The 72089-nt window shown below is 36.3% G+C and overlaps 2 protein-coding genes across 2 annotated transcripts; one reads left to right on the plus strand and one right to left on the minus strand.

Annotated features, from left to right (window-relative positions):
• The first annotated feature begins 19003 nt into the window (after window positions 1-19003).
• LOC128865839 (mucin-2-like) lies at window positions 19004-22874 on the plus strand. The gene is made up of 2 exons (XM_054106219.1): window positions 19004-19538; window positions 22355-22874. Exons 1-2 carry the CDS (start codon window positions 19307-19309, stop codon window positions 22654-22656), a joined length of 534 nt encoding a protein of 177 aa, XP_053962194.1. The 5' UTR covers window positions 19004-19306; the 3' UTR covers window positions 22657-22874.
• An 89-nt stretch (window positions 22875-22963) lies between these two features.
• On the minus strand, window positions 22964-30738 carry LOC128865840 (uncharacterized). The gene is made up of 2 exons (XM_054106220.1): window positions 30394-30738; window positions 22964-23250 (listed from the first exon to the last, which is right to left on the minus strand). Exons 1-2 carry the CDS (start codon window positions 30509-30511, stop codon window positions 22964-22966), a joined length of 405 nt encoding a protein of 134 aa, XP_053962195.1. The 5' UTR covers window positions 30512-30738.
• Between the last annotated feature and the right edge of the window lie 41351 nt (window positions 30739-72089).

The raw sequence follows: 72089 nt of genomic DNA on the forward strand, positions 1-72089 counted from the left end.
AGCTGTGCTAAAACACTTAAACATTAGTGCAGGGGTTTTAATAACTCGTTTAGCAGTTTCATCGGCAATTTCATTTCCTGTGATTCCAGCATGCCCGGCGACCCCTATAATCTTAATTTTGTTGCATGTAGTAATCAGTGAATTCCTGATGAATGCGATAGTTCTATTTGAATTGTTTGGAGATTTGATTGCTGTGTTACATGATTTGCTGTCAGTACATATAATAAATTTCCCCTTATTTGACGGCTAGCTCGACCGCTAAAGCTTCAGCCGTGAAGATCGCGCACATAGGATAGAGAAGCCATTGTGTTATTGTATCTCCGTTTTAGTTGGTGACAGCCAAGGAAGTGTATTCAGAGGTTTTAGATCAATCAGTGTAAATAAAATTCCATCCTGAAGCATTGTAATGAGCAAAAATCTCTAGGAATTCTGATTGAAAAATCAAGTTTGGCGTATTTTGCCTAGACCGATTGAGTAAGGCGTCGTCGAATGATTTCGCGTTGATGTGCCAAGGGGGAAAAGTTTCAATAACGCTTTTTTTCTCTCGTGAAAGCGTTATGAAATTTTCCTTGGCGAAAGCGATAGCTCTTGTTAAATCTGAGGGTATCCTTGACTGCGTTTTTCGTGAGATTACATTGTTGAAGGCTTTAACCAGAGTTGTGTTGGTGTTATCGAAATATTTTGCCAAAATACGTGATGTTGAATCAATAACTCTGTCAGAGATGCGCGGTAAGCCGGTTTCTGCTAATAAGCACTATATTCGAGAGGTAGGGAAAGCTCTAATGCTCCGACGAATTGCGGCATGATAAGGAACTGCGATTTTGCGTATTGAAGATGTTCCACAGTGTCCGTAGATTGGTAAGGCGTAGTCAATTTTTGATAACAGGAGTGCTCTGACAACATTAACAAGTGTAGTTGGGTGCATATAACTATGTTTGCTAGATAGATATTTGATGATGCTTAATCTAGTTACTAAGGAACTTCTAATATAGTTGCAGTATGACTTAAAGGAATACTTGGAATCTATTATTAATCCCAGCAATTTTAGGGTTTCTTTTGTTTGAATATTGTAATTACCAATAGTTATAGATACTACTGTGGGCAAAAAGTAAGGTGAATTTGGTTGTAAAATGAAAAATCTTTATTTATTCTTGTAAATCAATTTCATCCCCTTCAAAATAATCCCCTTTCGATGAAATACACTAATGCCAACGATTTTTCCAATCCCCGAAACATGCCAAATAGTCCATTTCCGGTATAGCCATCAGCATCTTCTTCGATTCAGCTTTTATCTCCTCAATCGACTCGAAACGCGTTCCCCGGAGTGGTCTCTTGAGTTTTGGGAATAGCCAGAAGTCGCACGGAGCCAAATCAGGCGAATACGGTGGTTGCGAAACGATATGCGTGGAATTTTTGGCGAAACGGGCACGAAGAACGAGTGCAGTGTGAGACAGTGCATTATCGTGATGCAAAAACCAAGAGTTGTTGGCCCATAATTCTGGTCTTTTTAGACGAATTCCTTCACCTAAACGACGCATAACGCTCAAATAATATTCCTTATTAACAGTTTGGCCAGGTGGAAGGAATTCATAGTGCACCACACCACGAAAATCGAAAAAACTGTCATCATGACCTTTATTTTTGAACGACTTTGACGTGCTCTTTTCGGTCTGGCCTCGCCTTTAGCACGATATTCGCTTGATTGGTTGGTTGTTTCAGGGTCGTAAGCATAAATCCAAGTCTCATCACCCGTAATGATGCATTTGAGCTTGTCCTGATAGTCTGAAAGCATTGTTTCACACACATCAACGCGACGACTTTTTTCCAAGAAATTGAGAGTTTTCGGTACCAAACGAGATTTGACTTTTCGTAGGCCCAAATGGTCTTTCAAAATGCACCGGTTTTCACAGATCCCTCTGATATTCCGATCATATCAGTAAGGTCTTTAACAGTCAACCGACGATTTTTGAGCACTAACTCCTTCACTTTATTGCGTCCAGAGCGCTCCAAGTCATCAACACGTTCTCGACCCTCTTTGAAGTCTTTGTACCACTTATAAACATTTTTCTGCGACATGGTCGAATCACCAAATGCCTTCTGCAACATGCTAAACGTTTCCGCAGCCGAAATCTCATTCCGCAAACAAAATTTGATGGCACTTCTCTGCTCAGTCAAATCAAACGTTGTAAAAATTGAAAAATGCACTCTTGGTCGTTTGGTAATCTCAAGCGTAAATATATTACTGATAATGACATTCACATGAAAGTTGGCCCAGATGTTATTAACAGTGCTGCCAACTCATGAAAAAAATAACTAGAGCGAAATTTTAATCCCGCGAAGTTTGACAAATAAATTCACCTTACTTTTTGCCCACACGCACGGACTTTTCTTTCGGCATATGTGTGAAAGGTGAGTTTTCTCAAGAGAAAGTCGTACGCCAGAGGTTATCGACCAAGACGAAATATCATTAAGGATATCTCTTTGGTGCTCGATATCTTTATATCCTGTTAGTAAGGAAGGATTTTATGAAGTTTAACATTTTTGGACCAAATTTCCATCGTAATAGCTGTTTTAGAATTAGGTGAATTCCTATGCTATCAATAGCCTTTTGGAAGTCTAATGATAACAAAGATATATGGCTTTTAGAAGATAGGGCGTTGGTTATAAAATGGTCAAGGGTTAGAAAGACATCGATCGTACCGTGCCCCTTTTTGTATGCAACCTGACGAGAGCTAATAAGATTATTTCTTTCGACATACCATGCAAGACGGTTGCTGATAATCTTTTCAAACAGAAATTAAAGCAACTTCAACCCACTTCTTTTCAATGCAGTTGTGCCCTCCCATCGCACTTCTTCTAATTTATGTATTCCAGTTAAAGAGATAAATACTTTAGGCAAACTAGCACAGGAAGCGCATGTGGGTTCCTTAAATATGCATGTGTGTGTAGGTGTAAAAATACATGTATAGCTCGCCTCGAAAGTATGAGCTACATGGAGCTATTGTTACACCCAGCAGTAGATCGCTCGCTGCCAGTCTACACATACAAATGAAGGTGTATGTGTAAGCGTACGAATACACGTCGCTGCCGCATAGATACTGTCATTTTGCCACTGATAAATGACGTGGAATTATGTCTCGCCGTGAGGCGCTTAATTAACTCATTCAACTGCAACGTACATACCAGCAACAACACACAACATGTGAGGCCGGCAACACCAAACGTGATGCAAGGAAGGCATTGAGGGCGCTGAGGCTAGGAGGGAGTGAGATGATGACGAGTGAAGGCAGATATCATAAGACTAGGCAAGCTATGACACAGCGATATCAACAGCAGCAATAACACACCAATTCACAAGCAACACCAATATCTTGTTTTTGTAGCATATTTAGCGGCGTCTACGGCAGTAGGTGAGTCATATGGCCCATAGGGTCATCATAGCGCGGCCAAAAATAACATTCCACACAGATATGTAGATATATATCTAAACATCAGATTCTAAGCACTAAAGCGACGGAACGGGTAGAGTGCGAATAAGAGCTACAGGCAGAAGCGACAGCCAACGAAATGAAAGCAGAATGTTTGCCTAGCCACACACATACGAAAGAAATGTATGCATGTGTGGGTCTGACTCTGTGGTTATTGGGGACATACATACATATATGCTTCTATGTGAGTATTTGTGTACACGCGACTATTAGTAGGTTCCTTGTACATCAACTGCACCTCGTTGGCTCGTTGAATTGATGTGAATGGACAGCGACATGGCACCAAAGTAGGCTAGCTTGCATGCGACACCCGAACGAAACCACCAACTATTAAGGGAGCGGCGGCAGCAAAGGCCTCCTAAGGTGAAAATTTCACTGCACTTTCAGAATTCATGTGATTTGAAGTTTCGCTTGGACTTCAACTAAGAATTTTGCTTAATTATTTAATTTTTTCTTTAGAGCAAAGAGAAACGCGAATGTGTTGCTTTAAGTAGTAGATAAAAATACCCCTGTTAAAAAAAAAAATTATTATTTCACTGAATTGTGAGCACTTCAGTTGTAGGTGGTGCATTTTTTACGATAATTTTTAAACGGGGTTACCACATACACTATACAATCCCTTCTAAACTGGAATGGTTCGAAGAAGATCCAACACCCAACATACTCGTTAAGATCTACACATACGGATCTAAAATGGACACCGGTGTAGGATCAGAGTTATTTTGCGAAGAGCTTTCTATTAGTGAATTCTTTAAACTACCGGATCACTGTAGTGTTTTTCAAGCGGAAATAAACGCTATTCATGAAGCCTTAAAATGGTTAAAGATAAACAGAATATCATCAACGGATATCTGCATTCTATCAGACAGCCAAGCTGTCCTACGAGTCCTGGATTCATTCCAAACAACATCAAGGAGTGTCTTACGTTGTCGCCAATCTCTAAATGAGATGGCCAAACAATATCGCATAATCTTAATAGGACTATGAATAAGTTCGTGCGGTTTTTTTTCGAAATTTGAAACTTTATTGACGTAAAATGGTTACAAATTTAATATTCAAAATATTGTCCATCGCTTACTACTACTTTTTCCCATCTTTCTGGCAATTCACGGATTCCCTTTGTGAAAAATTCGGTCGGTTTTGCCGCAATCCACGAATCGATCCATTTTTTGACTTCATCGTAATTACGGAAGTGCTGGTCAGCCAGGCCATGTTGCATCGATCGGAAGAGATAGTAATCGGATGGCGCAAGGTCTGGACTATACGGCGGGTGGGGTAGGACATCCCATTTGAGCGTTTCTAAGTATGTTTTGACCACTTGTGCAACATGTGGCCGAGCATTGTCATGTTGCAAAATAACTTTGTCGTGTCTATCGGCGTATTGCGGCCGTTTTTCTCGCAGTGCTCGGCTCAAACGCATCAATTGTCGTCGGTAGACATACCCCGTAATCGTTTCATTCGGTTTCAGTAGCTCATAATACACAACACCCAGCTGGTCCCACCAGATACACAGCATAACCTTCAGGCCATGAATATTCTGCGCCGACGTCGATGTTGAAGCATGGCCAGGGTATCCATACGTTGCCCGACGTTTTGGATTGTCGTAATGGACCCACTTTTCATCGCCAGTCACAATTCGATGCAAAAAACCCTTTCTTTTGTGCCGTTGAAGCAGTTGTTCGCATGCCATAAAACGGCGTTCAACGTCTCTTGGCTTCAATTCATACGGCACCCAATGGCCTACCTTTCGGATCATTCCCATGGCTTTTAAACGTTTGGAAATGGTTGATTGATCAACTCCCAAAGTTTTTGCAACCTCTTCTTGCGTTTGAGCCGGATCTTGATCGAGCAATTCCTCCAATTCGGTATCCATGAACTTTGGCGGCGCACCCTCGCGTTCTTCGTCTTCCAAGCCAAAATCACCACTTTTAAAGCGTGCAAACCACTTCTGGCACGTTCGCTCAGATAGAGCATGCTCACCATAAACTTCCACCAAAATACGATGACTTTCGGCTGCTTTTTTCTTCATATTAAAATAATGAAGAAGAATTCCCCGCAAAAACACATTATTTGGCACGAAATTCGACATTTTCAAGTGTGGTAAAAATATTGTTGTTTACGCTTCAAATAAAAAACTTATACTGACGTTTGTGCCTTACGACAGTAGCTCTCCAATGAATGTTTGGAAATGTGGATCGATGGAATAATAATCAAGTTACGCCATCTGTTGTAAAACCGAAACGAACTTATTCATAGTCCTATTATGTTGGGTTCCAGGTCACAGAGATATACCAGGGAACTGTAGGGCAGACCAACTTGCAAGAGAAGGTACCTGTATGCCAGACATAAGTAATTTTATGGAGATACCTCTTGCAACTTGTAAGCTTCTCATTAAGAACGCACTAATCAGTTCTGCAAATCAAAGATGGATTGGCTTTAACACCTGTGAAGTTGCTGGGCAAACATGGCCAAGGCTAAATTTACGTATGTCCAAGAGTATTATAAATCTGAATAGACTTCAAATCAGGACCTTAGTAGGAGCCCCCATAGGACATTGTCTCATAGGAAATCATGCAAAGTGATTAGGCGTTTGATTTCTGTCGTAGCTGCAGAAATGAGGAGGAGTTGGAAACAATTCAACACCTTTTTTGCACATGCGCGGCTCTAGCCAGAGGCAGGAACCGATATTTAAGATCCTACTTCTTAACGAATATAGATAATCTATACATTTTAGGTATCAACAACCTTTTACGCTTTGTCAAAAACTCAGGATGGTTTAAGGGAAATGTAACCCAGCCTCCGCGGCTCTCAACGGACCCATTTCGTGGTCTAAGTGGCATCGTTGTTTCTATGTGCGATACGGCTGCCAAACCTCACCTAACCCACCACATACTTTTTATAGGTGACATGCTACTAAAGTTTTGAGTTAAGGGAACACCAGTGCGAGTATATCCAGACTTGCATTGTCATCCTAAAGTTTCAGATTTTTGATTGCAATAGCCTCCAGAATGCTTTGTCATGCGAATACTATGTATTTGTGTTATTCAAGTTCTAGGCGCATTTATCTTGCTCAAAAATGCAGTTAAATAATAATAATTTTTGAGTGATGATTTTCCATGACTTTCGCCGTGGATTACCTAAGAGCAGTAAGGCAATCAATTAGCTTTGACTTTTGGTACTGAAGAGCCATCTCGAGTAACTGGGTTTCGCTAGTTTTCCGTATTCAATTAAGGGCGCACTTCATTACAGCACGAATTTCGAGAAGGTTGATTATCTATATTTCAAGATCTTCTCTAAGTGGAACAAAATCTAGGTCGGTAATAACTAGGTAGGTAGGTAGGTAGATAGGGTGGTTGTCATAAAGACACACTTAGACCTTTCGCAGGCCCATTGTGATGCCACTGGTGTTCCTTTTCAAACCATCTGGTAACTTTAATAAACGTGGAGAGCTTCGTTAGTTTTAGATGGGCTATGCCCGCTACATCGGTTAAAAACGCTGTATCAAGAGTGCGCAGACTTCTCATAGCTAGGCTTTCAAACTCACATAAAAGGTGTCTGACTGTTTCCTCTTCTTCTGTATTAAGACAGCTTCTACAGAAATCGAAGTTCAGGAGTCCTAACCTTCTAGCGTGGCTGCCTATTAAACAATGACCAGTTTATACCCCTATAATTTTTCTTATAGCTTCTCTGTTAAATTTTAGTTCGCATGTTGTGAGGTTTTGCCAGCTTGTATTTACCTTTTTGATGGTTTCCCTGTCTATAAGTAATTTACAAGTGGCTATAGGCATGAGTATCAGCGCCTTATCCGGTTCGAGATCGAGCGTTGTACCGGTTCGAGCAAGTTCATCCGCCTTACATTTTCCTGCAATATTCCTGTGGCCTGGCACCCAGATAAGGTGCACTTTGCAGCACTTAGATACGCCATTTAAATTTTAAAACATTCTAAAACTGTTTTTGACTGTGTTTTAGACTCAAGTGCTTTTATTGCCGCTTGAGTGTCCGAGTAAATGAAGACTTCACTTGTGGATAACATTCTCGTTTTTATTACCGTAAGTCCCTCTTTTATGGCAGTGACTTCCGCCTGAAATACACTGCAATGATCAGGTAGGCGAAATGATTGGCATATTCCGAGTTTATCGCAGTGAACCCCTCCACCTACTTTGTTGTCCAGTTTTGAGCCATCTGTGTAGATGTTTAAATCATATTTCTTAACAATAAGCCCGTTATACCAGTCCTCTTTGGAAGGAAAAACTGTGACGGAGGATTTATTTAAATTGATGTCCTTGGTCTTACAGAAATCCGTTGTGCTGGGAATGCAGGGGAATTGTTCTAAAATTGAAGAGTGTACTCTCCCCGGTAATAACTAACTCGATGCTCGTTCTACAAGTAGAACGTACGAAATCCCTATATCATCTTTCACAGCATCCATCCAATCTGTACTGGGTTTCTGGAATGATGAGGCAAACGCATGCGCAAGCAAAGGGTCTGAGAAGGAGCTGGCGAAACCGAGGCGGCCCTAAGATTCCTTAGAAGTTGAGAAAACAGCAGGTGAGATAATCTGAAAGCAAGCAGAAAGCTCGAGAAACGAAAACTAAAATTCTCAAAACTGAAACCACAAGAATATTAGCAGATGCTAAACTACATAAAACTGGTGAAATTCTACCATAGAACACTGTCAATAATGTTTTTATCGGAAATCGACTTATAACTCTTTTTACACCTAAATAAAATTAAAAATTCTTAAACAAAAAATGTTTTTAATTTACAATTTGGAAATTTCGATCCGCTGCATAAAAAAAATGAGACGAGGTGAGCTATAACTTTAGCAAACTGGTTAACTCCTCTATGGAGGAGATCAAATCTCTTGGGTGTACACGGGCATTCCCCTGACTGTTGTTAAAGGGGGAGAGTACAAAAACTCATTACTCAGAAAAGCGCAGAACAGATGGAGCTCCATTTCTCTCTGAGCTATTTCGCACAGTACAATAAACGCAGAGCGTAGGAAGTTCTGGGGGCTCCACGCCATTCACTTTGCAAACTCGTAGCTGTGTTTAGGGTAGCTGAGTTGGACGATCGGCACTCACGCAAAAAAGCTAGGTTTACCATTTAATCCCCAAAGCAGAAGTTGTGAGGGCCTTTCAGAGAGGGAGACTGTTGAGTATTTTCTTTGGAAATGTCCGGGTTTGGCAGCTAGACGATTAAGGTGCCTGAGTACTCCTTTCTTCGACAGCCTGGTTGGCTGTAGATATCTGCCCGTCGGAGATCTCAAAATGGTATCAACATGGTGCCATTTCACATGCCCACACCATACCCGTAATGTTCTACCCGTAATGTAATTTCCGATTTATAAGATCGCTTTTCAGTTGCAATCACAAAGCGAAATTTTTTTGTGCTATTTATCAAAAAAAAAAAAAAAACTAAGAAACGTGTATGCGTAGTTGAGATTGCGCTTTGAATTGATTCAAAAGTTCCGCCATGTGAGCGGATCGCTAGGAATTTTATTATAGCGTAGAGTAGATAGATTTTCCTTACTGTCAAAAGGGTGTCACATCTTAACTCCATAACTGCAAACACCAAGAAACCGCAACCGATTGTATGTAGTGCAAGCTACAAGACCAGCCAAGCTCAAGATAAATGAAGAAAAGACGAAATACATGACACAATCCTTTCATGATAGTCACAACAGAATCGGAGGCTATATTTTTGAGCTCATGCAAGAGTTTAAAAACTTAGGCGTAGTACGCAGCATAAATAAGGATGCATCCACGACCGTATTCAGGCAGCTAACAGAGTTTACTTTGGCTATATCAGTCTTATGAAGTCTTCACTGATATCAAAGGAACAAAAACACCAGATATCCGAAACTAAAGGGTGCTTAAATTTCAAGGGCCGATGTTGAATGTCAACCACACCTAAACGCCAACGACACCGTTGAATTTCTTTCTTTGGGGTTATTTGAAAGAAAAGGTGTACGTCGATAAGCTAGCAACAATTCAAGAGCTAAAGGATGAGATGATTCGGCATAGAACCTCAATTATGCCTCAGCGTCATCGAAAATTTGGACCATCGGATGGAGGTGTGCCTCCAAGGCCGCGACGGCCATTTGCCCGATATTTTGTCTTATACGTAATTGAGCCACACTAATACTATCTTAATAAAGAGAAATGACAATAATTTCTTAAAAAAATTGTATTTCATTCAAATCAACACCGGCCCTTGAAACTTAACCACGCTTTATAATAAGACCTCACCTGCGGCTTTTTGACATGGGTATTTGAAGTAATTGACGTCAATTTACTGATACGATTTAAAAGAAAAATTCTCGGAAAAATATTCGGCCCTATACGTACATACCGCATACGGTATAACCACGAACTCAGTGTTTAAGTCGTGATTTAAGTCGCAAAGATTGCGGTGGTATGGACATGTACTTGAAGCGAAAGAGTGATCAAACAAGTTTTTGAAACAAATTCTGAAGGAGAAGACGACATACGTAAGATGAGAATCTCACAACATAGAGCGAAAGCGGGCTTTCGAGAAGAATGGAACCGTATTGCGGAGCAGGCAATGGTCCACCACGGACTGTAATGCCAACATGATGATGATGGTTACCATTCGGTAGTGCAGGGGCTCGAAACTTCGGGCATGAAACACCAAGTGATAGAAGAAGCTTTTTTCTAATGGCAATTGTCCCTCGGCAGGCAATGGCAAAGCGCCAAGTGCATTTCTGCCATGAAAAAATTTATTTCTGCTCCATAGAAAAAATATCTGCCCTTCGGAGTCAGCTTGAAACTGTAGACGCACAATAAATAGAAGGAGAAGCTCGGACAAACACCAAAAAGTATTATTATTTTTATAAATTATTTTTTCAAAAAAATAAAGAAATAATTTTTATTTTTGTAAATTTATTAACAAAATAAAATCACATTACCAACACATTTGCAAGTACTACTTATACACCTACACTTATACACTTTGCAATTAAATGAAAAAACTAATTAAAAAATACATTGCACAATTTTTTTTTTTGTTTTTTTTGTAATATTTTAAGCCGGCTTGCGGCAACGTCCTGCAGCAAAGATACGTCCATTGCTGCAGGCATATCCATGCACCTGCAACAACACCAATATAATGAAAGTAATCCAACGGAAGCTTTTAAGCCAATGTGAACGATTATGTTTTTTGTTGTCTTTCGGATTTTTGTTACTTCTGCTGCTGCAGTTTAATCTGCGGTCGGGCATGTTGCTGTTGAGTGGAGTGAGCAAACGGCTACCGCGTCGATGGTAAAGATGATCTTATTAAGGTTGAGCTGTAGCTGTGATTGTGTGGCCACACACACTTCTCTGCGAAATAAATATCTTAAGGGGGCAGATACCTGTAAAATTTCGAAAACCAAAATTATTTTTTTTCATAAAATGTTTATATAATCCTTTAAGAATATGTCAAAAAATTTTTAGAACGTGAAGTTAAGTATTTCTTATATTATAGAACGTCAACCGTGACTACTCTATTCTTTGCGTTCGAGCGCTTGCAGAGGTATAGTTACGTTGTATTCAAACTTTAGACGCATTTTTCTCAAAATTATATTTTTCGAATTGGCGTACACGATAACTCGAAAAGTTATTGACCGATCTCACTGAAATTTTGCACATATCTCTTTATGATATTACTTTCTAAGTGAATTTATAATTTCGAAAATTTTTCGAAAAAATAATTTTTTCGAAGCAAAAATACTAAGAAAATTCGCCCCAAAATTCATTTTTTTAAGCTTTTTATTCCGCGATTTTTTTTTTCATTAATTGTTAATTCATATAGAAATTATGACATTAATAAACAAAAAAATTTTTGGTTTTTTGTATTCATTTGACGCCGATGTTACAATGCCCGCCGATTGAGAAGCCCCGTTGCGATCTTCCTGGAAGAATTGAGTGTATATCCGCCATTTTAAATGATTAAAAAAAGAAAAATTTTTTTTATATTATTTTAAAGTATAAGGTAGTAGCCCGGTGTGACGGGTTCAAAAAATTGAATTTTTTTTACATTTTTCGGAAGAAAAACATCTTAAAAATATACTATAAAAATTTCAGATAGATATTTTAATTATTTTTGAAGTTATAGCTAAAATAAGAGAGCGCGCCGTAGTGTGTATGAAAGCCAGCAGCAGCTGCTCTGAAACTTTAAACGCGTTTTTTTTTTCAAAACCATGTTTTCGAAATTTCGGGGAATCACTGACTCAAAACTATTCAACCGATTTGGCTAAAAAATTAACCCGTTATTCTAGACACACATATCTAGATCCCGGACCTTTAAAACATTTAATTTTTGAATAATAAACTATTTAATTTAAACAATTTATGAAGAAAAAAAATTAGATTTTGAGAACTTTTTTCACAACTGCGCTTTTTGTTTTTGTTTTTTTATTTTTATGTGTATTTTAGGTTCGGGACTTAAAATAAAGTCTACAGAATAATAATCTCTTTGAACTTTTTATTTCAGATAACTTTGGAAGGCTGTGTGTTTAACCGAACCAACTCATCTTTTTTTAAGGACTCCACTTTGACGTCAAAAATTTTAAACAAATTAATATGAAATTAACTTTAAAAAATTTTTTTTATGTACTTCAAAACACCAATTCATGAAAAAACTTCGAAATTTCGGTCGTTACACCGGACTACTACCATAAATAAACTGTATGCCAATTTAAAAAAAAAATTTATTGACCTCTTCATTTTAAATAATTTTAATGAAAATCAGGGAAAATATGGCCGTTTACAGGTTTCTGTCCCCTTAAGCAGCAATTTTTAACGATGTTATTTTTCTTAAATTAAAAAAAAAAAAGCTCTTTTCTACACAAATGCAAAATTTCTTTTATTTGCTCAATTTTTTGTGCATTTCTATTTCACGCATACTTTTCTTCCTCAAATATTTTTTATTGAAATATTTTTTTATATTTTTATTTTTTATTTAATTTTTAGTTTTTTTATAAATTTTTTTTAATTTAATTTTTATTATTTAAATTTTTTTAAAATTTATTTTTTTTGTTTTTTTGGTTTTTCACCTAACACTTGCCACTTTGCGCTTCGTTCTGCAACTAATTGCTGCCTTTAGTTTTCACTTTTCTTTTAACTGCCTTCCGGTCGCATGTAAGCCGTCAGCCATTGTCCATGGTGGGCGCACACCCCTTTGCTAACTGTACTTATGATTAGCAAGTGTTTGACAAAACGCTTAATTAATTAGAATTTCCACTTAAACACGCTTAAGCTTACAAGCTATTGCATCCCAAGAGAGCCATAAACCAGTAAAAGATGTACCCACTAACTAACGGTGGGGCAATAAAACAGAATAAAAAAGTTATAATTCAGTATGAAATAGAAATGCAAAAATAGTTAGGTTCTATGCTGACAACAAAAAAATGCAATTTATGAAAAAGTCGTAAAATGCCACGCAGTTCAAGGGAAGTATGCTTCATATGCGGCCGTCAGTGGTTGCAGATTTACTTGCGCTGAAGAAAATAGTTTTAGTCCAAGATAAGTCAAAATAAACACGTAATTAATCAGTACAGCGATTTTAAGAGTTAAGAATACGGAAATTCAAAAACAAAAAGAAGAAGAAAATACTATCGAACTTCCCTCTCGTGACAAGGCAGCACTGGGGCAAGTTTTACATGCTCCGGTGATGCCAATACAAGCAGTCGTTTGCACCCGCCGCAGTTCAGTGATATTATAGCCCTTTCGAAGAGCGTGCGTTTTTAGTAGATAGAGTATTATTGTCATCCGAAAAATTAGTATGACTCGAAAACAAATCGCCAAAATCTTTTTGCACCAACTCTTCTTCACTGGTATCAGAGAGACTACAGGCATCTTTTTTACCATTTTCATCATTAGGAGTTCCTCTTCATTTTTTTCTAGCAAATAGTTTGATTCATCATTTCATTTTTTCTTGTTTTACTTCTTTCATGTTCGATTATTTTATTCAGCAAGCAGTCAAAAATGGCTTCTCCGCTCACAAAAAAAAGTTCAATGAAAGTATTTTTTTCTCCCTAAAAACATAGGTTTTCTGATATGAGTCGAAAACCACGCCGTAACTTTTTAAATACAATAAGTGGCATACATTTTTATGCAACCAAATATACTTTAGATTTATCAAATTAAGGTTTGCCCAAATTCAAGGAGTTTGATTGATTTCGCGCCAACGCGTCGGCTTTCCATAATAGCCTTCAAGTTGATGCTGTTTGGATTTTGTCAAGGCTTTCGATAAAGTTTGCCATTCAACCTTAATCTCAAAACTAATAAGTTTTGGGTTTCACGCTATTTTCTTTTAATGGATTAAGTAGTACGTCTTCAGTCGGGAATGTGTACTTGTTGTCGATAGAACATATCTTCTTATCCTTTTATTGCCTCTTCCGGTGTCCCGCAGCGAAACATTTTGGGTCCTTTGTTCATTGTAATTTTTATTAATGACATCTCTGAATATTTCCATTGCTCTGAGTTTCTTTTATATGCAGACGACTTAAAAGAAATGTCAAATTGTACCAAGCCTGTCTGATCATGCGATCAGAGAAGCATGCAAATCCCTGAAACTCTGCAAAAGTAGCTATCTTCTCAGATAGTCAAGCAGCTATAAAGGCCTTAGACTCCAACCCCATTCCATCCAAAACAGTGTAGAGAGGAGCTGAAATTGCTTTGTCATTGGCTTGAAATCACTCTGATATGGATTCCCGGTCATAGGAACATACGGGGTAATGAGATAGCGAATGAGCTAGCAAGAAAAGGTTCGACACTACACTTAGCAGAGGGGGTGGCAGTATTCCCCACACTGAACACAATAAAAGCATCCATTGCTTCACACGATCATGCTTTAGCCGAAAGAAGATGAAAGCAACTAACTACAGGCATTACAACAAAAAGCATGGCAGTCCTACAAAATCCAAAGGACGAACCACCTGTTAGGATCTTCTCGACCGAACATCTCACGCATCACTGCGACCCTTATAGGTCATTGGAAAGTAGGGGAGCATGCAGCCAGACTCAACCTCCCCTTTAATCCCATCTGCAGAAGCTGTCAAGCGGAAGGAGCGAAGGAAAGTCTTTTCCACTACTTATGTGAATGTGCACGACTCCGCTCCTTCTCAGACATTGAGATGAAGGATTTGCTGTTATACTTGGACCTCACGAAATAGATCTGACTTAGAAACACAAAAAAAAAAAACAAATGACCACACCATCACACGAGACAGTGGAAGTAAAACAGTGCTGGTCATTAATTAGGATTATTTCAGTGGAAATATTCAACCACTCCAACAACAGCAACAACAAGCCTGTCTGACTGATACAATCTCTAATCGAACCTTAACAACGTCGTGGATAATGTGATAGGAATCTCCTTCAGTTAAATATTAAGAAATGCTCTCATGTATCACTTTCTAAGTCAGAGCAATGAATCTCCTCCTCATATTTTATAAAGAACTCCTAATGAAATAACTGATTTAGCAGTAATCCTTGACTCCACTTTTCAGTTGCTTAGTCATTTGAATTTTTTCATCGCCAAATCGTTGTCTACACTTGCCTCCATTCAGCGTTTTGCTTCCAATTTTAGGGATCATTACGTTTTGAAGTCACTATTAACTTCACTCGTACGATCCAAGCTGGAGTATACCGTTTTTATCTGGAGGCCAGATCATCAGTGCCACATCAATAGATTTGAACGCATGCAAACGAAATTTCTTCGTTTTACGCTCAGATCTTTGAACTTCACTTAAAATCGTTACAAAAGTCGAAGAAGTATACTTTCACTCTTTTTTGTGATATTAGAAATGGAACAGTTGGCTCGCCTTTACTCTTAGAACGCATTCATTTTCTCATACCTTCGGAGTAACGATTTAGTCTTTCTGGAGCGGGTTTTTTTTGTTTTTTTTTTTTGTTTTTGGCGGTGAGGTTAGGTTAAAAATGCCTTCCCACCATATAGTAACCGTCGCTACTAAGTGTGTGGTGATTCCACTAAAAATATCCCTCCTCTTCTCTTGGATTTTTCCCTCCACCCCGGGACTGCTTCCGCATTGCTTCGAGGTAGAGAGCCCAGACGGCGTCCTAAGAAGGGCACTTACTTACTATCTTCAGCATAACTTTTCATTTCGCGCTTCTTTTTTCGGATAATATCCCCTACAAAATTTGCGACGGCATTCCATTTTTCTTCGTCTATCATCATTTTATCGATCATTTCTTCAGGTGTAAATACACCAATAGCTCGTTGCAGACCTGTTCTCTCTACGTTCCACCTCTGGCATTTAAAGAAGGTGTGCTCCGCATCATCATACTCAGTATCTCCATATATGCAGTTTGGTTGGCTCACTTTACCCATTCGCCACAAATACTTGCGCAAGGACCGATATCCGGACAAAAACTGTGTGAGGTAATAGTTGACCTCACCGTGCTTTCTTTCTACCCACTTTCTTAGATCGGGTATTAGCCTCGCTGCCCATCTACCATACCGTTCAGAGTTCCATCTTGCCTGCCAAAGTGTGAGCGTTTGAACTCTAATATCGTAGAAGCGTGGTACTGGGACTCCTGTGTTTTTTGCCTCCCATCTCCGTTTGTGCTCTTGTGCTAGAATATCTATACTGTTCTGTATGACGAAGCCACTCTGAGAGCGCAGGTGCGTTGCACAGATTGCAGAGTTTTCCGCCGGCATTGCACCCTTAGCGAATCTGCCCATATTTCGCATCCGTATAAGAGAATCAAGTTCGTCGTGTCCATTAAAAGTTTTCGCTTGTTCTGCGTTGGACCTCCAAGGTTTGGCATGAGCTTACTTAACATGCCGCTTACTTTGGCAGCTCTTGTGGCAGTATAGTTTATGTGCGCCCACTAAGTTAGCCTTGTGTCTAATTGCACTCCTAGGTACTTGACCACTCTTTTTGTCGATAGTGGCATCGCGTACTTGTATGTCTACTTCTTATGGGATACGTCTGTTCGTTAAAAGGATTAGCTCTGTTTTCTCTGTAGCAAGCTTTAATCCATGGTCTTCTAGCCATGTTTGAACTCGGATCATCACCTGATTTAACTTCCTTTTGGCTTCGTCAGTGTTTCGGGCAATTATTACAGCTGCAATGTCATCTGCGTATCCCACTTAATGCACATCCTCAGGCATCTCTATGCGAAAGATTTCATCGTAGCTTATATTCCAGAGTTCAGGTCCGAGTATTAATCCTTGGGCCGCCCCTGCTGTTATTTGTTTAGTCTTACACCCTTCTCGCGTTTCGTATAAGAGCACGCGATTGGTTAGATAGCTACGAATAATATTCAATAGATTATTCGGGATCTTGAATTTTACCTTTAAGGCTTCAATTACGTCGTCCCAACTTAAACTGTTAAAAGCATTTCTAATATCCAGTGTGGCTAGTAATACTAAGCGTTTGAAGTATCGATTATCTGCCTGGGCATGTTCTACGCTAGCTATTATATATATATTATATTATCCTAAGGTAGTTCTGCCACTTCTAAAACCATGCTGCCTGTCAGGGAGGCCACCACTGTTCTCTACGGCTTCGCTAAGCCTATGCTTTATCAGTTTCTCAAAGAGTTTTCCGGCGCTATCCAGCATACATAACGGTCTATAGGCGGAAGCTAATGTTGGGTGTCCCTTTCCCTCACTGATTAAACATAGTTATTGTTTTTTCCATATTTCTGGAAAAATTCCTTCTTTTAGGCATGCGTTGTACATGTTTAGCAGCAAAAGAGGGCGTTCGATTGCCAATAGTTTAAATATTTCTGCAAGTATGCCATCAGGTCGTGGCGCTTTATAGCATTTCATTGCTTTTGCAGCGGGTTAGAACTGTTTATGTGAAAGCACCTTTGATTAGAACGTTGAATGAATTTAAAGAGATTTCAAATTCTTTGGGTTTTGATTTATCTCTCTCTAAATATAAGTTCAAATTATCTCTAAATTAAACAGTTTTAGTAACAACAAATAAACAAATAGTAAAAAGGAATGTTGGATGGAAAAATACCATTGCAACTGAGCTTTGAGATGGCATGATGATTTTTGTTTAACTGTTCATAAAATGCAGCTTTGTTTTAGGTAATTGGCAATTTATTTTAGAATGTACAGAAGAGTTTTAAGCGCATTTAGGCTGTCCATTGTTTTTACGCTCTTTAGACAGAATTTTCCATGCTGAGGCAGTTTCGGCGCAATTTTTGCTGTTCATCTCCGTGCACATTGGACCACAATAAAGAGAGAGGAAACAGTTGCTGATGTAGCTACTGCCACTACAAATCACACTACGCACTTCGGTAAGAAAAATGATGAAAGGGGCAGGTAGTCACTTTAAAGATATTCTGAATTTGTATCAATTTATCGGGTGTTCTTGTAGCTGCACAAGAACTATCGATTTCGATAACTATGGTTCGAATGCTGAGAATACCAAACTGTGTGGACATTTCTGTTCAGTCTGACGTGCCAACATCATGAATTGTTTAACGCTAGAACAAAGCTTCCAAATTGTGGAAATTTACTTTGAAAAAATAAATCTGCTCGCGAAGTTCATAGAGCACTGGCGGCACTATCGGTCCTTATTTGTTTCGAAATAAGGAAGGAGCTGCCGTTGCCATGAATGGTGAGAGCGCTATCTAGCCGTGCTGAATGAATTTTTATTTCCAAAAATTAATCAGCTAAACATCGAAGACATTTGGTTCTAAAAAGATGAAGATGAGGCCACTTGCCATTCAGAGCGCTTAACAATCGATTTATTGGAATACTCAAGCCACCATTGACGCAACACGGCCAGATTTATTGGAAAAAGTAGTCAGAAGTTGGACTGATCGAAACGACCGCCGCGGCGGACATATGCCGGATATCATATAAATTAAAATAAATGGTATTAAATTATCTACCAGCTGTGTAAGCGATTAGACAGAAATTAATTTAACCTACGGAACTTAATAACCTCAAAATAACCTTAGCTTGATAAGTTACGATTTTGGGTAAATTGAGAGCAATGTGCGAATTAGGCTTGCCAGATGTTTATTTTTACACCTGCAATCATCACCTGCTTCATGTTTACCTATACATTTACACACACATATACATGCATGGCTAAAAATAATTATTGAAATGACTTTATTTGATGTGGCATCATAATCGGTCAATCATGAAACAGCTGAAAAAATATATAAAAAAATTAAAAAATAAATGTCAACGAAGTGACAAATGTAAAATAAATATGAGCCAATGCTTACACAAAATCAATGATCCTCATATTACCGTCATCGTTTTGTAATTTACATTATTTTCATTGTAATTTTATTTTATTTTATTTCATTTTTTTATTCAAATAGTCACTCATCTGCACTGTAGGTAATTAATTCTTTTTTTTTACCGTTTTCAATTACAAAATTTCCCACCTTTTGCATTCCCGCACTATTCTGCCTCACTATAAACTAAAAATAAGTAAAATAAATAGATTCGATTGTGATTAGAAAATAATTTCAAAGCTTAGCGTGCAAGCTAAATGCTTCGGAATCGCTTATCTCAGTGCTAAAGTGACAGTTGAAGGGAGAGCATCGCAATGCGCGAATTGCCGCAGCTACAACGAATTTGAAAGAGTTAATTTAGGAGCAGGCAGAGAGAAAGGCAAAGCATAAGTACTGCAAAATAAAAACAACGACACAAACAAAAGAAATAATACGAAAAATAAACAAACAACACAACTACTAATATAAAGTTTTCATATGCATGCATGCATGCATGCATACATACACACATAACTGAAAAAGAGCAGAAATATCAATTTGACAAAAAAAGTTCCCTCTGCCGCAATTACAAAGATGCTGTCATCGACGAAATTTACAGCGTTGTTGTTGTTGTTGTTAGTTGCAGCACTGTCAACTCGCAGCGCTGCATTCCAGCTCCGAGAGGCGTATGAGACTACAACAGTAACAGCAGATGAAGAGTTAGCGCTGACGCCGACGCCGACGCCAACGACGACAAAAACAACCAAGAAGGCAGTGCAGAGCAGCGCGCCGACTCAACAGCAAATTGCAGATTATGCTAAAAGTGGTAATTATGAAACGGAAGTGATCGAAGCTTTTTACAGGTTTTCCCCCATAAAAGTTTCAGTTTCAAAAGTCGCGTTTGAATAAAATTGAAACGCAGCGCGTTTGTGAATTTTGATGCGGAAGCGGCAAAGAAAATCAAAAAAAAAAATTAATAAAAACAATTTTTTTAGTATTTGGATTTTTTAGAAATAAATGTTCTTTAAATTTTACTTTTTTCAGCATTTTTCATTTGCTTATTTTAAAATCTAGTTTCTTAAAAAAAAACTCTCGTTTTAAATTAATAAGTTTCGTATGCTTTCGTTTTAAATTAAATTAAATTTGTGTTACATGGACGTGGTAATCTAAAATACGAAGATTAAAATTTTTTTTTAAGTTTCAAAACTTTGGAAATATTTTTTTTGACTTTAATTTGACTTAATTGACTTAATTGACTAAAATGACTTAAATTTCGCTATTTAAAATTTCGGATATTAACACAAAAATATTCCGAATTTTTAATTTTTTTAATTTTTTTTGGTTTTTTTTTTAGTTTTTTCTGGTTTTCTTTTTTAGCATTTCCGAACTTCTTAACCTTAAAATTTTCAGTTTTAAACACTCGATTCTTCAATAACAATAATAACAATGGCTCGCTTGATAATTTAACGTTTCTGTATGTCTTATTTTAGCCAATTGTTTTAAAGCGGAAGTAATATTTTTAAAGGAGACGATTAAAGTATTTTAATTTTTTTTAAGTTGGAAATATTTATTTCAATTATTTTAATTTTCTCTTTGAATAATTTTTAAATAAAAAAACACAATTTTTAATTCTTGAATTTTTTTTCTTTGAATTTCTTCAAAAACAGTTTTGTCTTAAATAAAAATTTTTAATTCTTAAATTTTTTTTCTTTGAATTTCTTCAAAAACAATTTTTTTTAAAATACAAAATTTTAATTCATAAATTTTTTTTCTTTGAATTTCTTCAAAAACAATTTTGTCTTAAATAAAAATTTTTAATTCTTCAATTTTTTTTCTTTGAATTTCTTCAAAAACAGTTTTTTTTTTAAATACAAAATTGTAATTCTTCAAATTTTTTTTCTTTGAATTTCTTCCAAAACAGTTTGGTCTTAAATAAAAATTTTTAATTCTTGAATTTTTTTTTTCTTTGAATTTCTTCAAAAACAATTTTGTCTTAAATAAAAATTTTTAATTCTTAATTTTTTTTTTCTTTGAATTTCTTCAAAAACAATTTTGTCTTAAATAAAAATTTTTAATTCTTAAATTTTTTTTCTTTGAATTTCTTCAAAAATAATTTTGTCTTAAATAAAAACTTTTAATTCTTCAAGTTTTTTTTCTTTGAATTTCTTCAAAAACAGTTTTTTTTTTTAAATACAAAATTGTAATTCTTCAAATTTTTTTTCTTTGAATTTCTTCCAAAACAGTTTGGTCTTAAATAAAAATTTTTAATTCTTGAATTTTTTTTCTTTGAATTTCTTCCAAAACAGTTTTGTCTGAAATAAAAATTTTTAATTCTTAAATTTTTTTTCTATGAATTTCTTCAAAAACAATTTTGTATTAAATAAAAATTTTTAATTCTTCAAGTTTTTTTTCTTGGAATTTCTTCAAAAACAGTTTTGTCTTAAATAAAAATTTTTAATTTTTAAATTTTTTTTTCTTTGAATTTCTTCCAAAACAGTTTTGTCTTAAATAAAAACTTTTAATTCTTGAATTTTTTTTCTTTGACTTTCTTCCAAAACAGTTTTGTCTTAAATAAAAATTTTTAATTCTTCAATTTTTTTTCTTTGATTTTCTTCCAAAACAGTTTTGTCTTAAATAAAAACTTTTAATTCTTGAATTTTTTTTCTTTGACTTTCTTCCAAAACAGTTTTGTCTTAAATAAAAATTTTTAATTCTTCAAGTTTTTTTTCTTTGAATTTCTTCAAAAACAGTTTTGTCTTAAATAAAAATTTTTAATTTTTAAATTTTTTTTTCTTTGAATTTCTTCCAAAACAGTTTTGTCTTAAATAAAAACTTTTAATTCTTGAATTTTTTTTCTTTGACTTTCTTCCAAAACAGTTTTGTCTTAAATAAAAACTTTTAATTCTTGAATTTTTTTTCTTTGACTTTCTTCCAAAACAGTTTTGTCTGAAATAAAAATTTTTAATTCTTAAATTTTTTTTCTATGAATTTCTTCAAAAACAATTTTGTATTAAATAAAATTTTTTTAATTCTTCATTTTTTTCCTTTGCATTTCGTCAAAAACAATTTTGTCTTAGATAAAATTTTTTTAATTCTTCAATTTTTTTCTTCGCATTTCTTCGAACACCGTTTTGTTTTAATATTTGTTCAATTAAAAAACAAAAATAGTTTTTCAAATTTTTTTTAATTTTTCGCCTTAAATTTTTTAGTTTACAGCATTCGCCACTTTCATAAAATTCAACATTTCTTGGCTTAAAATATTATCACATTTTAGTTTTTTCTCTTTCATCGGGCAAGGTACTGAAAACTTTTAAAATTAAACAAAAGTTTATATGTACATACGTACTCTTTAAATAAAATTTTTTTTTTTTGTTTTTTTTTCTTTAATTTTTTACATTTTCAAAAAAAAAATTAAATTAAAGGTTCATAATTTTTATTTTTATTATGTTTCTGACCTTTTTAAAACTTGATTTTTTTTTAATTTTTTTAACATTTTTGAAATTAAAAAATTTATATAATAAAAGTTCAATTTTTTTTTATTATTATATTTTCCCCCTTCAAATTTTCAGTCCTAAGTCCTCAATGAAAAGCGAAATTACTGTAGCAGATTAAAAATGTAATTTTTTGCTTGTCTTCTTTTAGTAAAAATATTCTTCCCTTCAAATGACAACTCAGAGGAGGAGAGCAAATTCGACATTTATGGTCTGAAAACTACACCACCGCCGAATGGGAATAAAATCCAAACTGGCTACAAGCTGCATACTACTACAGAAGCAACGGTGATTGAGACTACAACGACCAGCGCGATAGCATTCAAGGCAGGCAATTCAACGAGTAATGCCACACTCACATCTGTTGACAATCGTTTGGGGATTTTGAATTTGGCGCCACACTGTCCGGAGGGCCATGTAATAGTGAATCAGCGTTGCCACAAGTCGGCTTGATGTGGAAATATAAATATGCGCATGGCTTTTCCAAAGCGCGAAGTTTTTTAATATTTTAGATATTTTATAGAAATCGGGAAAAGCTATTTCAAAACAAAATCTGCTTAAGATCATTGATGTTTTTATAAGCAAAAATGCACTTTGTATATTTTTACAATTTTTTCTACATCTTAAAAGTATCAAAAGTGCTGCTTTATTTTTTAATAAAAAATTGAAAATTAATATTACGCAAATGGATTTTTTAAACTAAGTCACTAAGCATACATAATTTGAAGTGAGAGACTACTAAGAATTGGAAAGCAATTCCTCACACCAACTTCCTGCAACGTCGGCCCACATAAATATAACCCGGCGCACAAAATGCTGGCGTTTCCAGCAGCGCAAAACGATTTTGCAATGTCACCACTGTAACATTTGCGCGCTTCTCAACATCACCATTGGGTTTAGCAGCTCCATCCAATTGTTGTTGGTCAAGTTCTTGAGGTTTTGTGCTCTGCATTACAGTTTCGATTGGTCGTTCTTTGGCAAAGTTGGGCGGTGAGTCGCTCGAATCGGAAATGTTGACTAAACGGCTGTTGAAAAAGTTGGTGGTGGCTGAAAAGATTTTAAGTTTTAAATTAAAAATAGAAAGAAAAATAATTTACTCAAATTCATTTTTTCTGGTTTCATATATTTAAAATTGCAATTTTACAAAAATTTTGTTGTGGAACATAAGACTTTCTTCTTTCTTCCTCTGAAATAAATCTTCGAAAAAATTGCTGAAAAGCAAAGGTGTAGGAATACTCAGACTATGCCTAGGGAAACTGTTTTGGGTAAGAAGTTCAAAGGAGAATTTTCGATTGAGAATTTCGGATCTATGAGTTTCCTTCACTTTAGATGGGTAAATTGATATGAGGAACGCTCAAAGACAGATGAGCGAACGAGATCAGATATGCGAGCCCACCGTGATTTAGGCTGAGGTGCTAGTTGAACTGACCTCGAAAAAGAACTTACAGTTACAGTTTCTTTTAAATTAATCTGTGACACTCTTTAGTATCTGCCAGAAAAAAATGTACCTTAGATTGGTTATCTCTTCAGCAGAGGAGACAACATTAAGCCATTAAGTACTGTCGACATTAGCCCGCTTACTATGTAGTTACCTAACTAGTCGCATTCGACTTAGTTTTGATATGCAAGTATGTCTTTGTCTTGAGGATGGGCGAAAGAAGACTTAAACGCTTCAACTCATATATAGACGAATCCAAAAGGGTTAGGAACTCATCTAGGAATACGTCGTCTTCTTTCAGTATCCATTGTTGAGGCTGAAGGTTCGTGGGCCAATACAAAATACATTTCAAGTCCCAGTGTCAATGTCTCTTCTCACATTCGAATTCAATTATAAATCAGTTAATTCATTCCAAGTTGTTTTTCTTATCGGCTGACAGCTACTCGATGAACAAAATCGATCAGTCTCAACCTTTAACCGACGGTTCTAGTTAGAGCTAACTTTTCTGGCTACTCTTTCTCTTCTTGTCTCTTGTCGCTGATATCTACAGCATTCCAAATATTTTTTCAGAAATTTTATTTGGGCGTGTCATTTTTCTCCACTATTGGGTCGAGTGTCTAATTGATGAGATAGCAGAAGAAATAGATTTTGGTTGGCCGCGCTTTACGTTGGCGCTGCCGCTCGCATTTGTTTTTACGATGACATCCACCAGCCCCACAAAAGCAGTTTCCCAGATGTTTTTCAGAAGTTTTGGGTTCAACACCAAAATAATACTTCTTTGTTGTTGTTGTAACAGCATAAACATTCCCCATACATATACGGGGAGTGCTGCTGAAGAGATAGTCGCTGGCGAAGTTTATTTAATCGTTTGTGTGTTTTATGATTTTTATTAAACTTTGGTTTTATTTGGATTTATTTAATTTTGCTAAAAATATAAAATTATTTTTTTATAAATATTAAGTGTGCAACTAAGTTCTCGCTGTTTTTTTGATGAAAATACAACTTTATTCTGAAAAACATTGTTACAAGTGAATCATTGAAAGCCCATCGCTGGCTACTACTTTTTCTCACCTTTCTGGTAGATCTCGTAGACCGTCGCCGTGAAACTGTTCATCTTTTGAGGCTATCCACGGATCAAGCCATTTTTTGATGTCCTCATATGAATGGAACTGCTAGTCAGCTAGACCATGTGCCATCGATCGGAACAGGGGATAATCGGACGGCGTAATATCTGGAGAATATGGCGGGTGGGGTAGGATTTCTCATTTCAGTGTTTCCAGGTAGGTTTTAACCGGTTTGGCAACGTGAGGCCGAGCGTTGTCATGCTGTAGAATCACTTTTTCATGCCTCTCCGCGTATTGCGGCAGCTTCTCGCGCAGTGATAGGCTTAATTGAAGTCAATACCGATCCCCAGTGATGGTTTCGCTTGGTTTTAACAGTTCATAAAAATAACACCAACTGAGTCCCACCAAATACTTAGTATAATCTTCTCAGCGTGAATATTCGGCCGAGGCGACGACGTAGAAGCCTGACCGAGCAGTCCCCATGACTTTATTTTCTTTGAATTGCTGTAGTGAATCGATTTTTCATCACCCGTCCCGACGCAATGACGAAAACCCTTCCTTTTTTGCCGTTGGTTTTAACTCATAAGTAGCCCAAGTTCCGTGTTTCTGAACCATTCCCAAAGTATGCAATCGCTTGGAAATGGATTGGCGGGTAACTTCTAATACTGAAGCAAGCTCTTCTTGCGTTTGACACGGATCCGCATTGAGCAATGCCTCCACTTCCGCGCCTTCGAAGGGTTTTGGCCTTCCCTCAGGCGGACGGTCGTCAACATTAAAATCACCGTCTTTGAAGCGACGGAACCAATCTCGGCACGTTGTTTCACTTAAAGCAGCATCTCCATAAACTTTTTGTAGCTCTCGATACGCCTCAGCCGCCGTTTTTCGAATGAAAGAAGAAATCATCGCATTTTCACAAAACCAAAAGTATTGGCATCAAAAAAAATCACTAAGGTGTCGAAGCAGTTTGTTTACCATATGTCTAAGCTTGGTTTATGACTTTTAGGTTGTATTAGAATCAACTAGCACACACTGCTGGCGGCATCTATTGACAAACATCGGGAACTTAGTTGCGCTAATATTTTTGTTTTTATCATTATGTTTTTAAATTTAATTTAATTTGTGTTTATTTTTTATAATATATATTATTTTATATTTTTTATTTATCCTTTATTTAATAAAATCTAATTTTTTTCGGGCATTTACTTAAAATATTTTTCCATAATCCGAAATTTGTTTAATTACTTTTGTAGTTTATGCTTTTTATTCCGCTTTGATTTTTTTAATTTATTTTATTTTACTTTATTTAATTTTTTTATATATTATATATCTTTTTATTTTATTTTTTATTTTATTTTTTTAATTTAAATTTTATTAATATAATTATTATTTTTTATATATTATTTTATATTTTTTATTTATCCTTTATTTAATAAAACTTAATATTTTTCGTGCATTTGCTTAAAACATTTTTCCACAATACAAAAATTATTTAATCATTTGTGTATTTTATGCTTTTTATTCTGCTTAGATTTTTTTAATTTGTTTTATTTTACTTTATTTTATATATCTTTTTATTTTATTTTATTTTATTTTATTTTACTTAATTTAATTTAATTTTATTTTATTTTATTTTATTTTATTTTATATTGTTTTATTTTATTTTATTTTATTTTATTTTATTTTATTTTATTTTATTTTATTTTATTTTATTTTATTTTATTTTATTTTATTTTATTTTATTTTATTTTATTTTATTTTATTTTATTTTATTTTATTTTATTTTATTTTATTTTATTTTATTTTATTTTATTTTATTTTATTTTATTTTATTTTACTTAATTTTATTTTATTTTACTATTTTCTTCTTTTCTTTTTTTATTATTTAAATTTTATTATTTTCTATATTATTTTATATTTTTTATTTATCCTTTATCTTATATATATTTTTTTTTTCAATAAAAAGTAAAATTACTATAGTACTTAAAATGTAACTTTTTGTTTGTCTTGTTTTAGTAAAAATTTTCTTCCCTTTAACTGACACCTCAGACGAGGAGAGCAAATTCGATATTTATGGTCTGAAAACTACAATAAAATCCAAACTGGCGACAAGCAGAATACTACTTCAGTTTTATTCATGATTCAATTATACAAGGTTAAGTAAAGTTTGACAACTGATTCCGGATGCTACTTAATCCATTGATGCAATTTGGAAGCAAGGGAAAAAAGGGCATAAGTTGATCCCCTTTCTGAAAATGTAGTAAAAAATTGAAAAAGGTCGTTGTAAGCCATAGAATAATTTTATGCTATTTTATAAGTGGTACTTAATTATTTATATTTTTAACTTAACTATTCCCATGGATTTGTGTCATATATATATGTATTTTGACCATGCATCGGATTGGAATCTATAGGTGCCATTTGTAAACCTACACTGAAGTAATAAATATAATAAAACAACTTGAAAATAGTGGAAACTCTTAACGAGGAAAAACCACTTTTATTTCGTCACGTCCGCCTCATTAATCTGAACAATTTTTGTAAAAATGATATCCCACCGTAAAGCTCCCTGCCGTTGAACTGGTTAAACGCTGATTCCAACATTTTAATTTTGTCCAAGAACTCGGTGCTTGGTTTAACTAATCCGCCCTTAGATAAAGTTTCAACCCAAGTAAATGTAGGCTCATTGCATGAACAATTGGTCAATTTTAATTTGCGTATTATGTAACCGGCAATATATTCAAGGGCATCTTCGTGTAAGCTATCAAAGTCAGCGTCCTCATTTAATGAAACGTTGGTATATTGCTTATTACTTCTACATTAAAACAAAACAACAGAAAAATTATTGTTTTTGTTTTAAAGCGAATATAATATTTACTTAGAATATTTTGGATGTTTATCTAACACAAGAGCACTCAGAAATACGTGTTACTTATGAATGTGTTTTAAGTTAGTTCGCAGTTGTAAAACAAATATGGGTATATTCAATAACGCATTATAATGCGCAACGTACTTTTGCAGTGTTGGCAATGCGTTCAGAAATGCAAATATGGCAGTACTGCAAATGCATCGCGTTCCAAAACGCCATTTTTGTATCAAACGTCGCGCATTATTTGCAGGAAAAATTTTAATACTGCCAATCTATCAATTGCAACACTTGTCACATTGGCAGTGCTGCCAGCGCTGCAATTACTGCGCATTTATAATGCGTTTCTGAATATACCCTATTATTTAGATGGGAAATGAAACAAAAGTAAAAAAATGGAGTCTCTAAAGGAGTATTTTCATTACATTAAAATGGAAATGCAGCTAGTAAACAAAAATATTTTGGAAAATTATTTCACTCTTATGCATATAAAGCCATTTTTAGTAACCTTTGCATTACGACGTGTTGCAAATTTCCTCATTTCAGTACCGTACGAACGAAAAATGTACGTTTCATAACTGTTTTTACAAACTTTTATTCCTGAAATAAATGCTGACTTTTAGCATCCTTCATATGCATTAAGAGAGTAACTTGTTAAACCATTGAATTTGATATAGATTTGGCTGCCATGATATGTTAACGACAGGAATGAGATAAAACAGAAAATTTAATTTCGTACTTCGAGCATAACAATATATGACAATATATGTATGTCCATTTGTTACCGTAAAGACATTGCAAAAGCAGAAGTTCAGTCGATCATTCCTCCACGTAAGAAAAACATTGGAGTTAGAAGAGTTAAAATTGAAAAAATTACAAATTTATTAGTTTATTGTTTATTTATCTTGCAAACGCTCGCTTATCAACTCTGAATTGCTGGTCAACGTTACAAAGGCGCTCCTCTTATCCTCTATCAACTATGGCGTAGAAATATATGGCCAACATGCTAAAAATAACATGAAGCTAGCGTCTCCTTACCATACTGCTGTCCGACGATCTTTACGTGCATTTCCTACTTCGCCAATAAAAAACATCGTGGCAGAATCAGGTCTACCATCACTAATCGACAATGTGGAGGACAATATAAGGAAACTTTATCCTAAGCTTGCTCTCACTTCTAATGCTTTGCTACAAAAATGCTTTCACTCGGCAGCCGTGCGTGCACGGGCTCCTAAGATAGCTTCATCAATTTCCAAATGCGCCTCTTTTGCAAAAGACAATGGACTGCCCTTAAGACTATTATCGACGAGACATGGCCATTACCCGCCATTGGTGCTAAAAAAATCATCTTTTATAAACGACTTAAGTTACATGCAAAAATCTACTACGACATCGGTAGAGTATTGCGCACATTTTTTAGAAATTTCATCTCGCTTTAAAAGCACTAGTTGGCAGCTAATCTTCACCGATGGTTCCAAAGCGAATTACACTTCCTTTGCTGTCGTGAAAGAGAATGGAGAGCCTATATCGTATTGACTACTACTTCCGTTTTGTTCAATTTTCACCGCAGAAGCAACAGCAGTTCTCTACGCCATGCAGTATTCGTCAAAATCGAAGGGGAAATACATTATATGCACAGACAGTATGTCCTGTTTTCAGGCCATAAAGAACTATAATAATTCCAACCACATTATTGGAACCATAAGAAATATCCTGATTTCTCACCCTCATAATATCAAAATCATGTGGGTACCAGGGCATTCATGCATCAACGGCAATACAATCGCTGATAATACTGCCAAGGATATGAGCATTACTCCTACGATCACATCAAACCTTTTATGTAAAAATGATGTTTATCGACTTATAAAGCAGCATAGGCAAACCAAACTAGTAGCTGACTGGTTTCACTATAGCCACCATTACTCCAGGATTAATCCTAATCGTACTAAACCAACTTATCTATCATCCCTCCCATTTAACTATACTACGCCATATACTCGCCTACGCATTGGTCACAGTGTAATCACCAATGCATATCTACTGCAAGGGAGGCAACCAAGCCTGTGTCAATTTTGTAATACTCCAGTCAGTATCCTGCACTTGTTAGCCTTTTGCCCTGGACTAGATAGACAAAGACAGCAGAATTTTGACGGTCATGATGCACTATCGCTATCAATTAACCCTTCCGATTCCAACATTTCGAAAATCTATAAATTTCTGAAGGACTCTGATCTTCTATGGCGTATATAAACCAGGAATTCTTCACCAGCCAGCTGAAAGCCTCCGTTGCTAGCGCTGCGTTATCTTTTTGTTTATTTAGCAATTGTATTGTTATTAAGCTTTTAAAAAATAAAAAAAATAAATAATTTTCACAGAACTTTCAATAGAATTGAAAGATGCGAAAGTCTAAGCAAAATGAAATAGGCAAAACAGTATCGCCTGCTAACTTTTTCAGCAAAAATTTTAATTTCTACGCTTTTGAGTACTTTTTCTTTAGAATTTGCTCTGAAATAAAAAGTAGCTTTTCCAAGAGGACAACACGGATTTATTAAGTAGCTTCAAGATGGCTAACACAGGGTGAAAATTAGGCTACTTACATCACCTTTAATTATTGCTTCATGAGTTTTATTTTATATTACTTAATTTAATAAATTTTTTGTTTTTTAATTCAAAAAAATTTTTTTTTAATATTTCTACTTTATATTTTTTTATTAAATTTTTTCTCTTCTTTTTAATATTTTTTATGTTTTTTTATTTATCCTTTCTTTAATTAAATTTAATTTTTTTCAAGCATTTATTTAAAATATTTGTCCATAACTCACCTTTTTCCAATTGACTGGGAGCAGCGGCTGTTCGTTGTTTAAAACTCGTCTCCAACATCAACGCAAACAACAACAAAATTGTAAACATTTTATTTGTTGATAATTTCAATGAAAACATTTCTTTAAGTGCTCTGTAATGTAATTTTTTGTTTTAATTATATTGATTTCGGTTTACTTTTGTGTATATGTATGCACGTGCGTATGTATTTGTTTCAGCGCTTTGTTTTGATTTATTGTCTCTTTTGAATGGCAAATAACTCGGAGGCTCAATGCTCTTTAGTCATGTCGCTGACCGAGTTCTTTTGCGGCTATTTGCGAACTGATCGAAACGAGATGAGTTGTACTTCTGTAAATAGTGAAGTATGTCTTCTGCCCGAGCGCTATCAGCAAGCGTAATGTAGTATATATGTAGTTGGTTGGCGTTTCGATTACTTTGCGCTTTAAGTAAAAAAATTATTTGCGTAAGGTGATAATTGTTTGTGTCAGAGCGAAGGCGCAGTAAATAAAGCGACAGTGGCCAGCGAAATTGCTGATTGCGGGAACCTCCAGGAAATGATTTCAAATTATTAAGTAAGCCACTGTAAAAAATTTGTATTTTTATCTTTTAATGTTAGAAAGCATTTATGAGAAATGTATGCAAACCAAGAGAGGAATCAAAATTCTAGAATTTCAAGAAGAATTTTATTGTAATATTAGTTGCCGCAAAACTACTTCTTTTTATTTTTTTCGAGGTCAGAGTAGAAAATGTTGGTAAAGTAGATGTCTATTTTTATATAATAACTTTGCTTTTAATATTTATTGAGAATAAATTGGTTCTCAAGTAATTGCGTGATGCTCGAACGAAGTGAAAATTAAGATACCAAAGTCCATTAATACCGATATTTTTTGTAAATAAAATCTCCTAAACACGGTTTGAACTCTCTCATCAGATACTTCTATTGCACGAGCACTGTTTCTAATAGGTAGACCTTTCATTTACCAAGTCTTAGATATGGAAATAAACTGCACTCCCTTGAGCTGGCATCTATTTCGTGCTGACAAAAAGTTGGCTAACTTGGACTGCCGACCATAGAAAGTCTCACTGTACTTACTTTTAATAATTCCCCAAAGTTTATACGAAGTGAATGGCAAAGCTCAAAAACTAAAAAAAAATAAGTTTTTCAAGTAAAAAGTTTATACCTTTTTACTAATTGAAGATATTAAAATATTTTCGAATGAACATTCCCTATTTATTATTTATGTTTGCAAGCAATTAAGGGAACTTTTCGGGCGTTATGTGAAGTTATATGTTCTAATTGTGGAAAACAACAAGACACACACCACAAATAAGGGAAGCAGCTCTTCTAAACACCCATTAAAGGGTACGAAAAAAGAAGAAAATACGGAAATTAATAAAAAGTATTATTATGGAAATTAATAAATGTTATTAATAATAAAGTTATTATAATAAAGCAAAGAAGCTTTTTAAAGCACTTTTTAAAAATCAATATTTCAAATTTTTTAAAGAAAAACCTCAAATGTTTTAATGGTCAACAAACAAATGCAGGAATTTTGTGAAAAATCATTTGCCTTAAATATTTCCAGAAAATAAAAAAAAATTAAAATTTTAGAAAAGATAAGAAAAATTTCAAAAACTTTTAAAAATCAATATTGCAATTTTTTTTTAGGAAAGGCTTCAAATTATAATTGTCAGGAACAATGCACATAAATATTTTGAAAAATAATTATTTTTAAAAGTTTTCAGAAGATAAAATTTTGAGAGGTGATAAGAAAAATTTCAGAAACTTCTATGTCAACTTCCATTTTTAAAATATTTGAATGCAAAAACTTAACACAGTTTTAAGTTTATATTTAAAAAAGTTTTGAATTTGAAAATAATTTTTTTCGCATTTAAAAATTTTTTTATTAATCTTCAGTAAAGAAATGAAATTTATGTATGTTTTTTTGAGTTTTTTACTATTTGAAATTCAAAAAAAAAAAAAAACAACAAAAAACATTTTAAAAACTTGAAATTTTAGGACACACAAATTTTTAATTTCAACCTTATCTTACCTTGAAATATTAAAAAACAATTTCTACTAAATTTTGGAAAATTAAATGGAAATTCAACAAAAAAACAAAACCAAAAAAAATTTACAAAATTTTCAAAATTTTTTTGGAAAATGAAGTGAAAATTCAACAAAAAAGCAAGCCTTAGATTTCCAAAATTTTTTCGAAAATGAAATGAAAATTCAACAAAAAAACAAGCCTTAATCAAGAACAAGCGCAGAAAATTTGTGAAAAATCAGTTCCCTTAAACATTTCCAGAAGATAAAAGAAAAGATAAATTTGCGTAAAGATAAGAAAAATTTCAGAAACTGCTATGTCAGTTTCAATTTTCAAAAAAATATTTGGTGCAAGACTTCACACATTTTTTAATTTATTCCAAAGAAATTTTGAATTAGAAAATAATTTGTTTAAAAAAATTTTTTTATTAATCTTCAGTAAAGAAGTGAAATTTTATTTATTTTTTATAGAGTTTTGTGATATTTGAAATTTAAAAAAAAATTATAAAAACTTGAAATTTTAGGACACACAAATTTTTAATTTCTACCTTATCTTACCTTCAAATATTAAAAAAAATTCTACTAAATTTTGGAAAATTAAATGAAAATTCCACAAAGAAACCAAACCAAAAAAAAATTCTCAAAAATTTTTTTGGAAAATGAAATGAAAATTCAACAGAAAAACAAGCCTTATATTTCCAAATTTTTTTTGGAAAATGAAATGAAAATTTGACAAAAAAAATTGCCTTAATTATCGAGAACAAGCGCAGAAATTTTGTGAAAAATCACTTTCATTAAACATTTCCAGAAGATAAAAGGAAACGATAAATTTCAGAATGGATAAGAAAAATTTCAGAAACTCCTATGTCAGTTTCAATTTTTAAAATATGTGAGTGCAAACCTTAACACATTTTTCAATTTATTTCAAAATAATTTTGAATATGGAAATTTTTTTTTCACATTTAAAAATTTTTTGAAGTGAAACTTCTTAGGCGTCGATGGACGAACGAGAACGGAGAGTAAAATTTCAAGGCCATGCAACGTTTTGGGCATTTTCGTTCCACGATAGAGAAAAATGGTATAATGTAGAGGAAAAGGAGAGAGAGAGCTATACCTTATATATATCTTAGATACACTTTACACTATTTTTCCTGAGTTTTTCCTTGTGGTTGCTAATTTCTAGTGAGAAATAACACTGCCTACTTGTTGGCGCTTGTTTGTTGGTGCAAACTTGTAGGAAATATATTTTTGGTGCCTACCTTTGTGCTATCCATTCCGACGACGGATTTATTGGTATTGCCTTGCGAAATTTGTGCCGTTGTTGCGGTCTTGGAATCGCTGCTTTTGTGCGGGTGATAAACGCTCGGAGTAGTGCGCGTTGTTACCACGGTTTGTCTGCGGCGTTTACCTACACCGGTCGACCCTTCTCCGTTTTTTGTAAATTTTGTCTATTTGAATTCTCTGCTAATGTTGTGAATTTATTTAGATATATACTATATTCTCCCTGTCTCCCTCTCTCTCTCATTCTCTCTCGGGTCTATCCCTCTTTCTTTGTCTGCCTTGAAAGTTTCACTTCTGTTATGTGTACTACTCTGCACGCGCTTTTTTATTTAGTGTTTTTCTATAAAAGAAATTAATACGCAAAATTAGAATTTTTCAAAAATTAGATTTAAAATTAGACCTTCTTTTAGTAAATTTTTTTTAATGTGAACTTTGCCTTATCTTAAAATATAAAAAAAATAAGAAATACGTCTTTTAACAAAGCAAGTTAATTTTTCTAAAAATGTTTGGAAAATCAAAGTCAAATTAAAATTAAAAACAAAACAGATGCCTTAATTATCAAGAACAAGTACAGAAATTGTGTGATAACTCGTTTATCTAAAATATTTCAAAAAGTTAAAAGTAAAATTCCGAATTCTCAGAAAAAATTCTAAAACTGTTTTATTAATTTAAATTATTAACTACATATTTGCATGCCAAAAAAACTTTAACACAGTTTTGAGTTAGATATTTCATAAGAATTTTGAGTTCGAATTTATTTAAATCAATTTTACTTCTATTCGAACACTTCTTTCAGTCAACTTGAGTAGGGTAATGGAATTCATGTCTCCACTCTTTTTCATAGCCAAAACAAAAATTTTATTCCAAATAATTTTTAAAGTCAAATATAGAAAATATTAAGTTCATTAAAATAATTTTAAATTAAATTTAAATTTTATATAGTAAAAAATAAAAATTAAAAATTTTGGCTTGAAACTTTGATGATGTGCCTTTAGTCGCTCTAAAAAAATATATGTATAAAAATTTAGGTCTTAAGTTAAAAAAATTTAAAAAAAATGTATGATAAAAGTTTTAAGTTTTAAGAAATTTAATTTAAGTTTTCGATCAAGAATTTTAAATTATTTTAAAGGAAAAACTTAACTTTAAAGATTTCATTTAAAAGAAGTAAATTAAATTTAAAAATTTAATTAAATGATTTTATTAATTTAAAAATTTCAATTCGTGATTTTATTCATTTAAAAATTTTAAGTTTAAAGATTTAATTAATTTAAAAATTTAAATTCAAGGATTTTATTAAATTCAAAAATTTAATTTCAAAGATTTTATTAAATTAAAAATTTAAATTCAAAGATTTTATTAAATTAGAAATTTAATTTCAAAGATTTTATAAATTTAAAAACATAAATTTAAAGATTTTATCAATTTAAAAATTTAAATTTAAATAATTAAGTAATTTAAAACTATAAATGTAAAGATTTTATTAAATTAAAAATTTAATTTCAAAGAGTTTATTAATTCAAAAATTTTAATTCAAAGATTTAATTAATTTAAAACTTAAAATTCAATGATTTTATTAATTTAAAAATTTAAATTCAAAGATTTTATTAAATTAGAAAATTTATTTCAAAGATTTTATTAAATTAGAAATTTAATTTCAAAGATTTTATTAATTTAAAAATTTAAATTTAGAGGTTTTATTAATTCACAAATTTTAATTCAAAGATGTAATTACTTACACTTATTTTAAAGGATAAACTTAAATTTAAAGATTTCATTTAAAAGAAGTAAATTAAATTTAAAAATTTAAATTAAATGATTTTATTAATTAAAAAATTTAAATTTAAAAAATTAAGTAATTTAAAAATTTAAATTTAAAGATTTAATTAATTTATAAATTTAAATTTAATGACTTTATTCATTTAAAAATTTTAAGTTTAAAAATTTATTTAATTTAAAAATTTAAACTTAAAGATTTAATTAACTTAAAAATTTAAATTTAATGATTTTATACATTTAAAAATTTTAAGTTTAAAGATTTAATTAATTTAAAAATTTAAAGTTAAAGATTCAATTAATTAAAAATTTTTAATTTAAAGATTCAATTAAATTAAAAATTTTATTTCAAAGATTTTATTAATTTAAAAACTTAAACTTAAAGATTTTATCAATTTAAAAATTTAAATTTAAAGAATTAAGTAATTTAAAATTGTAAATGTAAAGATTTTATTAAATTAAAAATTTAATTTCAAAGATTTTATTAATTTAAAAATTTAAATTTAATAATTTTGTTAATTTAAAAATTTTAATTCAAATTTTTTATTAAATTAGAAAATTTATTTCAAAGGTTTTATTAAATTAGAAATTTAATTTCAAAGATTTTATTAATTTAAAAATTTAAATTTAAAGGTTTTATTAATTCACAAATTTTAATTCAAAGATGTGATTACTTCAGCGGTTTTAACCGTAAGTTTTAATTTTAAATGCTTTTGTAATAACTTTCATTCTAAAAACTGTGCAAGGCTAATCTGTACAAGGTTGAATTCATCAGTTGATTAGTGCCTGATTCTCAAAGTGATGGCATTTCTTTCCCTCTTCTTGCTTCAGCTGACATTTGGCAATAGGCTCCCAAATTGTTGTATTTGTAGAATCGATACCTCTTTTTATAGATACGCCTTGAAGTTTTAGTTAAAAAAAAAAACAATTTTTTTACGCTTGAAATTGCTTAAAGTAAGAAAATTTGATGAAATTTTTTTATTATAGAAAATATTGACTTAAATTTACATTTATTTTAAGTAAATAGTAAAAAATGTTAAAATAATTTAAATAAATATTCAAATTAAAATTTAGAAAAATGAAATAAATTATTGTTATGCTATATACATGAAAATAATCAAATTGTTTGAATTAAAAAATTTTAAATTTTAATAAAAATAAAAATAAAATAAAAATTCTTTCTCCTTCCTGTGTGTCCCAAAGGACAACTGCTTCAACCTAACCTTCTACATTTCCAAAACTGTTTATTCTAAAACTATTTTAGTTTTTACTGATTTTTATTACTAACTAAATTTAATTTTTTACAAATACTCCACATTCGATAAAATGTAATCAGTTAGGAATTTCTTTGCGCTGGAAGTCTGTGAGTCTCTCTCACCCGTTTATGACATCGCTTATTGGCCAAGATGAATCCCTCCGGACAGCTGGGCAGTGGCTTTGTATCCAGTATATTGTACGGCTTTACTATCGTCTCTGGCAGCGTGGACTCCACCAAGTTAAGCTCCGTAGGAGCAATTATTGCCGCCGATTCCACGCTAGCTGTTGTCACCTCATTGTAAGCCTCAACCACCTCACCGGATTGATCCATCAGATAAGCGCCACAGCCAATGATGAGAAGTAGGAAAAGTGAGAAGCAGAGAAAAATGGAGCTTACAGGCATTTTTTATAAATATTTGTATTGCCTTTCAAAATTTGGTTTGTGCCGCTTTATAGGTTAGACTATTTGATAAACTTTAAATAAAATTCCTTCAAGTCGCTCAAATTATCCTTCAATGCAACTACCTTTCCAAAAAAACCAAATTGTATGCTTTAATAATCGCTAATTTATTCCGCTTGCAATGTGATTTCGCTTATGACTATCAGCATTTTTATAATTTTTCGAAATATTTATAGATTTTATAGCACAAAAAAATTACATCCGCCGCCTTGCCGCAACTTCGATTTCACCCACAGCTCAACAAAACTGAGTTATGAGATAATTATGTACGATTATTGACCATTTGCTGCCACAAGCTGGTGTTCGGTCAAGTGCAACTTGAAGTGGCATGCCGCCGAACTACTTCACAATGCACTTGAAGTGGAAGCGATTAGCAGAGCTCTTCAACTACTCGAGAGGTGATGTTGGGTGCTTTGGCATCCAGCTGCAATTCAAGTTCACATGCACTTAGATTACCAAATAATTGATCAGATTTCTACTAACACTACTGCAAATACAACACTACTGAGATGCATACATATGGTACATACAGCTGTACCCATGCCCCTCTCGCACTTTGGCCATATATTCACATTTCATGTGCGAAGGCCGGCGTGGTCGTGTGACTCAGCGGCGTCTTGTGCAGCCACTTAGTCACTCGCATCCAAACTTAAGGCCTTCGCAGTGTCGCTCAGCTACCTGTGGGTTTGCATTTTAGAGCATTTCAGTGGCGTGCGAATGGTTTTCAAAGTTACGAGTATTTGCTTTACTTGATTGTTTGTTTATATTTGGCAAATGATGGCCAATATATTGATCGATTCTGTATTTGTGTGCGACTGGGTTAATGACTTCTGCAGTTGTTTACAGAAACTTGTAGAAGAATAGCAAAGAAGTCGGTATGGGTTTTAGCTGAATCCATGACTCATAATAATTCGCCGATTTTCAATATTTTTCGACTCAATAAAAAAACAAGTAATTGGTCGAGCTCCTCCTCCTCTTTGTGGTGTGCGTCTAGATATTGCTTCACAAATAAAAGGACCTACAGTTTTAAGCCGACTCCTTGCCGTTCGGAGTCCTTTCTTTGAGGAGCTCCTTTGTATGAGGAGCTTTTTCATGGCAGAAATACACTCGGAGGTTTGCCAATGCCTGCCGAGGGGCGACCGCTATTACAAAAAATTGTTCTATCATTTTGATGTTTCATGCACTGAGATTCGAACTTACGTACCGCTGAATTTCTCGGCTCAATACGTATGAATTGCTAAACCTCTGGCTAATGAATGTTCTTCTTAAAGATTTTTCATATTTGGCCCTACTGCGCGGGAGATCCGAAGCTTTCAAGCCCAATACAATTCCAAAAGAATTTCATATTTTTCTTAAGATCTCATCCTTCTCGAAAATATGCCATTGCAAACCTGGGTGAAGATCTACACTTTTTTAAGCGGATGAGGAGGTTTAAAATGCTTAATCCATCATCAAAACTACCGTCGCAGCAATGGTATGTCGGAGAACTAGTCCACCTCGTTTGGAACCGTCGCCCACCCTGGAACCGCGCATTCCCTCAGATTGACATTCCATCTTCCTCATTGCAAGGCCTATGCTTTTGTGCCTGCGAAGCCACACTAATGATTTCTCACGTTTCCTCGCTGCTTATCTTAGCTTTTCGATTACATTTCCTGTGGCTATATAACCGGTTGCATTCTTCAGCGTTCGACGCTCTTAATTCCAATGCGTGCATTGAAAAAAGGTGTGTTCAGCGTCATCTTGAGCAGCGTTCCCGTATATTCATACTTTGTACAGGTATTTCTGGAAATACCACTGCATTTGGGTTGTTTAAAAATTGACTTCACCGAAGTTCTTGCTGTACCATGTAGCGACGTCTTTTATTAGCTTACCCGCCCATCTGCCAAGGGTTTCGTTTCTCCAGCGGTCTTGCCATAGCCTTATCGTTTCGTACTTTACTTCGCGCGCTGCAGGTTTGCTAACTCCTTCTTCCATCTTCTCGTTCTCTAATGCCAACAACTTTTTCCTCTCAAAGGCTAGTAAATCTATTGGCATTGAACCGCTTATCACTTCAAATATATGTATGTAAAGTACTCTCTCGACGCACAAAACTAACCCTTTATAAGGCTCACATCATGCCCGTCCTATCGTACGGCGCAGAACGCAGAAAGCTTGGACGATGACAACATCCGATGTGGCGTCTCTTAGAGTGTTTGAGAGAAAGACTCTGCGGAAGATTTTTGCACCTTTGCACGTTGGTGAGGTCGAGTATCGTAGGCAATGGAACAATGAGCTTTACGACGACATAGAATAAAGATCCAGCCCCTTCATTGGCTGGGTCATGTCGTACGAATGGAAATTAACGCTCTGGCTCTGAAAGTATTCGATACGGTACCAGCTGGTAGTAGGAAGAGTAAGGCCTCCTCTGCGTTGGAAAGATCAGGTGGACAAAAACTTGGCTACACTTGGTGTGTTAAACTGGCGCCGGTTTGCACGAGAAAGTAACGACTCGGTAAAGCCATAAGAGTTAACACCTATTCATACCATAGGGCTACCGTGAGCTTAGCGAAAGATTTACGCAATTTCTGTTTGGGGCTTAAGTGACCTTATGAAGTGGAAAGAAGTGCTTTAACTGGTTACATGTCGTGACTTAAGTAACTCGAGTTTTATTCTAGCAAACGCTTTTGGGACAGCTTGCCTGTCTCTACGGACACGTGAACTTCTATTCTCTACAGCATAAGCAATGGCCTTAAGAATTACATTTACTATTCCTTGGAAGACCGTTGAAAAGGAATTTAGCATCTGCCACACCTTGACTTTCAACTTGTCGCAGGGAGCAATTTTTGAAAATGCCTATATGAGTATATTCGGATATCGGAGATTCGGAGATCCACTGAAAATTTATTATTTAAGAAAAGTGCGCTTGAGTGAAGTGCATTAGCTTTGTAGATCTCGAAGTCTTGGATACGAATTCCGTGGATCTGCGAAGGCATGCATCGTATTTCCCTTTCCTACTAAGCAAATTAAAAACTCTCTGCCATAAATGACATCACAGCACGATGATTAGTAACAAATGATTTCAGTTCGCCATTATGTTGAGGAATACGGAAGCTTCGCAGCTTGTAAATGACAACAACAACAATTAGATTGTTCTGATTGTAAAACTTATCTCTATTGTTTATAATATTGTTTTCCATTGTTACGGAAATGTAAAGAAATCATTTCCGTTCGCTGATATGACAATTGCTTGCCAATATTTGTCTGATTAAGCCAACTGCAATCAGCGTAAGCGAACAATGGAAGAAATCTTAAAATTCAGGCTGTGCAGAGTGGAAGGAAATGACGAAGCGCACGCTGAGGGTATGGAATTACACAATAGAGGAAAGGAGGATCATTTGTTGAGTAAAGGTAAACATTTTACTGAGAAATCAGCCGCAAACAAAAACTAGAAGAAAATTTTAAAACCAACAAAACAAAAACAAACAGGAAATAACTATTTGCCAAAGTCGGAGAAGAAACATTTTGCTTTTATGAAAATTAATAAACAAAAGTGCAGAAACAATAATAAGATGGTAAACAATAACAACAATAAGGAGCAACAGCAACAACAACTGCAATAAGTGCATGCATAAAATTTCAATATGCGCGAGCAGAAACAATTGAAAATCGGAAGCGCGCTGAGCTGAATTGAGGTGCAGCAGGAAGGGTGAAAGTGGATGAAAGTGAGGAAGAAAGCACTCGAGAGCAAAGAAGCGGTAATGCGGCAAGGTGTACGCGCTTTAGCTGTGAGCTGTTGTTGTGAATGTATTAGTGAATATTGCAGCGCTGTTGTGGCATTGATGCTTTTGCGTCCGCCACGCCTGCTGTCGCTGGTGCTGCTGTTGTGTGGCAACAAGCGTGCAACTGGGAATTGTTTAAGTAAATCGTTGGATTTTTACTATTTTGCTTTGCTAGTACTTGATTAACTCTTGCGGTTTGCCAAAAGCGCGGTAGTGGAGAAGTGGGGAGGAAGGGCTTGTTTGACTGCCACAGAAATATTCTTGCTATTTTTGCAATTTTGGTTTCTCCTGCATTTCGTTGGCAACATTTGGCATTGACGGCTGCATAAATTATTGTTGTTGTGTAGTTTTTGTATGAGAAAAAATGATAGAACAGGTAAGCGGAGACGGAAAATGAATACAAAATATTTTGGATTTCGCAAGTTTCGTAAAGTTGTTTGGCTAGATTTGTTAAAGAATGGCATTTATTGTTTGCACTTGAATGGTTTTTAATTTGGCAATACCGTTATTTAAAAGATCCAATAAAGCGCAGGATTTTAATAATGAAGAGGCAGAAGTGTGAGTGTGTAGAGCAAGCCAGATATACGAAAAACAATGTTGCCACTTATTTGTTAGTTTATTTTAAAAATAGTGCCAAATAAAATTTGAATGCCAATCGAAAGCAAAGTAAAAATTCAAAATCTTTTTATATTTTTTTGTACGAAAATGTACACTTTGGTGGTTGCTAGAATGCCAATCACGTGTCTAACTTCAGACTTTACAAAAACGAAAATGGCGGATCGAAAGTGGAAAGCGAAATTTTTTTCGAAATTAATTAGACTCGCTTCACATTCGTTACAAAGTGAAAACGAAATCATTTTAATTTCGTCATATTTACATAAAGGGTCTCTAAAGACAACAATACTACGGTTTTTAAACAAAATTTGTAGGTGGAACTGTTTCATTACCTTGAAATAAAATAAAAAACTTCTCTATTTTTCATGTCTGCAACTTTTAAAAAATTAAACTGATAGCTGCTTTCCTCACCTTCGTTTGCGTATTAAGGTAGTAGTCTGGTAACTTACACGTTTTTTGAGGCCATGTTTGGGGCATTTTTTGGAAGGGCAAATCAAATTCAATCGGTTTGATTTTCTGATATGTTATTAAAGGTATCAGAAGGTGTACAAAACAATTTTTTTTTTTTTTTAATGTTTTGATACTATTTTTGTACACTGCAGCAAGCGGCAAAAAAAAGAGGTACAGTGGCTGGCCGGCGTGATTTCGTCACTTGTGGTCATCTGAAACAGAAAAAACAAATTGCTTATTAATCAGTGTGCTTGTCGTTCTGGCGGGTAGTAAGATCAAATGATTTTGACAAAAAATAACAAAATGGCGGACTTCGTAAGAAAATTGCCTTTTTTTAAAGTGGAAATCGGACTAAAAAATGGAAAGTTAGGGCCGAAAAAAATAGATAGAAAATTTGTTTTCACGCCGGCCATCCGGAAAAACGTTGTTTTGAGAAAAACGCGTTTAAAGTTTTAGCGGCTTAGCGCGCGCAAGTACGAGCCGCTCTCATGTATGTGCTATAATTTCGTCAATATTTCGAATTTCGGTCTAAAATTTGTACAGTATATTACCAATATATCGCACTTTCAAAATATGTAAGAAACCGAAATTCGAAATTTTCAAAATAAGTTACTAGACTACTACCTTAAGCAAAATGCTCAATTTGTTAAACACTTACCAGCATTAAATTTTTGAAAGAGAAAGGCAAGCACTTGCTGTTTTTAGTTGACATTTTCTTAATGAACAAATTTTATATTAAAAGACAACTCCAATACTTTTTGAATTAAAAAATAAGTGGCATCTCCATACACAAATTATTTTCAATTAACGCTTTGCCAATTCTTTTGAACACATTTTGTTGGTCCACTATTTCCCAAACCACTAATTAAATTTTGCTGCTAATACTAATCTTTCCTTAAAATTAGATGGTAACGCTTTTAGAGAAGCTATAGGACTACAACTATTTACTTTTACCTTAACATTGGTATGCTATATTTTTTTTACAAATATATATTTTTATAAATTTGTCATTTCCAAAAAAACAAAATTAGTGCCAACACCACCTAAAATTGTTCTTAATAAAGCTGGTTTAAAGTACTTTCATTTAATATTTTTATATTACTGTTTAACTGAAATATGTGATAAATTACAATACAATTTTTAAAATAAATTTCAGATGGCAACACTATAAAATTGTTTTTGGAACAAATGTTTCCCAAATGTATTTGCCTTGCTATCTATACTGTAACACTTATGACTACTTTTTATTAAATTTTTTTAATTTAAATACAAACAAGTGCCAACACCAGTCTTATTTTTTATAAATCTTGTTTAACCGTCTTTCATTTGTTATCTATTTAATTACTATTTAACTGAAATGCGTGATAAATATCAATTTTTGCATTAAATTTCAGGTGGCAACACTATAAAAAAAATTTTGAGACAGATTTTTCGTAAATATATTTGCCTCGCTATCCATACTGTAATACTTATATCTGTTTTTATTAAAATATTTTTACTTTAGTGTAAACAGGTGGCAACACCAGCCAATTTTTGTTCTTAAATCATGTTTAAACACTTTTCATTTGATATCCATTTATTACTGTTTAACTGAAATGTGTGATAAATAGCAATTTTTACAATAAATCTCATGTGGCAACACTATAAAAAACTTTTTGCGACAGATTTTTCTAAAATATATTTGCCTTGCTATCCATACTGTAATACTTACATATGTCTACTTTTTATTAAATTTTTTTAATTTAAATACAAACAAGTGGCAACACCAGTCTTATTTTTTATTAATCTTGTTTAACCGCCTATCATTTGTTATCTATTTAATTACTATTTAACTGAAACACGTGATAAATATCAATTTTTGCATTAAATTTCAGGTGGCAACACTATAAAAAAATTTTTGCGACAGATTTTTCTAAAACATATTTGCCTTGCTATCCATACTGGAATGCTTATATCTGCATTTTATTAAATTCTTTTTACTTCAGTACAAACAGGTGGCAACACCCGCCAAACTTTTTTTATTAAAGCTTGTTTAAACACCTTTCATTTGATATCCTTATATTTCTCTTCAACTGAAATGTGTAGGTAATAAATTGCAAATTTTTACAATAAATTTCAGGTGGCAACGCCATAAAAATTGTTTCTGGAACATATTTTTTGTAAAAATATTTGCCCATACTATCATCTAGCGTATTTCTACTTTTTAATAAATTATTTTTATTTTTATAATAACATATTTTTTATTAAATCTTGGCCGCATTAAATTTCAGGTGGCAACACTATCAAACATTTTTTTTACGGATTTTTTGTAAAAATATTTGCCTTGATACCCAAGCTATGCGATCCTCTACTGTCTGTCTTTTTAATACAGCAATTTTATTTTAATGAAAACAAAATGAATGATAAATAAAAATATAGGCACAAAATTTCAGGTGGCAACGCTATACAAATTGTTTTTAGAACATATTTTTCACAGAAATATTTGCCTTGCTACCCATTGTAATCTACTGTCTGTCTGCTTTTTAATAAATTATTTTTATCTAATTGCTTTTTTAATAATATTAGAAACAGGTGACAACACCCAGCTAAAATGAGTGTAACTCAACGGTATAAAAAATGTAAAATTGGGGCACTAGTTTTCAGTGACACTGTTTAGAAGAAATTCTCCAGGTTGTTTTATACACCTGTGGTCAAAATAATAGCAGCGCGGTGAATTACCAATTTAAAAAAAAACAATTTTTTTTTACTTAATTTTTTTTTTATAAAACTATAGTGTATTTTACAATAAATACCATGTAACTCAAAGCTGCAAACTTTGCACAAAATTCACAAAAAGTTGACAAATTTCAAAAAAATTGTGTATAATAAATTGGTGGAATGGAAAATAAACTGATGGAATGGTTGCAGAAAGCCTGGCGAACCCGAGTCTTACCGACCAATATGTTTACTAGACACAATGGGAAAAATTCTGGTGATAATTATTTGCGTCAGGTTGTCGCCTTTCGCTGAAGGCAAAGGTACTCTATCCACATACCAGTTTGGCTTCAGGAAATCCCGCTCAACAGTAGATGCTATTAAATGCGTAGTAGATTTAGCAACAGAAGCCATTGAAGGCAAGAGATGGCGCGGCGGGAAAAAAGAATACTGCGCTGTGGTAACTCTGGACGTCAAAAATGCTTTTAACACAGCTAGCTGGCAGCGTATACTAGAAACCCTCGCAAAAATAGGGTCGTCTAGTTATATAATCAAAATAATTGAGAGCTATTTCAGGGACCGTAAACTGAGGTTAGAAGTGACAAAGGCATTGAGGAGTATATCGTATCAGCAGGTGTTCCTGAAGGACCAGTTCTGGGGCCACTGCTACGGAACCTAATGTACGATGGGGTTCTAAGACTGGATATGCCCCCTAGAACTAAAGTCATTGGATTCGCGGGTGACATCGCGGTGGTAATGGTAGCAAAACATATCCACGAAATTGAGAGGATCGCCAGCGAATCAGTAAGCAGGATCAAGACTTGGCTAAGGTCTATGAAGTTGGAATTAGCTGAGCATAAGACCGATGTAGTTCTAATAAGCAGCAGGAAGATAGTAGAAACTATAAATGTAAATGTTGGTTCTGTAACCATTAGTTCAAAACCCGCTATAAAATACCTAGGAGTGATGGTTGACAGCCGTTTAAACTTCAAAACGCACCTGGAATACGCCGTGAAGAAAGCATCGAGTGAGCAGTCCTGCCTGTCGCGAATCATACCAAACAATGGCGGACCTAGCCACAGCAAAAGAATACTATATAGCAGGGTAGTCAGCTCAGTAGTCAGCTATGTATGCCGCACCGATCTGGGCTGATGCACTGAACTTAAAAAGCTCAGCCGTCTATCGGCTAAGCGCTTTGCGAACTATCTGCGGCTTCCGTACAATTTCAAACGATGCTTCCTTCGTTATAGCAGGGCTAGTCCCCATAGACATTTTGGCGCAAGAAATGCAGAGAGTGTATATAAGTCTATCTGAACATGACGGTAGAGCAAGTCGTAAGACTATTGCAGAAGAAGAAAGGCGTCGTTCGATCGCCCACTGGCAAGACCGGTGGAACAGTTCACCGAAAGGTAGATGAACGCATGGGCGAATACCCATTATTACGACGTGGTTAGAAAGGAACCATGGGGAAACAAACTTCCACCTAACCCAATTTCTTTCAGGGCACGGAGTATTTAGAAAATACCTCCATAGGTTCGGTCATGACAGTTCCCCAAACTGCCCAATTTACACGGACAGGGAAGAAGACGCTATCCACGTCTTGTTCCAATGTCCACGCTAAGCTCCCGAAACTTGTGGTATATTAAACGGAGAAAAAATTATAGATTTCATGCTAAAATCGAGCGATAACTGGAAGCGAATCTGCGCGCATGCAAAATATATCCAGAATGACCTAAGACGCGCGGAGGTTCGTAGACGAAAAAACTAGAAGCCTATGAGCTAACCAGCCCCGTGAGGTAATTCCTTCATGGACAGTTCCGCGGGGAGAGTGGTAGATAGTGGAGAGGTGTTTAGTACGTGGGTGTAGCTGTGAGGCTGCAAGTCGTGCATACTGCTATGCCGGTATAGCAGTACTCATGAGAGTTCCCTCTTCACGAGCGTCATCCCGGAACAAAAAAAAAAACATACATGTATATGCTCACTCTAGTAGGAGAGAGCTAGATGTCAAACGTTGCCGAATTATGGGGGCCGATTATGCTCTTTGTCGTTCGTTCCGAGCTCTCGCTTGCAGTTAAAGCAAGGTAACGACGCATGAGCAAGATAACGACGATTGAACAAGATAACGACACATTTTTTCGTGCGTGCAGCCGGCTAAATCGAATTATAAGACGTTATCACGCCAAAAGTGCAAGTTTTAAGTTGCATAAAACTCTCGTTGATATTTCATAATATAATTTTTTTCGCTGAAGGTTCCGCGTTGTCTTCCATATAAAAGGTTTCTGAACGTGCGATTTATATGGAACAAAAATCCTAACATCGTATGCAAAAAAATATCAAAAATCAGTTCTTTAAGGCTGCATTATATTAAAAAAACAAAAACTTTTTTTTTTCAATGAAATACTTTTCTTTTAAATAACATAAATTTAGTTTTTCTCACGAAACCCTTGCTAATAACGTAAAATATTTTATTGCCATTTCATATAAAGCCTTTACTTAAACCCATTTTACACAATTTTATCACTCTTCCATACCCTTCCGCTCCATTCAAAGTGCCAGTCCATACTGCTTTCCTACTACAAATATACTTCCTTCATATCTGCGCTTGTCATAATAACTCTGCCTACTTCTTGCCGCGCTCAACCTTTCAAGAGAAAAACGAAGTCAATTATTGCGCTCTATAGGAATTTTAAATACTTTTACTGGCCTTGCCTTTTATTTAGCTTCCCTTCTTGAAGCATTAAAAAGTGAAAATAATGTCAAATGAAATACTCCTTTTTTGCCTTTGTGGCACCAGTTGTCAAAGCTTGGTGGCGCATTATTTTAATGTGGCATGCCGCATTGTAACGCTGGCTCACGTGTTCGCTGCCGCATTTTGCACTCCTTCTTGTTTTTGTTTCTTTTTTTATAATAAATTGTAACAACCTCAAAAAAAAAACCAACTGTTATTAAATTTTCCTACCCAAAAAACAAAACAAAAACTCCCAATGAGAAAAGCCAGCTTATGTGTGTATGTGTGTATGTGTTTACATGTGCTTTCATTTCAGAAGTGCTTATGTAATAATAAGTAGCTCAATTACTTTTTCTGCAACCCTCCTCAGCTCATATTTTCATCATGCCTCCTTCTCCGGCCTCCCTAACAAATGCGTAAATATTTCAAAAAGGCACTTTTTATATCTTTCAATTTACCAGCCTTCACTCACTCCCCAAATTCAGTTCATATTTTGCATACCTTTGCTTGTTTTTGTTATTATTGTGCCTTTGCGTCGCTTTTGTTGCAAAAAAATTATGCCATTTATTTTGAAATTTTTATGTTTCGATTGTCTTTGTGTGAGTGCTTCTCTTTTTACATCACATAAGAAAAGGTGAACTCTACTTTAGGAAGTCTGTAGAAAAGGAAAGCTGAGAAATAAAGGAGGGGAGCAGGAATTGTTATACAGCGTGGGTGGAAATACCATTTACTAAAATATAAATAAATTCAGATGTGTTACTATAGACCCAGCAAAGCTGTGCTACTTCGAGTTAGACCTTCGGAATATCTTTAAAAGTGATTTCTGATCGCCGATAGTCGGTAGGGAAACGACGGCATTCCTCAGTAAGGCACCATGAAGAACTTGTAACTCCAACTGTAAATGTATGTATGTATGTGTTAAAGCAGTGACATTTGTCAAAACCCGTTTAAGAAAAAAACAATAATTCGCACAAACTTAAGAAGAGAATTGGCGAAGGCATAAAGGGCTCCTCCAGGTTCTAAAAGTATGCGCTGTTTTTTGAGGCCTGCTTTTCTATTGGCAGTACCCCTTCTTGAAGAAGTCACTCCGATAGATGGCAGTTGGGGATAAGAAAATACTATGTTTTAGGTATACAGGGCTCCTTCAGTCTCTGGAAGTATGGGTGGTGTTTTTAGAGACTTGATTTTCGTCTTAGCAATACCGCAACACTCCTTTGGTAATTTGAGAGATAAATCTGATTTGCAGGCAGTATATCTCGCCATTTGAAAATAAATAGACTTACATAAGTCGGAACAGCACCAGAAAATTTTAAAAACATATTTCAAAAATAATGGTTCAGTTCATTAAATTTGCCGAAATCTCAGCTCTCCCTCTCTTTCGAAAGCTAAGAATATTAGCAAGTTTACAAGGTCTAGAGTGTAAAACCCCCAGAAGTCATTAATGAGACTGCACTACGTACAAAAACTCACTGCTTAATGTGATGTATTTGCTGATGAATTCATTCTTCCTTGCTGACCAGAGCAGGAAAACGACATAAATCAATAGTGGCTAACCGTTTCGTTTCCCAGTTAAATGGCATTGCAATTCTTTGGCTCCAACGATGCCAAGGTACAGCAGTCGATGACCACATAATTTCATAAAGTATGTCGGTCAATTGGGATTCGTGGTTGGACTATATAACCTGTCGATTATTTTCTATGTGGGATCGTTCGCCAATGCCGATAAACCAACGATCGACGGCCTCATTGGCCCAATAGAAGCTGGTATTTGGCCCCTGTTACTTGAAACATTGGTGGCGAATTCGCCTTCCAGATTTCAATTGGACTTCGAATATAGCCAAACTTAGAAATACCTAGCTCCCTCTTTGGAAAATTAAATCGTTTTCCATACTTAAGAGCTACAAAGTTTAGGTACTATAGGATTTAGAAATTGCCGAATAATGTAAGTTGCAATAAGGGATTGCAAAATGGATACCATTCAGCTAATGCAAAGCTGTTAGTAAGATCAGTTTAAAGTCTGTAGCGAAAGCCCCACTCATAAAGACCTGAGATGACGCGTTCGGAGGCGTGAATTATTTATAGGAATACCAGCCGAGCCTGGTTCCCATTGCTCAATAGAACCATCTTAAGCATGAAGTATCATAGGTATTATGCACGAAAAACACACCTCTGATGTTTGTTGAAGGACTACAATACAGAAGCTTTGTTTGTGGCTTCCAGTTTTCTCTGGACGAAGGTGTATTCCCAAATCTATAGGAATTATTGAAAAGTTTGAAAAGGAGTAACGTAATCTTTTCTTCCAGCTGTTTTTCTTCATTCCTTTTGTCCACTCTGTTTCAGTCAAACAGCTATCCATGTAACCGGTTGTGTTGGCTCCTGACTGGCATTCGAGAGATCTTGCTTCCGACTACCACTGGGGGCATGAAACACCAAATAATACAAGGATTTTTTTCTACGAACTTCATATAAAACCTATTGGCTATTCCGAGGCGACGTAAAATGATCAACAAAGCCTAGCTGATAGGTTTTTCCTCCCCGTTTTTCCTACTTCAAATACAATCCGAGTTCAATCATATGAAATCAAATTTATCAAAATTTCTATCCTCGTTGAAGCTATCCCTCTACATATCGAAGGCTTTTGGAAGAGGTTGAGTTTTTCCACTAACTGGCGAGATGTGAATCCATGTTTTGATTCATTGTTGTGGCAGCGCGCTCAATTCCTTTAAAGAAACTATTTTCACTAGCTGTCCCTAAGAGGCTCCGGCGTTTGATAATTCATGAGTTACTCTATAGCGATTTTCAAATCGAAACACCTTAAGAGGCCTCGCAAGCTGACTCTATATAAAAGCGTAGTTCCAACGGTCTTATGCTATAGCATTTAAAAGAAAAAGTGCTCATAATATTTGGCGTAGTGAGAATTGCACAAGACGAATGGAATAATGAACTGGTGGAACTAATGAAAAGCGAAATGGACAGTTCGAGAGCCAAAAGAAAAACACTGGAGGCGAATGCATACACAAATAAGACAAGAGGAAGACCAAAAGATGGAGACATTTAGTGAAAGAGAAGGAAGATCTAAAACAACTGAAGCTGAGAAACTGGAAACTGAGAACCCTGTTCAGCAGGTCAAAGCTCTGTAGCGCCAAACGTTGACGAGGAGTTTCTAGCGTTGAAATCTAGTTCGCATGACCACCAAGGCAGTCGTAAGCGGTGTAACAAAGTCCAATAATTGCAATGCTTTTTGCAGCAGGGATGTTTGCTCATCATCATTGTTAGTCTCACTCAATAACTTCGACCAAGAATTTCGATCTTTTGCAGACATCCTGCAATTTTTAAGTCCAAAGATCTTGGCGTCATCATTGACTGCCCCAATCCAGGCTTTCCTTGGGCGACCCCTTTTATAAGGCACATGTAACTTACTATTGTAGATCTTTTTTGGAATTTTGCTTGGGGCCGATCTCAGAACATATCCAGCCCACTTAAGACACGAAAGCTTGATGTAGTCGGCGATTTGGAAGCTGTTTAGCTCAGCTAGGCATCGTTGTAACATAAGCGATAATTGACGTGATCTATCTACACTGAATTCGCTGAAACATGTTAAGCTTTTCTTCAATCGTCTTACGGAACTCCCAGATCTCCCAGGAAAGCAATAATATCATATATTGGTTAAAGCTGCACAAAAACAAGATGCTTTAGATTTATAAAATCTCGCTCGCACAAATACAATTATATTTGGGATCTTAAAAGCGCATCTATAGCCCATGACGTAGTACCACTATGGAGGTTCTTAATTTATACGAACATTTGTCAAAAGGCCCCAGCAGAGCACCTGCTGAATAGACTCTAACAAAACTAAATCGGGGCCGTTTCGTTAGAACTCGTTTCATCAAAATTAGCTCGTCCGAAGCGGGTTGGAGTAAAGCTCAAACGAAACTAAATGATTTAGGGATCTTGTGCTGAGGTATTGGTTTTGAGTTTTCCCCGATGGAATTTTAATGCAAAAGTTTATCAGCTCTACAGAGCTTCGGGTTCACAGAGACAGACGTCTCTTTTCGTTAATTTTGCTTAAAAATTCTTTAAATTAGTACTAAATATTTGCCTATCAAAAGTAATTTGCCGAAATTCTGCACTTTGTCTATATTGAGTGCGTGTAAGAAATACAACAACAATAAAGCCCTTAACATCCTACTTATACACATACATATAAATGTCTCTATCCTGCACAAGCATTGAAGAGCCATTTTATGATTATTGACATGTTGCATTGAGACAGTAACATGCAACATAAGCACTTTCGCCCTGCTTCATATGCAAAAAAATGAGAACTAATGACTCGAGCTAGAAATGAAGGCATTTTTATTCTGCTAATGGGCGTGTGGCGACAATAAAAGTACGCACATTAGAGGACTCAAGAATTCTGCATGAAAGTGGGGAGACTAAGGAAGTAGAGCAGCTGCGAAGGTTGAGGGAAAGAAGAAGTGAGAGCAAATATGTACGTAAATATAAGCCTGTGTGTGGGTACCGTATAACTGCAGTTTCAGCAAATTGTGTATCTGTGTGGAGGGTGTTGCCTAGCACGTATGTATGATAAGTCCCAGGGGAGGCAGAGTGTGTATAAGTAGTAAAATCGTATGTTGTAGTAGTCAAGAGGCAGGTGCTAGTTTGCTGTTGTTATTATGCGTGTTGTTGTCTTTTCGAAATGAGTCCCCAATGAGTACACTTAATTTATTAACAATTTATGTGGCATGCACGTTGCACAGACACACGATTCGAGGTAAGTCATTGATGCCTTTAATGGTCATCAAATATACGAGAGGTTCAAAAAATAAAAACTGAAGGAAATAAATGTGGCACAGAGCGTCAGCCAAAAAGTTTTGACACAAAGTTTTGCAGAAGCAGAAGAAGAAAGCAAAATTAAATAGCAAATCAACTTTAAGTATTTGGTTTTTGGGCGATAAATGTGGCACTCAACACTCGTACTTGCAACATTTCGACTGCCAAAAGTGCTCATCATCATTAACGGGCCGCTCAACAAGCAAAGCGGCCATAAAATGGGGTTCAATGCAAGGAAAATAAGAACAAAGAAAAACTACGAAAGCTCTTTCGATATATTGACACTAAAGCAGACAATGACAATCGAAATTGTAATGCATGGAACAGCAACATTGCGCAAAATTCCCATGAACCATAATTGCTCGTCTTTGCCACAGATGGCAATCGATGAAAATTGATGTGTTTGCGACATGTTTCCGGCGCTTAAATGCCAAAAATGTTGTGGTAAGAAAGTAAAGAAAAAAAGTTAAAACAAAATCATAGTGATTCTTCGTCTTTTTGTAAGGCATTGACCTTAGAAAGGAGTTGAATATGTTGAGCACATTCTAATGAAATTTTCACCATGGCAATCGAGTGCAGAGCAGGAGAGAAAAACTTTGCTCTGCGCTATGAGGAAGGGTGAGTGATTCTATTTGTGACTGGCCTCTAAATTAAGCAGGTTATTTTTTTTGCCGTAGCACAGAGGGGACCTTATAAATAATAATAAAGCTTAAAAATCACATTTTGAAAGATTTCAATAGAGATCAGTTTTTAAAGCTTTAAATAGAGCTTAAAGCTTGTTTAGAGCTTTTGAGGCTTTCAAAATTTTAAGCAGTAATGAAGTAAAAATAAAAGAATACATATATTTGCTGATTCTAGGTGTGCTATAGTAGAGCTTTATAAGCTTTTCTACAGCTTTAAGAGCTTTTTGTCAAATTTGAAAGTTCACATAGCTCAAGAATGATAATGGATACATTTACTGATTCTAACAAAGCTGTGCTATACTAGTGCTTTAGAGCTTTTCTACAGCTTTAAGAGCTTTTTGTCAAATTTGAAAGTTCACATAGCTTAAGAATCACAATGGATATATTTACTGATTCTAACAAAGCTGTACTATAGTAGAGCTTTATAAACTTTTCTACAGCTTTAAGAGCTTAAGAAAGATAATGGATATATTTACTTATTCTAACAAATCTGTGCTATAGTAGAGCTTTATGAACTTTTTTTTACTGCCATAAGAGCTTTTTGCCAAATTTTAAAAGTTCTACGACTTAAAATGACAATAGAAAGTTAAACCGCAAAAAAAGTTGGAGATACTTAGACTTACGGCATCATTGTTGTAGCTCTAAAACTGTTGCAAAGCAATTCCAAGCGTTTGGGTATTTTAACTAATAAAAAACGCTATTAATATTCAATAATTAGAAAATTTAAATATAGTAACCAGATCTTATGCATTTTATTGTCCACAAAAATTTTTGTATTTTGTACGGCTTTCAAATCATTGAAAGCTGTGAAAAGCTTTAAAGCTTTGCACGAACCATAATTGGCATCTCAATTTGAACATCGAAACCAGGGACCGTGGAAAAAAAGGCCATGAAACCCGAAAAATTTTGTTTCAGAAAATAAAATGCAACAACTCGTCAGAAAATTAACTTCGATTTATGTAAAAATTGTTGTAAAAGCTCGGAGTGGAGCAACTATAGTTCGCTTGGAAAACTTAAAAGGCTCGAAATAGGTCACTAGGGGAAGGCTGCGAGTTCTTAAATCTCCCCAGCTTAAAATGGGAATTCATGCCTAAGCTTTGCATTAAAAGCTCTGGCATATTGAGCTGGGGGTGCAGCTAAAGTTCACTTGGAAAACTTAAAAGTCTCAAAAAAGGTCCCTGGAGGAAGGATGTGACTTCTTAAAACCCGCCAGCTTAAAATATGAATTCATATTACAGCTTTACATTAAAAGCTCTTGCAAGGTAAAATAGCAACTAAAGTTCACTTGGAAAACTCAAAAGACTCAAAATAGCTCACTAGTGGAAGGATGTGATTTCTTAAAACCTTCCAGCTTAAAATATTAAATGTTGTCAAGGCTTCACATTAAAAGTTTTTGCATACTAAGACAGGGGAGCAATTAAAGTTGCCTTGGAAAACTTAAAAGGCTCAAAATAACTCACTCGTGGAAGGATTCGAGTGTTTAAATCTCCCCTGCTTAAAATGAGAATTGATGCCAAAGCTTTGCATTAAAAGCTCTTACATCCTAAGGTAGCGGAGCAACTAAATATGGCATGGAAAACTTAAAAGACAAAAACTAACTTCCTATTAGAAGCATATGATTCCCTAAAATCGATCAGCTACTTAAAACTTTTACCAGAACGCTTTCCACGAACCAATCTCCAAGAAGTAGATACAGAGTTTTGAAAAAAAAGGAGTTGCACACCTATACAGAGGAATCTGTAACTGCAGCAGAGATTTCTGAAGCAGTTGAAATTAAAAGCTTCCGGAGAACGCTTAAAAAGCTTTAAGGAATTTTCGAAAATTGCAATTAAACCAACCGATTCCTAATTTTGTTTTACTTGATGAGTGATAAGCGGAAATTTCGCCTTCGATTGCTTAAAGCTAGTTTCGGATTGATTGCAGCTGTTTGAGCTTTCTGCTCAGAGCTTTTATAAAAGCTTTTCATGTTATATTTATTTCTAAATCACAGATGAATGTCGGAAAATTAGAATTTTCGAGCTTTGCAAAGTATTCAACCACATTTTCTTCGCTGGGTCCACAAGGTGTCAGTTGTTCTCCACTTAAAAGCTTTCCTTTTGTCTCCTAATGCTCGGCTAAAATTGTAAACCTTTTCGCCACAAGCAAATACGATTAAATGTGTGGAAAATTTGGCATTTGTTGCAACACAAAGGAATTGTGGCAGCAATAAAAGTATGAACAGAACTGCTTTTATGCAAAAAACGACAAAGAAAAAAAAAACGAAAAGGAAAATTAGCCCGCAATAATACCTCGAATATGCTGTGAGTACCTCAGCTAAAACCAATCCATTTGCACTCAGCAAACCTTTCGCCTGCCTTTTGGATTTGTGGCAAATATGACGTTCCTATATAGGTGTGTGTGTGTGTGTGTGGGTGTGTGCTTGGTGCCTGTGGCAGAGGTGCGAAAAGCTGCAGCTGAAAAATAAAACTACAAGTGGCAAGGTGTGCAACTCTGTGTGCGATTACCTATGAAAGGATATGTGTAAACAATTCCCTTGGGCTCAAGGAGTTGCAACTTCTGACAGCTCAACCGACAATTCAACAAACGCAAATGTGAAACACAGTTATTGTGGAAGCGTCGCTTGGAATGGCAACTGCAAAAGTAGCAGCAGCAGCAGCAGCAACATTTGCAACTACAACAGCAACATATGACTTGCAACCTACGAGTGGCAGCGTTACGATAGTGCGAAATTATGTATTTTTGTTGTTTTATTACATGTATACCACATACATGTATCTGTGTGTATGTAAATCTTTGTATATCCTACGTCGACTCCCAATGCAATATGCAAAGTTTTGTGGCTTCCACTCAGCAACTTGCTGCAACACAAAAATGCTGTAAAATTGCTCAAATAACGAATGTATGAGCATTTTTACACAGTTCATGTCCGTCGGGGGAACTCAGAGGGATGGCAAAGAAGCAGAATGCGTTTTGAGGTGTGTGGTGCAAGGATTTTGCTTGTTCGTTGTTCCTTGTGGCAAGTGGCTTTAAGTAATTGCTTGGTATTTTCTGCAATAGCTGAGAAATTAAATTTTGACACTTCACATCACTGAATTCAGAGATAAACACATCCATATGAACTTATAAGCAAACTGCAGGAATTTTCTAAAACTCACAAAGAAAAGGAAAAGCGAAGTTATTTCTATGACCGACAGTGTTTATGCATACAACCCGGATAATTGAGCTGCCTTTGATGTGAGCACGGCTTAAATTTTTTTAACGATTTTTATACTGGAGAATATGAATTCTAAGAATACCGTTGAAACCAGCCCTCCTGCTGGGCAATCGCTGCCAAACCGAGCGACAACTTGAACACATCGAAGAGCCTTCATTGGGTCTCGCTTCTTATGCCTAGCTTCAAGAAAAGGGTTCATTTGGTACCTATCCCGTGTAAGCTATCCTGTAGAACTTTTTGTATCCGCCAGAGCTTCTACAGTAGAAACCATTTTTCTACGTTTCCAGAAAGCGCATAAATTTAGAGAATTTTCCTTACTTTACTTCTGAGGGAAGACGGGCTCAGTCAGTTAGACAATATGTGAAAGAGCTGGAAGTTTTCGTAAAAACTCGAATAAGGAAAACCAACTTCCATGGGCATGATGAATGTTGCGCAAAAATAGTGTCAGAATCACTGAACAGAAAAAATAACTCAGATAAAGGAAGAAGAACAGAAGAAAGCGCAAGTCATCATTTTTTTATAGCTACAGACTTTTGGTCTGAGCTTAGCAAGACCACGTCTAGGTGCAGACTAGGTAGACTACCTACCAAACAGGCTCTACTTTGCATTCTTACAAAGACTGCAGAAATCTTATTGAACCTTTTTCAAGTAGATTTCCGCAGTACACTTCAGGTTAGCTATAGATCAGCCAGACCAAAACCAACTAAGCCTGGGGGGGGGAGACATTATATTTGGAATGGAAGAATCTTAGACGAATTTCCACGAAGCAGGCGACTGTTAGATTGTACAACTATTACTGCTCTACTCCTTAACAACAAATTGAAAACAAACTGCTCACAAGAATGCCAGAGAAACACGAACAATAAGACGTCACGGAACGGGATTTGTGTTCCACGGCTATTTTTGCAGATGACTCTAAACTAAACTACAGGTTAGTGAGTTGATATTCACTTGAACGACTTGTCAATAAACCTAAGCTTTCCTGTACCTGAACTGAAGCATATTTTTTATCAACAATTTAGAAGACCGTTTTTTAGAGCTTATGAGCATCTACTGCTACTTTGAAAGCAAAACTGCCTTCGAAGTAGTACTGGTTTCTTAAGAGGTAATCCTGTTTTCTAAGCTAATCCAAAGAAGAAGACATTTCGGTAAAGAGTATAATACTTCTCTTTCTAGGTATCCACTATATCTCACATTGAAATCAGACGAACCTGATTTGATGCAACAATTGGTAAGTACCTCCAGAATTCATGAAAATTCGAGGAAATCCACTGTGGAAGAAATGCCACACTCCTGTCGAAGTAAGTGCAAATGGATTACTATTTACTTCCCTATCTATGTCCTGTCTCAGCATGCACTAATTATTGTCGACCCAACCGTCATCATCATTATTGTTTCCTTGATTCCCTAGCGGGATAGAGGGCACCAACAACACCTACGCGCCATCTCGTCCGATTACTGGATAACACCTTCCCTACTTCCAGCTTAACCCGAGTTGAGCCATCTCGAGATTAACAGTTTTTCCACGTTGCGCCTGGCCTGCCAGGCGCTCTTCCTCTCGCTGTAAGTGGGTTCCATTCGATTGCCGTATTTGCGTAAAGTGTGACCAATACATTTCCATTTCTGTCTTCTAATGGAAATGAATGAATGAACTAACCGTATAACATATTTACTGCCTCACATTCAGAAACTTTGGTAGACCTTTATCTCAGTTGGATTCGCTTGGCTTTGAAGGCTTTGAAATTGCCTGAGTATTTGAATATATAATTTTTAGACTGCATTCCTTGGCCCTTACTTTATATTTTAACTCCTTTTAATTTATTTCTTCGTAGCTCATCAGACTTTAGCATCACTCCTGGAACAAAGCTGTAACTGAGCTTCTCTTCCAATTTAGGTATGTAAAAGTTGCCGTGGATACTCTGGCCCTGCCTAAGCTAATTGTTTGTATTGTTGTTCATACAGCAGCTTACAAAACTCTGTTTGGAGGGGCAGAACCAACAGCTGTTGATATCAACCAAAAGCAAGCTCAAGAAGCGAGTTGTTTTAGAGGAGTGGAACCAAAGTGCTAAGACTGTTAGATGAGTAGATTTAAGTTGGTATATGAATAAGTGTTACCGTCATGAGGGGCACTGAGACTACTGGCAGTTCACAGGTACGAAATTTCGCTCGAACGAAGAGGTTATCACTGAAACTGAGGCCTATTTTGAGGCAAGAGATAAACCGTTCAACAAAAGTGGTATTGAAATGTTAGAGCGGCGCGGAAGTGATTGCGTTGTTCTTGATGGAAATTACGTTGATGAATAAAGCTTAATTGTGATCCCCTTGTGAGGCCCGGGACTACCCAGCTCATATGTTAAGCGAGAGTTTAGCCTGCTATAATATCCAGAACGTGATTGTGCCAGAGTAATGGGGGCAACTGATACTACTCTCGACGCAAATAAAACCACTTGTCTGCACTGATTTATGATTGGACTCTGATGACGGCGTTCAGAGGCTAAGTTTTGTAAAGGTGGTAAAGACTCCCCTTAAATAGCATATGAGGCCTTTCGTTATTCTATTGGGTGTAGTGAGTGTTTCATTTACATCCATCCAGATCACGACATTGAAGTATATTTTATTTGAAAAACAATAATTCCAAGATATTTACGAGGGGTGCCTTGTATATGTCGGAATTTGGCAACCCTGGTGTTGCAATCTGGCAACTGACAGCTGTATCGCAAAGTTTGACATTTTTTGGCTTTTACGTACTCAGAACGTTTTGAAATACCAGCGCTATTTGTGTTGCTTACAGTAACTTAAAAGATTCTTCTCGGTCCAAAAATGGAATTAAATCGTGAACATTTTCGTGCGATTATTTTTTACAACTTTCGACGTGGATTCACTCAGCATCATTGCATGGATGAACTTAATTCATTTTTTGGCGATGAGGCTCTATCAAGGACCTGTGTTTATTATCCCACACAATTTGTCAATCGCTCAAAAAAAGGCTCGTGTCGATTGGTCGAAGGAAATGCCCAAAAAATACGATCGTGGGGCTTCGAAACACGTCTATGCCATCGTGACAGGTGACGAATCATGGACTTACGCGTATGAGCCCGAAAGTAAACAGCAGTAGACTGTATGGGTGTTTCAAGATGAGCCAAATCCAACAAAAGTTGTTCGCGCACGAAGCACTTCCACCGTACCACTAGAACAACGCAGAACAGTAAATTCTGAGTGGTACACAACCATTTGTTTGCCAGTTGTCTTCCAAGAAATTAGGAAAACCAATCGCCAAAGACGGATCACTCTTCACCAGGACAATGCGAGCTCTCACACAGCGGCTCAAACAACTGCATTTTTGAGCACCCAAAACATCGAATTAATGGGTCATCCGCCGTATATTCCTGACTTGGCACCGAATGACTTCTTTTTATTCCCGTACGTAAAAAACAAACTGAAAGGTCAACGTTTTTCGACACCTGAAGAAGCGGTTACGGCATGCGGAATGCATGTTTTGGAGGTACCTCATTCAGAGTGGCAAAAGTGCTTCGACAATTGGTTCCAACGCATGCAAAAGTGTACAACTCTTCGTCGAGAATATTTTGAGAAACAATAAAGTGATTTTCGATGATTAAAATTTGTTTTTGTTCTCTAATCCCGACATATAAAAGGCACCCCTCGTACAAATACTAAGTTTAACAGGGCATTGAAAATTGCAGGTAACCTTAAGCCAATTCCCAAACTTTTGCTATGTTTCCAGGTCAGTCATTGCCGCGGTTGACACTTATTACAACTTCCTCATCTTCGTGACAATATTTTTTTTTTGTTCACCGAATGCTATCACTCAGCAAATAAATCTTTGGGTGCTCGTTTCTACGAAAGACTATGCCCTATTGAGCACTTTCTCTGTAAATGTCAGCCGGACTATTAAGATCACTGCGTACTCCAGTCGATGCTTCGACAATCGAGGGCAGTGCTCCAACCTAAATCCCATCAACCTTCTCCACTACATCAACAACTCTGGTTGGCTGTGGATATCTGCCCGTTGGAGATTCCAAAATGGTATCAAAAGGGAACTTTAGTGCTACTTGGCGAGTGCCTGTCTGGTACTTCAACCATTTCACCTACCTTCCATGCTTGGGAGCTCAATAAGCGCTTCTTGAATCTGCTAAGTTTGTCTCTAAAGTAATCACATTTCCAGTGAAGATTACCTCAATTGCGTTATCACCAATGGCATAATCGTAGTAGGCTACAATCCATACTTCAACCGCCCTAAATCACAAACAATGAAAACTTTTAAATCAGTCAACTCAAGAACATAAATTAAGCAGCTTGACAGCCTAGGCACAGGGATTCACTTGATTTCTAAAAACTTTAAGCTTGTTTTTTCAAAGGCATGGTCACACTAATCACAGAGTGGAGTGAAAAAGAGGAAAAAAAAGGAAGATAACCGGTAGACTTTGAAAGCGGATAAATTTACAAAAAACCAACAATGACAACTAGATGTCGTCTGCCCTACAGAGAGTGTCAAGTGGCTGATGCAGTAAAAAGAGCACAAAAACAAGTGACTGAGCAAATTCATAGCAGAAGAGCGGAAGCAGGCGAAGAGGCATGTGATTTAACATTTGGGAATTGTAAAATCTTAGTAAGGACGCGAACCAGCAATGACACTTAGTACGCGTACAAAGTTGAACACGTGCAATAAGGTATGAAAGTGAGAGAAACAGAGAGGAAGCGGGAAGTGTGAGAGAGTGAAAGAGTGAAAGAAAAGGTAGGCGAGAAGTGGGAAGTGAGAAGAGTGGCAGTGCTAGTTAGTAGCGGCAGTTCAGTAAATTAGAGGCAAAGTTAAGTAAACTTTTGCAAACGTGTTTTGACTCAAATGTTTGTTTGTTTGCAGCGAGACGACTATGGATTGGTTAAACTGGTGGGAATTTCGGTTTGAAAGGTGCAATAGATGTGAGGTGAATACAAGTAGTTGAGCATATTTTTTTGTTTATTTTTGTACTTTGAGCTCGGAATGAAGTGGTTTGTGCAGTAGATGTAAAGCGGGCAGACGGCGTTGGCCTTCGTTAGTTTATGTGTGGCACATGTGTAATTTAAACTTCAGGTAACAAAGTGGCACTCATGTGGCACAGAACTAGAAGAAAAAATCGAAAAGATATAAAAAGAAGAAAAATGAAACAAAAGAGACAAAAGCTCGACAGAGTTGTGAGCAAAAAAAATAACGCCAAAATAACTAAAAATTCAACAAAAACTGACACTCTTACAAAAAAAAAATGGAGCCACATGGCGCGGCGTTGTGGCAAGAAATTAGAGATTTGCAACACGCACGAACAAACGAATTTTCGTTGGCCTTTCGTTGGCTTGGCACAGTAGAATTCTTTCATTGTTGTTAGACAAGCCACAGTTGCCCGAATGATTGCGAGTGTTGGCAACTTACACTTGTGGCACGTACATGCCAGTATATTTGAGAACAATGTATTTACGCTGCACGGATGTGTGCGTGCAAGCAAGCGCCTTTGTTGCAACTCACTTGTCAGCAGCAAATTATTAAATATTTCTCCATAATTTTTTTGTTTTTTTTTTTACTTTCAGTTTAGAAAACTTCATAAGTAAAAGCTGGCTGTGGCGTAGTTGAAAGTTGCACTAACTGAATTTTCTTTCAAATCTGCATGTATGTCTGTGTATGGGCCACTGTAAGCCGCCAAAAACTATTTGCTGTTTATACAATAATTTTGCTTCCGACTTTTAAATTTTTTACTCACTTTTCATCATTTTATGCCGCGCACGTTTTTGAAAATGGCAAATGTATTTAGAGGAAATGTCAACTCTTGTTGAAGAAATTAAGTTCGTTGAGCACACAAACAACTTTGATGCGAAATTCAAAGGAAAAGCGCTAAAAGCGATTGAGATCTCTATCAGCTTATTTTCTGGGCTTTCAAGATCCTCGAAGGGGTGATCAGCAAAAACTCAAAAGAGCCTTCACGCAGTGAGCGCGATTCTCAGCAAGACCGTTAAATCAACTCTGCAGCTTTCTATTTTCTACGATTCCTATGGAAATATGGAAATATTTATTAGAGCTGACGTTCATATGGCAAACGATCTACGTATTGAGTTGTGGAAGAAGTTCGTAGCGTTTTTATATTTTCTTTTATTTTACAACGATTTGTTTGCTGTTTGGCAAAGGCTTAATATACATTCGATAGAACTCTTTCTGCTCTACTAAAACTATGTTAATTGTATTTTTGAGTTATTTAATTTTTTATTAGTTTTGAGACCTAGAAATGGAATACCCAGGAGGCAAAAATCCCCTATTTTGCTTTACATCGAGGTCAAAAAGCTGCCGAAGGACCCCTAGACATTTGCGACGTGTATGGAGAAGGTGTTATAGGCGAGTGTCTACAGCATGGAAATGGTTTGCAAAGTTCAAAAATGGCGACATTGACATCGATGGCACGTCCCGCAGCGGCAGGCCTTCTGACTTCGATGAAGAACGTCTCAAATCCCAACGAGAAAAATAAAGAATGTCGCCTTCAAATTGCTTCTCAGCTCTCACTCGCCATCAAGTAACATGCGGTCGTAAAGACAGCGTACCGAATCATCATCAATATGAAGCAAAGAAAGGAGTGGGTGTCCCCAGAAGATACGCCGAGCCGAGAGTCAAGCCAAAGAAGATCATGATATGTGTTTGGTGGGCGGCCGCCGTAGCCGAATGGGTTGGTGCGTGATTACCATTCGGAATTCACCGAGAGGTCGTTAGTTCGAATCTCGGTGAAGGCAAAATTAATAAAAACATTTTTCTAATAGCGGTCGCCCCTCGGCAGGCAATGGCAAACCTCCGAGTGTATTTCTGCCATGAAAAAGCTCCTCATAAAAATATCTGCCGTTCGGAGTCGGCTTGAAACTGTAGGTCCCTCCATTTGTGGAACAACATCAAGACGCACACCACAAATAGGAGGAGGAGCTCGGCCAAACACCTAACAGAAGTGTACGCGCCAATTATTTATTTTTTTTTTTTATGTGTTTGGTGGGACTGGGAGGAGATAATGCACTGAGAAATACCTGAAACGAATGCGATATGTTTGTCCTTCACGACAACGCCAGTCCGCATGTTGCACAAGTCATCGAAGCTGCACCCCAAGAGCTCGAATGGGAGGTCCTCCAGCATCCTTGGTATTCTCCGGACCTTGCACCGACCGATTACTATCTTTTCCACTCCCTGTCAAACCATATAAAGGGCGCATTAAAAGGGCGTACCTTCTATAACGAAAAAGTACTTAAAAACTGCCTCAGCAACTTATTTGACACCAGACCAGGCGATTTTTGGCGGAACGACATCAACAAATTGGTCGAGATTGTTGTTCTTTATTTAAATAAAAGTGTCAATAAAACCGTAACGAACTTATTCCTCAACTTAATAAATTTAGAGGCTTTAGGTAAGCAAAACTTCTTACTTTCGAAAAAATGACGTAAAAAGCGCCCCTTAAAATTACTTAAACAAGAAGGTGATGAGCTGGCAAATATTGGATTATCCGCTATTCCACTTCTAACCAAAAGCTATTATCGTCTAGAAGATTAAGTGCAAAGATGTGGATATACCCAACACACGAGGTTAGGTTAGGTTAAATGGCTGCCCTAGCTAAGGGCTCACTTGGACAAATATTAAAAAAAAAAACGTCCGTTGTGGTGCCATACATGGGAGAGGAGAAAGGAGAAGGGAAGGAAGAAGGAGCCTTGGGATTAGAGACGATGATGACCATACATTTTACGACGACGCCTACGGTGGCTGATTTGCGTTCGTAGTTAGCTGTAACAAGCTACTGATGAACTCCACCAAATGTATGATATTTACACCGGCTATATCCGCAAGCGTAGCGAAGAAATGAGAGCCCAGATGTCTAAGTCTTTGTCAGACGAGAGCAGGGCAGCTTAGAAGAAGGTGTTGAGATGATTCCACCTCGTCCTCCAGACAGTTTCTGCAGAACGGACTTGAGGCAATCCCAATTAGGAGTTCCCTTGAGCGTCCCCGATCAACCCGTGGCCAGAAGGATCTCGCGACCTTGCACGTTTGCGCACTAGCTCAGCGCTCGCTGAGTTGACTCGAGGCCCATCTTTCCAGGAGCAGACCACACGTTCTCAGGGGAACCCCAATTTTCTCATTTCGCGACGAAACCGTCTCCAAAGTTCCCTGTCTAGCCAGCTCATCAGCCCAGCAGTTTCCCTCTATGGCGCTGTGCCCGGGAACCCAAATGAGCCTGATGACGAAGTATTCGGATGCAATCGAGAGAGAAGCCAGACATTCCCCGTCCAATCTCGAAGGCACAAACAGCGAGCCCAAGGCCCTAATTGCCGATTGGCTTAACGATAATTACCGAATTAAGCAACGAGTCCACCGCTTCCTTAATTGCGGATACCTCCGCTTGGAAAACACTACAGTGGACCGGGAGCCTAAATTTAAGTTTGATGGGAGGCTCCTTACAGAATACTCCCCCACCAACCCTTCTGTCCAATTTCGAGCCATCCGTGAACATGTTTGCCATGCCTTGCCGCCAAATGTTGCACCCCGCTCACTCATCCCTTGAGGGAATGTGAGTAGAAAAAGGTCCGCTCGGACCTAGCGTGGGTGCACAGTGGTCCAGCACCATGGGGATGAACTCAAAGTTTTTAAGAATGCTAGAGTGTCCGTAACTTAAGTCTAGCCTATGGCACACGAGACAAGTACTAGGTTGCATTGCGGAACTTCAGCCAATCAAAACTTCTTGGCTACTCCTTTAATGGCAATCCCGAAACCCGGTTGGCTAGTAATACCGATTTATCAAATCATTACTCACTGGTTATCTCACCGGCCATAAGCGATTTTACGAATCGACTGCGTTCGCAACTGCAGCGGTTGAGTCTGCCTACTGAGATAGAATGAAGACTAAGCACATTTGATGGAAATGTCGTGACTAGATTTAAATTAAATTTAATTTTTTTTTTTTTAATTGGAAAACTAATGAATTACAATCACGATGATTTTAAAGCATTAGCGGCTAGGCTAATTTTTTTTAAGAAAATTATAGCTGAACCTATGGGCTATTAGTGCACCTCTTATCCTTTATAAGGAAGGCTGAAGGTGCTGTGACTATTAAGGATTATATATAGATAGAATCCTTTAACCCCTCTTCGCCATCGAACACGGTTATGTGCAAGGGCTCTAAGTTCATTCCAAGGCTTATTCAAAATCCTCATTTCCGCTACCTCATTTCTGTCTACATTTCGTAGGGATTAGGGATTGGGGAGATTAAATAATTACAAAAGATCTTCTAGAATCTAGATTACAGCGTAACCCTGTTCCTATAACACCTGGGGATCAACTGGGACTATTCGGAATATACTTGAACTTTTGACCGATATATAGAATTCACCTTTTTTAATTTGATCAGGACTGACATTTCAAGCAAATACGGCAGAAATAGCACTTCTTGACGATGGAAGATTTTTTTTCCTTGTTCACTCCTCTCCGAGCATAGGACCTCGACAAGACTTGTCATGTGTTGTTTTCGTTAATCTATTTGATTTCTGGTAGGGTGAGGGTTTAGCCTGCCGCCACCAGTCTTAAGTGATGGAAACGCCCACCTGTCATTGCTTAAGAACAACGCCTTCTTTCCCGCTTCGAGCGCCATCTGTGTTTCACATTTTTCTTTCAGAAGGATCGCACAGATGGTTGAGGACTTCGCTAAATTTAGTGTGTCTGCGCTATTACCACGGTTGCCCGCTTCCTCTTGCTGGCGCCACTGATGCAATGTGTAACTGTTTGTTTTTGCTTGTTTTAGCAGCCACAATACAAATAATGCGCTGACCATTGTGCGGGAGTAACGATGGAATGGATAAGGTTTTTGGGTTTAAGGAATGATATTTTTTTGTTTCTTCTATGTTTTAGAAACAGGAAAAGTAGGCAAATTTTTACAAATGCGAGAACTGTGCTTTACGTGGGATTCAAACCCACAACCTTTGGGTTGGCAGGCTAGTGCACTTACGTTAGACTACCGAGACCGATGGAAGAATAGAAGGAGGATAATAGAGGTTAAAGCAGGGTAAAGCAGGGTGAATCATTGAAAAACTTATTTAAAGTCACACAATTTATTTTTTATTGCTGCGAACCTCAAAAACAATAAAAAGAATGGGTGCTTTAGTCGGCTGAGCTCAAGCCATGGTAGTTTTAGTTTTTCTCTCGAACGAGTGGTTCGGCATTTCGTGGCTGACGGATGTCACTTTCTTTCACCGGTTCAGTACCCTTGTGGGCTCTGTCTGCGATGGTTTCAAAGGGAAATTGAGACTCATGCTTGGAGCAACTTTCAGTGCCTTCTCACCCAAATATTTGTTTTTCCTTGTTCACTCCACTCGACAAGACTCAGTCTTGCGTTGGTTTCGTTAAGCTAGCGGGTGGTTAAGTTTCAAGGGCCGGTGTTGATTTTGAATAAAATACAATTTTTTTAGGAAATAATTCTCATTTTTCTTTATTATGATAATATTGGTATGGTTCAATTACATATGGAATAAAATATCGGCACAACTCCTGCCGATAGTCCAAATTTTCGATGACGCTGAGGCATAATTGAGGTTCTATGCCGCTAATCTACCAAATTATCTCATCCTTTAGCTCTTGAATTGTTGTTGGCTTATCGACGTACACCTTTTCTTTCAAATAACTCCAAAGAAAGAAGTCTAACCGTGTGGTTCACATTCAGCATCGGCCCTTGAAATTTAACCACCCTTTATTTTACTTTCTAGTAGGGTAGGTAATTAGTCTGCCGCTTATCACCAAAATATATTAGCTTAATTTATCTTATGACAAAAATGGAAACAAACTGTACTGATATAGATATTGAATTTTTGGAAAATATTCTAATTTATTTATGTTCTCACCAATATATTGCCATTAAAACCTGCACCACTCGCGTCATGTTTTACCGACCCCTTTCTCCGCTCTTTGTCATCATTTGAACTCATCTCATACAACTCCTTGTTCTTTCGATTCGTGTAATGCATTTCAATTTCCACAAATAATCAAATTTTTTACACAGCTGCACTCATAACACCATATTCGCTCACACACTAACGGTACTAATATAGAAAATATGAATATCCAATTGTAATTGAAATTCTATGCTTATGCGCATCAACTTTATTGGCCTTCAAAGTGAGGGAGCATGCAATTGAGAGTTAGAAATTTGCACATTGACAATAAACTGACAGGCATGCACCAACACCTGTCAACACGTAGAGCAAACATGCAGCAGCGGTGCACAGCAAATGCGACACTGAGCTTCAACGCTGCAACGCTGCTTGTGCTGGCGTTGGGAAGGAATGGAAAAAAGGGTAGAGAAAGAGGGAGAGAGAGTGACAGAAGTGGAGTGCAGAAGGACACATTGTCAATTTGCCACACCAATTTGCATGAATATGAAATTTTTTCCAATTGAAATTGTAAAATTCTACAAGAATTCATACTCGCTGCTGGTTAAACGTACCCCAAGCGGTGAGCGCTGCTGGGATGTGGGTGGAAAAACCACTGAGGGTGCACGAAAAAAACAACACAAACGCAGCAAAAGCAAGTATGTGCAACATTTCAGAAATGTCATATCAACATACCCCCACACACTCGCCTACACCCGTACAAGCAGTTATGTAAATGTTTTTGCATATACATTTTTTTGCACTTAAATAAGTAGAAATGCAACCCTGTCGAACATTTGCGGCGCGTTTGGCACTTTGAGAGCCCGACTTGGGTGCCAGCTACAACAATTGCAATTACTGTCATTTAGCGTTGCTTGGCATTAAATTATGGCAAATTGTGGTTGAAAGGCAGTGCGCATTTTGCACCACCACCACCACCACCACCACTGCCGGCCCAAAGAAATTGTTGCGAAATTTGCCTGCACGCCAACATTATTGCGGTTGCAAAGTGTCTATGAGCGCTTGGGTGCCCCGGCTAGCTGCATAGATTTGCGTTTTTCCCCATTTTTTTGGTGACTCCCACACAACTATAGCGCTCAGATGCGTGCACCCATACAGCAAAGGTGTGTGTGCGCGCGGTAGACACTTTGAAGCTGTCAGATTTTATTGCCGAAACGTGTGTGCGCACATGCTGCTGCTAAAATTTCCTCCCCACCCGCACTCTCGTACACATTAGAAGCCTCTGCGGCGCTCTCGCCCGCCGCCCGCCCAGCTCTAGCGAAAGTGCCGCTATGCGTGTAATTTTATAGTTTCCTTATTTCATTTACTCTTTTTTTTTTTTTGTTTGTTGTGTTGCTGTGCACACTTTTTGGCTTTTCCAACTCCTTGCGCCTCTTTAAGCGCCCCTCCGCCCTCTGGCTTTTTCTTGAATTGGCTGGCACTCCTTTGTAGCGCTTCCTTCCGTCCAGCAATCGACGCCGCCAGACGTGCTCCTCTCCTCGCTATTTAAGTGCGTTCGCGCATTAAGCGTAAATCTTCCGAGTTGTTACTCGTTCTGTCATTCTTACCAATTTTTGCTTGCTCTCATTCTTGGTCATTCTCCTGCTCCAGCAACTGGTTGCATAACTGAGTGATGTTGGCCTGCACACAAATGACTTTTTGCAGCAGCAGCTTTAAGTGACTTTTGTGTCGCGTGCCCCCCTAAATACTTTCAACTCACACTAAAATACAATAACTTCACTGGCAATTTTTTCTTTTTATTTCTTGTTACTTCTGCAGCTTTTGCATTACTTTTTATCCACATTAATTTTTCATTTTTATTTATTTTCTTTTCCTATTTTATTTATTTTTATTTCATTCTGCTTGGTTTCGTGCAAACTCCGCCACGCTCACTGCAGTATTGCATTCGCGCCGCGTTGCCAACTAATGCTTGATGTGCATCAACGCTGTTTTACTGTCGAAAACTGCTCGTCACAGTAATTCTATTTTGTTGGTAATTGGTCCGTAGTTTCTCTCTTTTGTTGGCTTGTCATGAACTTTAAAATATACAAATACAATGAAAAATTCGGGCAAAATACGTGTTGGGACAACTTTTTATTGCACTTCTTCCCGACAGCTAAGCTTAATGGGAGAGAGTGCGTGCACTTTTGAAAAAAAAAAATTTTATTATAAGATAATGTTAAAGAAAAATATTGCAGGAGTTTAATAGGTAGGTAGAATAATGGATGGCGGTAAATGAAAAAATACCAAAAACCCTACGTCAATTTCCGAGCTTGAGCTTACCTATAGAGCCCGAGATCCTACAGTACATCCAGCTCGCCAAAAATAATCAATTCAACTTTTTAAATCAAATAGGTATTGGAAGAAAGGGAGTTCCCGCTAAGACAATTCGCTTCCCCAGAACCCTTTACGAGAACTCCGAACTGGCAGTGCTTCGCAAGAGCAACGTCAACGACCCATGTACCACCAATGCAGGCGTAATGCAAGGTTGTCCTCTGATGCTTCTTCTATTCGCCATCGTCCTAGACGACGTTATGAGCCAATTGACCCTGCACAAAAGAGGCGTGGTATGGAGTTTCACCAGACATTTTGAGGACGTGGACTTCACCGATGATATCTGCCTCCTCGCCCATAAACTCACTGGAATGTAAACGAAGGCGGGCAGACTAGTCTCGCTGGCTCGCACTGTCGGACTGTAGGTCAACATCGCCAAACCAAAGGCTATGAGAGTTAACCACAATAAAGCAAGGCATATAATGGTTGCCGGATGCCCGGTGAAATTTGTCGAAGACGGCGGAGCAGATGATGATGTCAACTGCAGGTTAAACAAAGCAAAGGCGGTGTCCGGGCGAATGCATACAAAATGGGCGAGTTCAAGTAAAATTGTAAAAAACTTTTATTCTAATAATTTATTCTCAGTGTTTTCTCGCATCCGTGTTTGGCAGCTAGACGACTAAGGTCACTGCGTGCTCCTTTCTTGGACAGCTTGGGACAGTGCGCCATCCTAAATCAAATCAATATTCTCCATTATATCAACTGCTCTGGTTGGCTGTAGATATCTACTTGTTGGAGGTCTCATAATGGTATCAAAACGGCGCTTCAGTGCTACTTGAGGAGTGCCGGACTGGCACTTCAACCATTTCCCCTACCTACCTACCTACCTTCCTCGCATCTTTATATTTCTTTAAACAGAGACAAATTAAATTGTATATTTTATAGGCGGGTCCCGTAGCCGAATGGGTTGGTAGGTGAGTACCATTCGGAATTCAGAGGGAACACCAAAATGAAGAAAAAGTTTTTTCTAATAGCGGTCGCCGCTCGACAGGCAATGGCAAACCTCCGAGTGATAGACCACCAGATTTGGCCAATCTGCTATGGTGGAAAACAAAATTGTGCAAGCAACTTCGGTTACCACGTCACCGACTGGCACGTATTCAAACACTCGTCCAATCAGTCGTTGTCGAGACGGCAATCACCCACATGAGGGTGGGTTGCGTTGATATTTTTACTATATAACCAACACAATTTCAGTTTTTCCGTAAAAAAACGCTGTCATGACCCCGGTGACGTCAGCCAATCAGCTGATTCTTTCCAATTATCTAGGAGCGGGTTAACGGTCTGATCTTGGCCACACCTTCTGAATTCCTTTCATCATGCTGCCAGCAAAGAAGAAGGCTGTTAACATAAATGCATGCCAAAATTAATTCTACATAAAAATGGATACTAAAATGTTCTTCTATTGCAAAAAATTAGTATAATAAAAGTTTTTCTGACCGCAGACCGAAAGGTGTCTTAACTTGAACTAAAATTTTCATCCGAACTTTGTGTAAATAAAAATTACTTATGGTGCCACCTTTTGGAACAATTTTGAAGTTTAGGGCTATTCCAGAAAAAAATGTTAGAACAAAAAAATCGTATCTGCATCAAATAAGGTGTGAGTGACTGACTGTACGTGGTATATGTTTTAAGTGCGCATAGAGAGATTTGTATACCGTGAAATATTTGACAAAGAGGTGAGATCGTTAAAGGAAACACCCTTCTAGATTATACACAGCCCTATAAGACATCGACTACGGTCATAAAATAAGCCTTAACAACATGGAGTAAATTACTCTCTAACTTTCAAAGTATAGATCTTCCGAAATCAGTAAATATTCTCATAGTAGCTTAGATAAAATTTTCATATTAATCGAGCTCATTAGATGCAGCCCTTCCGAGAGATAGAGTGTTAACGGTGGGCAACGTAATCGGTTGGTTACACCCAAGGGACCCTCCACAAATGGAGGGAATTACAGTTTCAAGCCGACTCCGAACGGCAGATATTTTTATGAGGAGCTTTTTCATGGCAGAAATACACTTGCCTGCCGATGGGCGACCGCTATTAGAAAAGTGTGTTTCTTAATTTTGGTGTTTCACCGAGATTCGAACCTAGGTTCTCTCTGTGCATTCCGAATGGTAGTCACCCACCAACCCATTCGGCTACGGCGGCCTAGTATAGAGTTTCATTTTTTTAATATAATTTAAAATTATATAATTGGGGGTAGCTAATGAATTTGAGCACCTTTTCAGATTTTTTTCCATATCACCAAAAGATTTTGTCTCATCACCTAGATAAGTGAGTATTTGTCTTACGCAAGCTGCACATTCGCAGATGAAATATTCTGCTGTTCTCTTGCTCCATCTCAATTCAGGTTTAGGAGCCTACTTTATGCTCGTCTAGAAGTAAGGATAAACTGCTTTGCCTGCCTCTGTCCCTGATTTTCCATCCAGTGTCGCATTCCGTGTATTCACAGACGTTGATAACTTCCTTTATATGGTCCATGGTAATTCCGTAAAAGAGTTCTGGAGCAAGGAAATTAAATTTAAAAGCGTATAACTTCTATAGGCAGCCCGCCCGTTCATTTCCATCATGGCATCCGCCCATTGGCATCGATCTTTTAGAGTTCGGCGCTGAATGCTATCTTAAATTAAACTGTTTCTAGTTTATA

The sequence above is a fragment of the Anastrepha ludens genome, chromosome 6 (assembly GCF_028408465.1).
Source record: "Anastrepha ludens isolate Willacy chromosome 6, idAnaLude1.1, whole genome shotgun sequence".
Taxonomy (NCBI): domain Eukaryota; kingdom Metazoa; phylum Arthropoda; class Insecta; order Diptera; family Tephritidae; genus Anastrepha; species Anastrepha ludens.

Excerpts from the sequence above, each read along its gene's own strand:
- LOC128865839 (XM_054106219.1), top strand. The coding sequence starts at position 19,307 with ATGCTGTCATCGACGAAATTTACAGCGTTGTTGTTGTTGTTGTTAGTT. Across the intron at positions 19,539-22,354 it reads TGCAGATTATGCTAAAAGTG|TAAAAATATTCTTCCCTTCA; the intron begins GTAATTATGAAA and ends GTCTTCTTTTAG.
- LOC128865840 (XM_054106220.1), bottom strand. The coding sequence starts at position 30,511 with ATGTTTTCATTGAAATTATCAACAAATAAAATGTTTACAATTTTGTTG. Across the intron at positions 23,251-30,393 it reads TCCCAGTCAATTGGAAAAAG|CCACCACCAACTTTTTCAAC; the intron begins GTGAGTTATGGA and ends AAATCTTTTCAG.